Raw genomic sequence first — 72089 nt, 5'->3', positions numbered from 1 at the left:
CTTTGCCTTGAGTCCCTTTGCTGCAGGGGCTGCTGGGCAGAGGGATGCCCTCTGGGCAGTGAAGACTAGGGGTGGATCAATCAGAGTAGGGGGCGGGCTGAGAGGTGGGAGGATGGAGGAAGTGGGAACGGGAGGAGCACTGGGGGAACAAGAACACGAGGGCCTGGGGGTACCAGAAAGACCGCAAAAGCACTGGTCAAGTCCCGGGGGGGGGTGCAACACACCACACTCACCTGTTCAAGCCTGGATGGAAATGTCGAGCTTGAGAGACCAGATTGGGAGGGCAATCAGGGGTCGAAGGCGCTAGGAGGAGGGGGGGGAAACCAGGAAACAGGAACAGAGCCCAAAACAGGGTTCAAAACCCTGAAACCAAGGTACAGGAGAGTGTGGTAAATTCTAAAAATGGCAAATTACATTTTTAAAGCAACTAGAGGCCAGGAAAAGCACTAGACTCACCTTCGAGGCACAGATGTAAAGTGTGCTCGACGAAGGTGCTGCAGGGCTGGACCCCTGCCATTCAGTACCGGATTGGGAGGCCAATCAGGGGTCAAGTGGAGGCTGGGAGGAAGGGGTGTCCAGGAACAGTGCCCAAAACAGGGTTCAAAACCCTTAAACCAAGGCACAGAAGAGATTGGTGAGTTCTAAAAATGGCAAATCACATTTTAAAGCAACTAGAGGCCTGGAGAAGCACTAGACTCACCTTCAAGGCACAGATGTAAAGTGTGCTCGACAAAGGTGCTGCAGGACTGGGCCCCTGCCATTCAATACCGGACTGGGAGCATATAAGAAATGCCAACAAAGCAGTATATAGCGGACAGAGTGTATTAGCCAATAAGTCTAACTGGGTACATTCATGTCACTCTTTTGCTTCCATAACCACGCCTTTTCTAATAACATCCATATGTTTTCTTTTAGGCCTCATTCAACCCTGGATTATTGGAGCATATCACCAGATGCCTCTCCAAATCTCTCACAGGATGGCACTATGCTGCCTGATGTTAATCTACTCTAAGATTAACTTCATCTTTCTGCCAGTCTACAAAGCGAGCACCTCTCTCCCAACCCCCCCCATCTCCTTTCCTTCAGACCTCTCTTTGCACCATCACCCAAGGCTTTGAATTTTGGGATCCTCTGATAGTAAACTTGAACCAAATCACTTCATCACTTCCACTGCATGCAGAATCAACCTTCTAAATATCAGTTAAATCTTCCACCACCTCACCCATCAATGTGCCAAAACTCCAAATGTCCTTGGTAAACCTGATTACTGTTTCCATTGTGCTCCTTCTACTCTTTAGTTCCCCTTAACTAGGTGATTACCTTTGCCACACACGCCCTCTACAAACTGCCTAGATGCTCTGCCACTTTGGCATGACATCACCAACCGGGGGGGCTCTCAATGCAAAATCACTTGCTCTTCAAGTTTCTACTTCTTGCCTTCAATCTGTCCATGACCTATCATATTGCATCTCTCTCTACTCCCCCACTCAGTCCCCTTACACGGTGAAACTTACAACCACTCACTCCCCTGCCTTTATTGTACCACCCCCACATCTGCCTCTTCTCTGTATTAGCCCATTACCCCTGGAATGCTCTCCTCTGGCATCAAAATAATGTAATTAGTGTAATGATTTAATCAGTGGAATGATTTGAACCAGACTCAATCTCTGTCAGTGAGCTAGGTATTAAAGGGCATATGGTACCCCACTGATAACCCCCAACCTCCTTGCTTTTCGTACACTGATGCTAGAAATCTTTATTTATGTAAATTATATTAATGTAAATTATTGCCCATTGTCTACAAGTACTCGAAATGAAGGCCCAAAACCCCCTTTGTATGTACTCATGCACTACCCGGCTCCCGTTCATCAATATACTCATCATCAAAACTAAGTAAATGTCCATGAAAAGTGACTGCCTCCGATATCTGTTTTCTTGCTGTTGTATAGCACTTCTAATAGAAGCGCCTGACAACCTTCTAAACAAATACAAAGGTGGTGGCTTTACAAAGGAAAACAAAAACATGGTTGAAATCCTAATACAGTCCAGTCCCCATGTTAGACCTATGAAAGCTTAACTAGGCACTGTTCTGTCACCCACCATTATCTTCATTATTGAAACACCCTACCCTGACATGGACTGCCTTGCTCTGCCTAATTGTTCTTCCTACCCTTAATCCAATACGCGTAGCTTGCTCCTAAGAAAGGGTTGGCCTTGCAAATTGGCACAGTGTATAAAATGGCTCCCCAGACTCTAGCACACTGTCGCCCCAGGTCCACTGTGTCAGCTGACCAATCAGCAGGCAGATCAAGTAAAACCTTGAGCGAGGATGTAAACTAGCCCCTGCCCTGTTTACTATCCCTATTTGATGACCCATATGTTATACTGTATCATCGGGTGTAAATTATAATCTATCTTGGTGACACTTAGCAAATATATGATTGCCTAGTGAGTTCAAATCCCACATCTTTAATATGCGTGTAACCTGGAAATTATGGGATTAAATCCCACCGGGTGCAATGTAGCTTGTCACCCGAGAGAGGTCAATAATATGAGAACCGCTCATCTGGGTAAGGATAGAGCCCATCTTTTAAATTCAGATGCGTACCATAATGACCAATATTGGTATTATTACATAAATCTAGTTTTCAGGGGAAGTCACTGTTCTAAAGGTTTTGTGCAGATTGTCTGCAGTAAAAGTTCTCAGTTTTACCTTAAACAGGCTAATGAAATGTCCTCCGGTCAAAGAGTAGGGTGGTTGTATGGACAGTTATTCAGATAAAGTAGCCATTTCAATCAGTCTTTCTGCCTATGTGACTAGAACTGCCCAGGACATCTCTGTCTCACAAAGTTGTCATTCAAACGGCGCACCTCGAGACAACAACATTCACACATTTCTAAAATCCTCTAAAGGGTATTAAGCCATGTAATCCATTTCCACAGAATCTTCTTTCATATGAGGGGGAAAGAACATTCTGAAGTGTTCTGACTTTGTTTACAGACAATCATCAAATTTATGTTTGGTATGGAGTTCACTCGATTATTTTAAAATATTGCAATGTTTCTCGAGTAGTTTGATTATCATACTACTAATAGAATTGTAAGTGTTAATTTCTGGGGGTATTAGAAGATCTGTTCTGTTTTTCTTCATAGCAGTTTAGTGTGCTATTTGGAATGTTTTCTTCCTTTATCGCCTCTGGCAAAATGTCTGATAAACATTGTCACATTATTTAACAAAGTCTGTGTCTTTATTGCAATTTCAAGTTTCTTTATGAGCCAAATGTTGGCATATTGTCTTTATTATGACATTTCTTATGTGTTTTTGACATACCATTAACTAATTGATAGTTTTATTGAATAATGAACTCTGCTGTTTTGGTCTTTTTATCATGACATGTTTATAGTGTCTTAGACGAGTAATAATTTAGATTGTATTTATATATTTCTTTTTTATATGTGTGCTTGTATGTTTTAATAATCTTAACTTATGTGCTAAAGGGTTTTTCTTTAACCAAATACACAATCATTTATTATTTCTGAAAACAAAATATAATTGCCATTTTTGCTTGCCTTGATGAACTCCACTAAAGAGATCTTGTCAATATCACTGTCTATGGCAATTGGTTGACAGCTAATTTGAGTTGGCCTCTGTTTTCTTATGATATATTTTAGTATAACTAGTACCCACTGCAATTTACACAGAGGTCTAAAATAGGACATTTCGACTATGCCCGATAGTAAATTTAATATTGATCTCATTGTTGTTTAGTCAAAATACTGTTTGTCCTGTTCATCCAAACCATAAATATGATATCAATATACCTTTCCCATAGCTTAATCTTATCTTTGTCATGATTACATACGTATGTTTTCTCTAATGCACCCATGAACAAATGTGCCACGAGGGGAGACACTTTGAGTCCATGGCTATTGTAAGGGAGGATTGGTCCAAAACACCCCCCTCCCCTGCATCCTCTCCCCCGGTGAGGTCCATGGCTCGTCAGGGGTCCCCCCTACCACCAGGGCCCAGGTGGTGGATGGGCCACTGGCTGAAGACATTGACCAAACCTGCTGAATTTAGCTAGGCCTCGGAAACCATTTTGTCTAATAAAGATGGTTTGAGCCCTGTGCACCGCAGCGCGGCCCCCACCCTTGGAGAGTTTCAATTATCCCTGTGGCCACAGCTCTCTGGCAGATCCGCTGAGAGCCCATTCCCATGAACAGACGGACATGAGCTAGTGTTAGATACCAACACTGTAACATTTCACCTTCCGCAGTGTATCGCTGTTTCCAGCATGACCCGGCCAGCAGAGCCTGGGTGGAAAAGAACTGTACAAAGGTCCCCTGACAAAAAAAAGAGTCCCCAAATACTAATGAGCAAACCACCTGTGATGGAAGCATTCTCTCCACAACCTCTCTGAGTAAAAAACCTGTAAAATGTATAAAAATGCCAGAATGGGTGCTCATATGACATTAGGGATGAAGCACCCATATCCCTGTAGCTATGCACAAATGGTACAAGCGTCCCGGGGGTTTTTCATGTTATGTGTGTTATCGAGAAGACTGCACCCAGCGGTCCCGCGCCAAAACTGAACTAATGCTGCTAGAGTGCAAAGGAAGACAAATGCAACCATATTGAGGGCTCATGTAGGGGGTGCACGAAAATGCACCATATGTGTGCCCAAGCCCACTATGTGCCACTGCCGTCAGTCTCATTGGCGGGTTGTTCCTGCGTGCTCCACAAACCATACTGCTACCTCACTTACCGCGCATGTATAAGCATATAACAAAATGTTGTAGCTGTTAAAAACGTAGTGTACAAGTAATGTGCTCAAATTGGCCATATGGATGGCACTAGAAATGTCAAGAAATGAGCTTTGGAAAGACTCAATGAGTATTGTATATTATATGAATGTTTATGTCTTGTCCACCTAAAAAATCCAACACACAAGGAAAATACCTTTGTGAGCACATGCAAGGCCATTCCCCCTTCCTCCCAGTGAAGCCTGCCAGACGAAGAAGCAGAGGCCTGTGCTGCCCTGCTCCACCTCCCCCAATTCGGCTGGAGCCGCTTCAAGCATTTAGATCCACCCCGCAGCACCCAAGGCCACGGCCTGCCACCTGAATTATTTACAACCCAGCAGTAAACCCCGGCCTTAAAACACAGATCCAAAGGCGCCCTTTCTTAGGCTCCACGACCCACCGGCTCACCTTAGGTTAATGGCCCCTGTAAAATTAGGACACCCAATATTATGGCAACATTACAGGAACACATCCATAATGACTTCTAACAAGGCATGATAACACGGACCGCCTGTCCCATGCCCCGAGACCCAACCCCACGACCTATGATACCCGGTCAACAGGACGATGGTAACCATGTATTGATGAATCGCCAACAGACCCCACTCTAGGTGCATTCCTCCTGTGTTGCATTAACCTGTAGAATAACCTATTAGAAGATTTACCAGGGAAGATAATATTGCAAGGTTGAATGACTGTGGTGTGCGTGGCCCTAGGGCAGAAAGTCAGGAAAGACATTCATCTCTGACACTGGTCACAGTTGGCACAACAACACCGTCCGGATGAGCCCAGCTGACCTGCCAGGCACAGCCCAACCCACGAGGGTAACCAGTGACGTCCTCCAGCTGCGGCAAACCACATCGCAGCAGCACCTATAGCTGGCCGTCGCCACCCAATCCCCACAAACTTGTGCCCCCTATAGTATGTAGGTTCTTATGCCGTTTTTTGTAAATATATACGCCTGTCTTTGCTATTGTCAGACAGTGCACTCTCGGAGTTTGCAGAGTTCTTTGCATGCCCTATTCTGATTGATAAACTCCCATTTACGCTCACCCGCACTTTGTCCTGGCCTTATTCCCATCCTGGGAGAGTCCATTATTGTCTCTCATTGTGGGGAGGATCGTGCTATCTGGGGACGCTCACCTTCAGTGGTGACCCCGAAAGCGTGATTATTATTTTTCTCCTAACATATATATATATCCCTACCGTCCCCTTTGGCACGAAAATCTCCGGTCGAAAAGGGATACGCACAGTGCGTCGGTTCCGGAAGACTGCCCGCCAACGGCGACCGGTACGCTCAGAAGTGCGCACTGAACAGAGAGAGGGTACAGGATCCCGGTTGAAAAATCCCCTTTGAGTACCGCTCGCCGGAGCCGGGGCTGACCGTTGAGCGTACGGCAACACTGCCTGGACGGACCCAGTTTCGGAGACTCTTGGTTCAAGACGGGCACGTGAGTATTGAGTGCGAGCGACCATAAAGGGAGTAGGGGAGGAAATATAGGACAGGGAATGAGGCTGGTTGAAAGGGGGCACTTTGGGTCTACTAAGGACCATCCTAAACTTTCTTTGCTTTTTCTTTGCATATGGCCATTAGGATTAAGAGGTGAACAGAGATAAAGAGACGGGAACCTAGCTCCGCGAGGGGGTGGAAGGCGGCGCCGCATAGTGCTATCTTGACTAGTACTGGGAATATATGAAGAAGTGGAAAATGAGATAAAGGTGTCTGGTAAAGGAAGACACAGAGAATACATTAGTAACTGCTATTCTTTCTATTCTTCTCTTTGGGTTCACAGGAAAATAAACTGGGTTAGCACAAACGAAAATATAATGTAAGTAGGAAGACGGTTCTGCTCCAAAACTAGGAGACAAATATATATAACAGAATAAGACGGAGCGGGACAGCTGGCAAGGGAGGAAAGGGAAGACAAACTAGGCTGGGAATAAGATTGCTGCTTATGGGTGTGTAAGCATCGTATGTGTCAGAACATATTTGTTATAATGAGTGTGTAAAGTGGTCAGAAATGCATAACTATGGTATGGTTACGGTAAGTGTGACCAGAAGAAATATCACAAAGAAGAGTGTAATGTGGTAAAGTGAGTGTTTATTTCCTTGATTTGTAGGGTAAAATTGTCGAAGTTATTGATGGTTTGCTCTTTTACGTGCCCCCAAAGAGGATAGAATAGAGGCTGTGTGCAGCCATTCCCATAGTGTACAGGTGGTGGGAAAATACGCAGTTCCCCACGTTCAGTAAGACATAAATACGCTAGCTCACATGGTGATACGTTTATATTGAGATATAGAGATATATAGAGATACATCAATATCGAGCAAGTACGAAGTATGGGGGCAGAAACACCCTTATCACATATTTGTAAGAACCTACCTGGCTACGAAGAACGGATTAAGAAATATCATGACCAGTGGATCACAGAGTTGAAGGGGGAGGGATTACCTCAGATATGGCCCAAAGGGGGATTGTTTGAGAAGAGTGTCCTAGATATGGTAGCCAAATGTATTTGTTCGAAATACAAGGGGAAGCAGCTACACAATAGGAGAGAAATATTAGACCTATGGAGACTGTTTGAAAAAATACCCCCGCCTAAGATAAGGGAATTAGATACTGATTTACCATCTACCACTGACAATCCACTAATGATACCAAAGGATGGCAAGGTATTGCCTGAAGAGGAGCCACCGATAGAGGTAACTAGGTTGTACCCAATACTAAATAAGCCAGTGCCCGCAGAGGGATATAGTGACCCAACTTATGTACCCCCAACGACAACAACTACCACTCAAGGGGCAACAACACCCCCACCATATGAGAGTCATAGGGAGCGAGAGCAGGTAAGTACACCAAGGGTGGATATAGAGAAATTGACAGAAGATCTGGAATCCAGGCTCTCTATAGCCAAAGATGAGCTTTTGAGAATAAAAAGCATATGTGAGCGGACTGCAATCAATACAGCTAGATCAGACCCTGCATCCAGAGCGCAGAGTGAAATTAGAACATTTGAAGAGGGGTGGAAAAAAGGAGAGATACTGTTTAGGATACAGGAAGAACCGACACGAATAATTGAACTAGAGGGAAGAGAGGGGTGTACTGATGATGAAGTAAGGACCACAGGAGGCAGAGAGGAGCTACTGTGTGATATAGGGGATGATTTAGAAGAAAGTGAAAGGCTAAGTATGGCAATGGGAGGGGGAAGCGAGGGGTTGGATGGCGCATGCTCAATGAGAACGATGGACGAAGAGTGGACAGGGCGACTAAGGAACAGGTTGGGAAAAATGGCATCATTAGGAAAATCAGGAATAAGGGTGAGTTCAGATACAACGACAAAGGGAAAATTACAACTCCCACTAATACACAGGGGAGGAGGGAGGCCGAATTATATACCCTGGGCTCAGATGGATAAGGCCAATTTGTTAAAGTTATTGCCCTCGCTATCAGGAGGGGCAAACAAATGGATATATGCCTTTGAGAAACACACAGCCGGGGTACCTCTAGCAATAGGTGACGTGAAGAGTTTGCTAGTATCAGCAGTCGGGGATCAAGCTGACAGAGTATGGGTAAAAGCTGGCTTCCCGGGGGTAACGTTAGACTGCGATCGTCATGATGGTGCCTCTTTTAACACAGTACGCGCCAAGGTGTGGGATGCTTTACGGGAAACGTTTCCAGATACACCAGATTTGCAGTCAGTAATGCAATGTACAATGAACGACGGGGAAGATGCTATGGATTACATTCTTCTTGTCCAAGAGATGTGGAGAGCAGAAACAGGTACGCCCTGGTATCAATCGACATCACTATTCTACTTCATAATAAAGAGGAGGCTCCCAAAAGAGGTGCAAAAGGCACTTGACAAAATAGCAGGTATAGAAGCAAAAGGATGGCTCGAAATTCAGAGCATAATAGTTCACCACTGCAAACGAATAAAAGAGAGGGAAAAGGAGGTGGCGCAGAGAAGATTGGCAGACGAGGCGAAACTAGTACAAACAAAGCTGGTGAAGGTCGCCGCAGCAGTAGCCGCGCTCCCACACAACAGGGAGGGAGATGAGGAGGAGGAGGGGCTGGTAGCAATACAGGGGAGGATGGCAGTGAGTTGGCAGGAGCGGGGCAACGGCAGTGGAACGAACAGGAGCAGAGTGGAGGACTGCAGTGGCAAGAGTGGGCCCCTCGAAGGGGACGAGGTGGGTACAGGGGCCGAAGAGGGGGTGGACAAGGGTATGGGGGAATGGGAGGAAACGGATGGCAGGGTCCCAGAGGTGCGCAAGGAAGTTGTTGGAACTGCGCGAGGTGGGGGCACTATTCCAGAGAGTGCAGGAGTAGACCAAACAACGGGTTTCCAGAGGTAGAACACTATGGCCATCCTCATCCGGGGAGCCCATATGGTCTCCCAATGGGACAACAACAAAGGGACCCAGGGCAGGGGTACCCTGAACAACGGCAGGGACACCAATACAGAACACAGAATCACCCGCAGAACAATGACACTATGCACTACACCCCAGGCAACCCTTTCGCGATAACAGCAAATGGAGCCCCAGCACCAGCCCCCTATAGTGGTGTATCTGTAGTTTCAGAGAGTGTGTTCAACCAGGCGGGGGCTATGAGACACCCCGCATAGGACAGCCCACAGAGAACACTTGCGTGTCCTGTTCTATCTACAACCTACGATGCACCATTGGTAGGGGCGCAGATAGGAGACAAGCAGTTCATATTCATGGTGGATTCGGGAGCGGAGAAATCATGTATTAGGGAGGGCCGGTTTCCGTTATCTAACCGGAAGTTAGAGACACAGGGGTTCTCTGGGGCTGTAATTGAAGTTCCTTACACAGAAGCTTTGGATGTGACAGTGGGGGGTAAAACTGTAAAAACACCCTTACTGTATTATGAACAATCGCCAATAAGCTTGCTAGGGAGGGACCTTCTTAGCAAACTTAACATGACAATATCATTCACAGAAAGAGGAACAGTGTGTTCAACACTGAATATGCCCATTACGTGTAATGCTGTTAGTATAGGCTCAAATAACTGCTCCGGAAATACGTGGCCTGCCAGTGGACTAAAGAATGTTCATTGAAGGTTTGAAAACACTGGCCCAAGTAGTTCCTGAGCTAAAAAAGCTGGATTGGAGAATACCCGCGGAATTCATCTTCCGCCCAATAGTGCGCCCAGACATAGCACTAGGGTCAGTGGTGTCATTAGACTTGCATGCTGTACAGGTATCAGCAAAAAGGATTGCAGTAATTGGGATGGACATAGATGGATGTGAATGGTGCACTGTACTGTGCATCAACGCCAATATTGCCCTACGGGACTTATCTGATGAGGATCTCTTCTCTGATTCAGACAATAATGGCGAAATAATAATGGAAATAGCAATGCCCTGTGACATTTTGATTCAGGCTAGACAAATTCCCATCCAGTTGATGGCAGTGGTGGGAACACCACCGTCATTTTTTGATGATGATATGCGACTGGTGCCAAACAATTTGTGGACAACAGGCCCCCATGATGTGGGGTTGTTGCATGGAGTGACACCAGTGGTAATAAAGCTCAAACAAGGGGCAATTCTACCCCGAGTGAAACAATATCCATTGTCCCACGAAGCTGAGGAAGGGATAAAAGAGACAATAACTGCATTGCTAGCACAGGGGATAATAGTGCCTTCAAACTCCCCATGTAACACACGTATCTACCCGATCAAAAAACCAAAGGGAGGGGCTTGGATGATGATCCAGGATTTACGCCCCCTAAATGACATCATACAGAAAGAGTTCCCTTTGGTCCCGAACCCTGCTTCAATATTATGCAGTATCCCAAAAACGGCATCACATTTCACAGTGGTCGATTTGAAAAAAGCATTCTTTTCCATCCCCTTGGCAGAAGAAAGCAGATACCTGACAACATTCACATTAGGGGGAAAGAGATAGGAGCATTGCAGATTACCTCAGGGATACTGTGAGAGCCCAAGCATATTCAACCGCATACTACACGAAGACCTGGGTAATTTATCAGTTGAAAGCACAATCATTCAGTACGTAGACGATTTGCTCGTCTGCGCGCAGAATGAAGAAACATGCAGAAAAGACTCAGTAACACTCCTGTCGCTGCTGGCGAATAAGGGGTACAAAGTGGACAAGGAAAAGCTACAATACTGTCAGGAAGAGGTCCTGTACTTGGGGCAGCTGATATCAAAAGACGGAAAAATAATAATCCCTGACAGGGTAGAAGCAATAAGATCAGTAAGAGAACCCACAACAGTAAAAGAGATGCAGAAATTCTTGGGAATGTGTAACTTTTGTAGAGCATGGATATTAGATTATGCAGCCTACACCAGACCCTTACTGCAAGCACTCAAGGAGGCACAACAAGAGAACAGGAAAATAGAATGGTCAGACGAGATGAGTGACTCATTCAAGTCACTAAAAGAGTTGATTTCAAGTGCTCCAGTACTCGCCAATCCTGATTATGAACGCAAATTTTACCTGTTCTCACATTGCAAGGGGATACTCATGACAGCTGTACTGACACAAAAGACTTCCCTAGGACACAAACCGTTGGCTTACTATAGTGGCACCTTGGATGCGGTGATGCAAGGACATTTTGTGTGCGAGCAATCACTCGCCGCAGCCGCGTTCGCCATTGAGAAAAGTGCCACAATAGTAATGGGATGCCCTGTCACATTGTTTGTGGAACACTCATTATTTGCAATACTTGAGAGATCAAAAAGTACACTGACCACACAGCGAGCAACTGCCTATGAAATAATATTGTCCAGCACCAATATCCATGTGGTACGATGCAGGGCAGTGAATCCGGCAACATCATTACAGAGGCATGCACACTGGAGGACATGCAGGAACACAATTGTGCGACTTATACAGGGTAACCAGGGGAGGACACGGTGGTGTGCGAGAATGCCTTGAGCGAGGGGGAAGTGTACTTTGTGGATGGGTCAGCATCGATTGACATGGACACGGGAGAGAAACATGTGGGATTGGCAGTGGTGAGATTAGAAGAGGTAAGTATGAGACACTAGTGCAGTACCGCCTCCCATCACATTTCTCAGCACAAGCAGCAGAACTAATTGCCCTAATAGAAGCATTACACGCAGCTAAAGGTTGTGCAGTGACAATATATACAGATTCAGCTTACATGACAAAAACGGTACATGGAGGTCTAGCAAGATGGGTGCGGAGGGGGTTTCGGAGAGCAGATGGGACCCCAGTGCAACATGCAGAGTTACTGAAGGAGTTGATTGAGGCCCTAAAAGATCCAACAGTGGTAGCGATAGTGAAGTGCCAAGCACATACGTCCAACACAGACGTTGTGTCTTTGGGGAACGCGGCAGCGGACGCTGCTGCCAAGGAAGCCTCATACTTTGCAAAACATGAAACAGGTGAGTACATGCTACAGCACAAGACAAACGAAGAGCTCCCAGAAGGATACAATGCGATGCCCATATCACAAATACTAGAGCTGCAGGAAGGAGCAAGCGGTGATGAAAAAATGATGTGGATAAAACGAGGGTGCAGCTAATCAGCAACAGACTTACTATGGCGACAAAATAACTCAGGAAAAGTGGTAATGCCAGTAAAGCTATTAGAAATAGCGTTTCAGCAATTACACTTTCCGGTACACAACACCAAACAACACATTGCAGCAGAGATACAAGAGGACTGGTTCGTGCCCTGTCTCCAGGAGCACATTTCAAGATTGACAATGGAATGCACAACGTGCCAGATATACAACTCTGGAATGACGTTACGTACACTCAGGGGAACAATTCCAAAACCGATAGGGCCATTCAGAGAACTGCACATTGACTACGCAGAGATGGGGGAAAGGTGTAATGGGGCACGCTACATGATTGTGGTTGTATGCCCATTTTCGAGGTGGGTGGAAGCAGGCCCATGTGCACGACCTGACGCTAAAAGCGCTGCAAAGTTTCTAGTAAGGGAAGTATTTCCGCGCTGGGGAATTTGCGATGTAATTCGCTCAGACAACGGCACTCACTTTGTGAACGAGTTCTTCAAGGAAGTGACCACATTATTGGGAATAAAACATAAATTGTGCTCGATTTATCATCCTCAAAGTAATGGCGTTGTAGAAAAGATGAACGGACTGTCAAAATTGTGTTTCTCATTAAAGAAGAACTGGATTTACTGTTTGTCCCTTGCGCTGTTTGAGTTGAGGAATCAGCCAAGCAAGGACCACTATTTGTCCCCGCACGAAATTGTGACCGGAAGACGAATGCACACAGCACACTCCCCACTGCGCCGACACTCAGACGCACACAGAAGCGCCGCAATATTTGGAGATGAGTTCACAGAATACCTGAAAAAGCTAACTAGGGCAGCGCGCGCAATATCAAAGCAGCTCTCACCACCATTCACAAGGGAAGAAGGGAACACCACGAAGTCCCTTACGGAACCTGAAACACCGGTACAACTGATGTCGGGAGAGTTCATTTATGTCCGGAGCTTTGTGTGCCAGTGGAATGCACCACGGTTCCACAGACCATATGAAGTGGTATTTTGTACCCCTACGGCTGTAAAAGGTAAGGGGCTCAAATATTGGGTACATTTGACGGATGTGCGAAAGTCATATAATAGTGTGCAGGAAAAGGTGGATGAGGGGGCACAGACAACAGCAAACAATACTAATGAAAAAAAAAAATAAATGAGTGAACATGAACATGTGAGTGGACAAAATGTACATGACTGATAACATTTTTAACGAGAACCATTATATTTGAGGTTATCTATAAAGATGAAAGGATTGAAAAAAAAAAGGATTTATGTGTAAATAATAATGTGAAGAATATGTATAGTGTCTGCTCCCTTCTCTGTACATCCCAACCCCACTCCCCTACCCAATCCCATTCCCCTTCCATGATATCTTGGCACTGGTAGTGCCAACAAAATGTTTACATGCATGCACTTAATGCACTTTTATATCTCAAACAGGAACTACCATGGCAACTAACGGGCAGCCTGCAACGGATAGATTTATTAGATATAGAGAATTTTTAGCTGAGAGATGTAGATATTCGTATGAGTTTGGATTGTCTGTATGCATCACATTATTTTTTACAATTATGTTCGGTCTGGTTACGTATTGGTTTATAGCGTTCATCTCTATCGAGATGAACGAGGGGGGAGGGATTAACAGAACTAATGTGACAAATGAAACAGCAATTGTAAATACTAAAGAAGGCGATTTTTTGGTATGGGATGGAACTAAACTGGTATGGGGATATTACACAACACCATCTAATGTTGCTATCAAGCAAAATGAAGATTTGAAGGAAAAAATGCAAAACAGCACAACTCCCCCGCCAAAAGTGTCCAATTACAATGCCCACAGTCTGAATGATCGTAACCCCTCTGCTATATCCTGGTTATATAACACCCCCACCAGCCGGCCCGCTCCCGTAACCAAAAACACACTGCTAGATAGCATGAAGAAAGAGAATGAAGAAATGACAGCGAGATATGAAATATTATATGATGATTGGGCAAAGGGGGGCAAGAGGGAGAAAGGGGGGCCCACATTGTCCATCGCCCATGAGGCTGGGAAATACCTTGGGAAAAGAAATAACAGACGGAAAAGGGAGGCGGGGAGGAGGAAATATGATGAATATTATGGTTAGGATTAGACAAAATGGAAGACCCACGACACCCCCACCAGACAAATAAATGGTATGCAGACATGAGTGCAACGGCTAAGCAAACAACAAATGAGAGTTGTTATGTCTGCTCCCTCATTCCCCATACTTCAGGTACACCCAACGTATTGTTACCCAAAGAGTTGCCTAGCGTCGATGCCCAGTGTCTCCTTCATCTCACGTTGTGCAGAATTAAGAAAACCTTCCAGGCACATGAGGTAACTTTTGGAATGCTACAGAATGAGAAGACCTGTTATCCAAAAGCAGTAGGAGTGGTATGTCTGGAAGAGCCATTTTTTATAATACAAGGGTCACTTTTTTCAGATAACAAGTGGAAGGACGAAGAAATAATGTGCAAGGCTGAAGCACTGTGGGGTGTGGCACCCAAGAAATTGCAATGGATAGAAGAGACATGCACACCAGTATGGAAGGAACACATCTCAAAATTGACTTGGGTAACGGCCATTGAAAAACCCTTCAAGCTACAAAAAGAACTAAACTATGAACTGTGTTTCAAGGGAGACGGGAAAACCACCATGGGGGTAAACAAGAACTGTAACAAGACCCTCACCATCCCAGATATGAGAAAAGGGACAGCGGCCCTAATGGACACCTATTGGGTATGTGGCAACCAGGCATACCTACACCTCCCACAATCATGGGGTGGCAGAAGCTCATTGGCCACCCTACACTCCGCACTAATGGTAATCCCGGAAAGCCACATTGATGGGAGCAAGATGACGCGAGGAAACACCCAACAGAGTGCGGCCCAGCCAACTGCAGAGTCATAAGTATATGTCCTGTCTTCCGGGAACAAGGAAGGGGTGCTGTCCCGAAAGAAACGATCATCGAACTACATATCAAAAGCATCATCGGAACTGCTGGCACAGATCCTGGATAGATATCGATTATTCAGCTCTGCAGAAACGTTCTTCGCCTCACTCATCCCAAGCATCCAGGCACGAGCAAATGCAAAGTGGCTCCAAATCACGCGTTGGGAGCTGATCCAGCTGGCAAATGATACTGAAGAAGGGTTTAACATAATTAAAGTGGAACTGCGAGCACTACGGCTAATGACCATGCAAAACAGGTATGTCTTGGACCTGTTGACAGCGATGGACGGAGGTGTTTGCTGAAAAATTCGAAGTGCCTGCTGCACTTTCGTACCTTCCGAAGACGCAGACAATGGCTCCCTGTCCCATGTGATCGAAGCAGTACATAACCCAGGAGAAAGAATGAGAATGGAAGGTGGAGCAGAAGAAAGCACGTGGTTCGACAATATCTTCTCCTGGGTTCCATCATGGCTGGGAATGACTGTGAAATTCTTGATGCCGGCTGTAGTGTTCCTCCTTTTTATTTTTTGCCTGTGCTAGGTGGGTCTTCGATGTTGTGCTAACGCAGGGCCGAATGGTGCAATGATGATGGTGACAATGGGCAACGCCCGCGGTACAATACAAACTATGCAGGAAGTACAGGTACAAACAGGAACAGATGACACGCCGAGATATCAGATAGTGCCTAGTTACCACTACAAGGATATAGTAGATAAATTGTGGCATACTACCAGTAAAGAGCCCCGTATACTGGAATGGTACGAGGAGGTGTGGGTGGACTTGGAAGGGGAGAGCGGATGTATATACCTAACTTGCACACCAGATGAATATGCTAGGAGAGGTGAGAGCCTGCAAGGGGTGTGCAGAGCGTGGATGCCCATAAAAGGCACACCTGCATGGGATGATGCAATAATTGACGAGGTAGAGTGCAAGAGATTGGAGGATTTAAAGAATGTGTTACTTAAGTAACGAAAGGGGGGAAATGTAAGGGAGGATTGGTCCAAAAGACCCCCCTCCCCTGCATCCTCTCCCCCGGTGAGGTCCATGGCTCGTCAGGGGTCCCCCTTACCACCAGGGCCCAGGTGGTGGATGGGCCAAAGGCTGAAGACATTGACCAAACCTGCTGAATTTAGCTAGGCCTCGGAAACCATTTTGTCTAATAAAGATGGTTTGAGCCCTGTGCACCGCAGCGCGGCCCCCACCCTTGGAGAGTTTCAATTATCCCTGTGGCCACAGCTCTCTGGCAGATCCGCTGAGAGCCCGTTCCCACGAACAGACGGACATGAGCTAGTGTTAGATACCAACACTGTAACATTTCACCTTCTGCAGTGTATCGCTGTTTCCAGCATGACCCGGCCAGCAGGGCCTGTGTGGAAAAGTACTGTACAAAGGTCCCCTGACAAAAGCAGAGTCCCCAAATACTAATGAGCAAACCACCTGTGATGGAAGCGTTCTCTCCACAACCTCTCTGACTAAAATACCTGTAAAATGTATAAAAATGGCAGAATGGGTGCTCATATGACATTAGGGATGACGCACCCACATCCCTGTAGCTATGCGCAAATGGTACAAGCGTCGCAGGGGTTTTTCATGTTATGTGTGTTATTGAGAAGACTGCACCCCATGGTTCCGCGCCAAAACTGAACTAATGCTGCTAGAGTGCAAAGGAAGACAAATGCAACCATATTGAGGGCTCATGTAGGGGGTGCACGAAAATGCACCATATGTGTGTCCAAGCCCACTATGTGCCACTGCCGTCAGGCTCATTGGCGGGTTGTTCCTGCGTGCTCCACAAACCTTACTACTACCTCACTTTCCGCGCATGTATAAGCATATAACAAAATGTTGTAGTTGTTAAAAACGTAGTGTACAAGTAATGTGCTCAAATTGGCCATATGGATGGCACTAGAAATGTCAAAACATGAGCTTTGGAAAGACTCAATGAGTATTGTATATTATATGAATGTTTATGTCTCGTCCACCTAAAATCTGCAACACACGAGGAAAATACCTTTGTGAGCACATGCAAGGCCACTCCCCCTTCCTCCCAGTGAAGCCTGCCAGACGAAAAAAGCAGAGGCCTGTGCTGCCCTGCTCCACCTCCCCCAATTCGGCAGGAGCCGCTTCAAGCATTCACACCCCCCCCCCTGCAGCACCCAAGGCCACGGCCTGCCACCTGAATTATTTACAACCCAGCAGTAAACCCCGGCCTTAAAACACAGATCCAAAGGCGCCCTTTCTTAGGCTCCACGACCCACCGGCTCACCTTAGGTTAATGGCCCCTGTAAAATTAGGACACCCAATATTATGGCAACATTACAGGAACACATCCATAATGACTTCTAACAAGGCATGATAACACGGACCGCCTGTCCCATGCCCCGAGACCCAACCCCACGACCTATGATACCCGGTCAACAGGACGATGGTAACCATGTATTGATGAATCGCCAACAGACCCCACTCTAGGTGCATTCCTCCTGTGTTGCATTAACCTGTAGAATAACCTATTAGAAGATTAACCAGGGAAGATAATATTGCAAGGTTGAATGACTGCGGTGTGCGTGGCCCTAGGGCAGAAAGTCAGGAAAGACATTCATCTCTGACACTGGTCACATTTGGCACAACAACACCGTCCGGATGAGCCCAGCTGACCTGCCAGGCCCAGCCCAACCCACGAGGGTAACCAGTGACGTCCTCCAGCCGCGGCAAACCTCATCGCAGCAGCACCTATAGTTGGTCGTCGCCACCCAATCCCCACGAACTTGTGCCCCCTATAGTATGTACGTTCTTATGACGTTTTTTGTAAATATATACGCCTGTCTTTTCTATTGTCAGACAGAGCGCTCTCGGAGTTTGCAGAGTTCTTTGCATGCCCTATTCTGATTGATAAACTCCCATTTACGCTCACCCGCACTTTGTCCTGGCCTTATTCCCATCCTGGGAGAGTCCATTATTGTCTCTCATTGTGGGGAGGATCGTGCTATCTGGGGACGCTCGCCTTCACTATTCACAAACATCGCTTGTCATTTGACCATTAAAACCAAAAACATATATTTCTAGCATCACTTTTAGAATATCAATAGATATATTTTTCAAAATAATATGTAGCTATATTCTTCATGTAATGATATTCAATAGTGTTAACTGATAAATCATGTTTGATTAATGTATAAAGACATACAACATCAAGGCTCACCAATCAGAAGTGTTTCTCCAACATCAGCATTCCTAAGAAGGACACTCAAAATCATCCTGTGATTTTCTCCCAGCATGCACCATTTCCTCCATTCTCCACTGTTAATCTAATCCCCATTTCTTTCTCCTCCCACTCCATTCACCATGTCTCCCTCTCTCTCCATACCTGTCCATGCTCCCCTTCCTCCTTCCTCCTTTCACTTTCTCTCCAACCCATCATCCCTCCTTGTCTCCACCTTCTACTTCCCCCTCCTCGTGCTTTCTTTCTTCCTCCTCTCCTGCTCCTGTACATTGCCTCCTCTTCTGCACAGTCAGGAACCAGCTCACATTCTCACGCAGATCACTATGAAAGCCTCAACAGCACCATAAGAGTTTATATTGTCAGAAGTGTCTTTGGTCATGCTCAGCTCTCATCAGAAGACGCAGCCCACCTGTGTAAGCCACCTTCTTCAAAAAGTTGGTTCTGTGCCTTCACCCTTCGCTTCACAACATCATTCGACATTGGTGCCACATCGGCTGCTATCATCCCAGCAAAAGGTTTAACCTGCCCATGCGCATCTTCATGACTTGCTCCTGCTAATATGTATGCCCAAGCCCTCGCATCATCCATTAAGTCCTGCCTTATTCTTGCCATAGTAGGTTTTCACCCATTGGAGCATCTATCTGCCTTGGTGAGTTTGAGGTCTGTGAGAGCCTGAGCACCTGGACAGTGGGGTGGGCTCTGGACAAGTGTAGGCACTGATTACTCTACAGGCCTCTTCCACCACACTGACATTACATTGCACCGCTATGCGTTCAGCAATTTCTATCTCTACGCCACATGCTTGAGCAAAGATACCCACTCCTGTCCTGCCCAGGTGGCCCCCAACCCACTCTCCTGCCCGTTGCAACTCTTTATGTCCTCAGGGATTGTTTTGGAGATGAAGACAATTTGCGGAACCAACTTCTTAAGGCTCGAATACTGATGAACCTCTCCACTCTGCTCAAGCAATTGTGTGGGAGCAAGGGGCCATCAGTCCCCTCGCATCCTTTACTTCTCAGTACAAAACTCGGACCAAGTGCCTTCAGTAGTGGGTTCGCCCCTTGCCCTTATGCGATGTTAACTTTGGTTGACTTTCGCGTAGATGGGACCACTGAGCAGGACACGGGGCATCCTATTTTGTATCCCCTTTACGACTCCATCTTGGTGACTAGGCCTCACTGCGATAGTACAAAAACGCTTCTCTTCCCTTTCTCGCAACGGCAAGACAAACAGGGCACATGGCCCCCACCATCCTTCCCACTCTGACTGAAAAACTCTGCAGCTCCACTCTCACGCTGAAGCCGGAGGTGCTTGCAACAAATAATAAATGTAAACACATCACTCTTCCTCTGAGATCACTGTCCTGCTTGTGAACTAGCATGAGCTAAGCACATAGCTCGTCCATCTCCACAAACGTGTCCTTGCCCCCGCAACCTCGCCAGTGGAAACTTACTGCTATTGTGACCCTGTGTCCCTGCAAGATCTTCCTTTCATGTGCTAGACCACTGACCACGCCATAATGCCCACCCTGCAGAGCCCCAACTAACATTAGACCCCTGCTGCAGTGTATCGTTGCCTACCACTAACAAATGCCACATACCAGAGATTCTTATGAGTGCAGACCTTAACTTTAACCAGTGTATTATAGTGGTCAAGACCCTTAACCTAACACCTGTATAATCCAATGTTATTGATAGTATAGATATATGTGTGACTTTTATAGAGACATGATAAACTACTGAAAGATTTTGAACAATTGTTATTTAGTGCATGCTTTTTTGATAATATATTATGTTAGCTTAGATAGTGACCACCCTGTTTCACAGCGACCTGACCTTTACCCGTTCGGAGCACAGCTGTCTGTCGTCCATCCTCGTGCCAACCAAGAAACCAACCCGGAGGAAGAGATGCCACCCACACGTGAGGCATCGTGTGGACTGACCAATCCGGGATCAACATAGTATCCTATGTTAGTTGCGTCATTTACCCTATAAAATGTAATGTAATGATAACTTGTGTCAGAGTTCTCTCAGAGATCTTTTGAATGCCATTCATTAGATAAACCTTGCCTTGAACTCTCGCATCCTGCTCTCTTTGCCTTATTCCCCGTCCGCGGTGTGCCTGTTTTATTCTTTTGCACGTGTAAGACGGGAAGGGCACAAACATTTGGTGACCCCCGGCGACGTGATTTGGAGAGGTGCCTGAGGCCTGCACCGTGCGGCGAGATCCGGGACGCCCCCCAGCAAAACCATCGCCTCAATGGCCAAACAGCCTGTGCGCACTACAAGAAAGGGTCAAGGGTTCTTGGTTGACGAATACCCGACTGAAAAGCTGCTCGCCGAGGCGGGCCATGGCTTGGTTGGGGTGCAGACTTGACGGGGGTCAGACCGTAAACGGTGACCCTCGGATTACCTGACTGAACACGTGAGTGCTGGATGCAAAGTTTTCCAAGGAAAGGTAAGGGGAAAATAAGGGAACAGGTGATAGTGGGTTAAAGCCGAAAGTAGGTGTGAGTGATGCTGAGGCTTTTGTGATTTGTCCTTTATATGGCCGTTAGGTTTTGTGAAAAAGTGAGAAGAAGAAGAGAAGAGGTATCCTAGCTTGAATGGGGTAGAAGGCGGCGCCGCGCAGCATTGTCTCATCCAGTGCAGATAAATAAGTGAAGATAAAGAGAAAATAGTAGGAGTCTCGTATATTGAGTAGACTCAGAGTAGATAATTTAGAATATTCTTTTTCCGTGTAAGCAAGAATTCTTGGGAAAGAGTAAGAGGGTGTAAGAAGGGGGGAGTGAATGAGAAGAGTAGGTAAAACGGGGAAGGGTAAAAGGATTTGGTAACGGGAACAAATGGGAAATAAAGGCGCGCAGGTAGTGCATGTGCATGTTATGTGTTATATGTTTTTCGCTTCTTGTCCATTTTTTGTCGCATATGTCAGAATATTGTAATTCATTTGTTGGTAAGGGGTATACATGCGAAAGTAAACTGTTGAAATTGGAAATGCAATAATTACAAAGGTAACATTGAATACACAATAACTGCCAATGATTGAGAAACGTTTGACATATTGTTGATTTATACAAGGGGACAGGTGGTTGGAGGGTGTGATTAGAGGGAGGCTCAGACGCAAGCAAACGTACAAGTGAGGGGAGAGACATCGTCATGGGGGGAATAACACTGTTAGCTCATATTTGCCAGCACCTCCTACTATATAGCGATAGGATACAAAAATACCATGATCAGTGGGTGATGGAGATAAAAGGGGACAGTGTGACACCAATTTGGCCAGAGGGAGGGTCGATTGACAAAAGGGTGTTAGATTTAGTGTCCACACACTTATTGGCGAGATATAAGGGGAAACAGTTGCAGAACAGAAGGGAAGTATTGGACCTGTGGTGAATGTTTGAGGAAATTACCCCCACAGCAGAGGTAAGTACAGAAAAAACAACTGAAAAACAGAAAACGCAGGAAGAGGTAAGCGGAACACCGAAGGGTGAGTGCACAACGACCACAGCTGAGAATGACACAACCAAAATATACCCCTTAATGACAAGACCAGCAGTAGGATACAGCGAGCCTCTGTACATACCGGCATGCCCCACCCCCACTCCCTCAAATGGAGCAATAGCCACAGCACCACTGCCATATGACAAAGGAGGCCTTTATGGCCCAACAAACGCACCCCCAGTACATTTAGCATGGTTAGCCGGAGATTTAGATGGCCAGCTAGCGCCTGCACAAATGGAAATAACACGGCTGAGAGCCCTATGTGATAAGGGCCAAATGCTGCCGCGTGGAGGGGAAGTGCTACCATTGTCCATAGCAGATCTCACACCCTCGCTAAGCTCAACAGGAGAATTAGCCCCAGAGACTCCAGAGCCAGCAGAATCAGTACTCACTCAGGGAACACTTACATCACAAGGGCGAGAAAAAGAATGGCGATCAGGAGAATTCCTGTTCCATCTGAATGATAAACCAGTGAGAATTATACGCCCAGCCACCCCAGAAGGCCAGCGCGGGGAAGGGCACGATGAGGATGGTGAGCAAGAAGAGGAAGTAGAAGAGGTGTGGAGTGACCTAGATGAGTATGAAGAGGGAGCAGCAGCTATGGGATGCCCGCTACCGTCTCACCTCGATGACTTCGATGAACAATCACCCCCACGATGGCAGGGTAGATTAAGGCAGCGAGTAGGGAATAAGTTGGTGAGTAAGACAAAGAAGGGGACGGTAAGTAAAACAGGAAAGAAACACAAGTTGCAGATGCCGTTGATACATAAGGGAGCAGGCAGGCCACACTATATCTCGTGGGCCCAGATGGATAAAAACAACTTGTTGAAACTCCTCCCCCCACTTGCGGGAGGGGTGGGAAATGGATACATGCATTCGAGAAGAACACAGCAGGAGTACCGTTGGCGATAGGCGATGTAAAAAGTTTGCTAGTGTCTGCCGTTGGTGATCAAGCAGACGCAGTTTGGGAAAAGGTGGGATTTCCGGGAGTCACAATGAGCTGTGACTGCCATGATGGATCGCCTTTTAACAATGTTCTAGCACAGTTGCGGCGCACATTTCCCGATATTCCAGATTTACATTTGGTAATGCAATGTACGATGGAGGAGAACGAGGATCCTACGCAATTCATACTGTGGGTGCAAGACTTGTGGAGAAGCGAAACTGGTACGGCGTGGAACAAATCCACCGCCTTGTTCTATTTTATCATCAAGAAAGGGCTCCGAAGGAGGTACAGAAGGCCTTGGACAAAATAGCTGGGATAGAAGCCAAGGGATGTCCTGAAATTCAGAGTATAATTGTGCACCACTGTAGGAGGATCAAAGAGAGAGAAAAGGAGGTAGCACAAAAAAGGTTAGCAGACAAAGCGAAACTGGTGCAGAACAAATTAGTGAAGGTCGCCGCCATAAACGTCAGCGTAACCGCTGATAGAGAGAACGAGGGGAATGAAAGTGCGGGAAACAGACCATTTGGGATAGCAGCGCTGTGGGCAGCAGGAGAACAAGGACCGTGGAACGGAGGAGAGCCACACAGAGGACCACAGTGGAAAGTGTAACGCTCACCTGGCTGCCACGGAGGCACTGGTCTGGTCTGGGTTGCTGTGGCCTCTTCAAGCGTGATGCGCAGAATTCGGACCACCGATTGAACAGGACCCCCAAATCCTGCTTGTCTGGCCCGTAGAAATATCCTTCTGCAGATGAGAAAGGGGACTAACTGTCTGCTGAATAGTGTGCTTGCTCCCCCCTTTCCCCCTTTGTTCTCCTCTGACTTCCTCCAAAACCCCCCGGTTTAAGCTCACCTTATGGTTTGGAAGGATGAACTCTCCATCCTGCTTCTGGTGCAAGGGCGCGCATTCGTCCAGTTACTTCACTGGTTTTCAGAATGGCGCTGCCAAATCCACTTGACTTTTCTGAGCGATACACCGTAAGTATGAAGATGCAAAAGTGTGAGCCTCCTTTTATGTTGTTTCTCCTAACCTGTGATCTGTCCTTTATTTCAGGTGCAGAACCAAGGCAATGCGTTGAGGGGTTAAATTGCCGGTGGTAAAATCAGGTGAGTTAGTGATGAGGGCGACCCCTCTAAATGTCTTTATAATTCCCCAGTAATGTCTTTTGTCCTTTCCCCATAGGGGCTGGGGTGCGGTACCTGCCAAAGATGCGGCGCCGACCCGAGATGTGGAATGGTTCACCAAGAAAAGAAAATCTGGTAAGTAATATGGCTGAAAATTCGGCTTTCCTCTTGTGTTCCCTTGTTCACCTTTTGTCTCTTCTTCTCTCCCCTAGGTCCAGAGATGTGGCGACTGGTGCTGAGAGCCGCGATGGAGCCGGGCGGCGTCTCGAGAACAGGTGAGTGAAGCGTGGCGCTGCAGCGAGCAACGCGGTGCTTTTAAATGGAAATCCTCCTTCAGGAATGCTGGCGTGAAGATTCCGGATGCAGGTAAGAAGGTTGAATAAGTTCTTGGTTTTCACCTTTCTCTTCTCTTCTTTCCTTACAGGTGTTCCAGGTTCCAGGCGGGCGTGGCTGGATTCCAGGTGCAGGAGCTGACACAGTGAGCGTTCAGCTGCTGGGATACAGAACAACGCGAAGCACGTTTGGCTGTCCAGGCGTGGCTTAAATAGCCTTGGAAGAAGTTCCAGGTGAGTATTCTTCCACAGCCCCACCCAAGTAACAAAATAGTTCAAGCAAAATAGTCCCTCCTAAGCCTCATTTGGCTTGGTTCTTCATGCAGCATGGTCTGCGTCAGGTGAGTGTGCAGCATGGTCTGCTTCAGGTAAGTGCACCAAACACTTCCCCTTATGAGCCTGGCACCTATGGCGCCAGGACTGATGTCCAACATGAGCCTGGCGCCAACGGCGCCAGGACAGAGTCCAAAGAGCCCCTATAAAGGGCCGCTGGGCTTTTACCCGGGGGCGTGTTGCCTGCTCCCGGGGGTGCTGGGCCTGGCCTGGTACTCTGGGGGTAGGCATCATGACAGCACTCCCCCCCCAAGGCCCCTCCCAAGGTCGTTCCCTCAGGAGGTTTCGGTTTGTTCGGGAAATTCCGATGGAACCTTTTTACTAGCCGAGGTGCATGTATGTGGTCGCTGGGTTCCCAAGATCTTTCCTGAGGCCCGTACCCCTTCCAATCAATTACATAGAAAAGTTTTGATTTTGAGATCTTAGAGTCCAAAATGTTCTTCACCTCGAATTCAGGCTCCCCATCTATCTGGATTGGTTCTGGTGGCTTTATTAATCTGGTTCCTGGTTGCACTGGTTTCAAAAGCGACACATGAAAAACGGGGTGAATCCGCATGTTAGCTGGTAGATCTAGCTTGACTGCCACTGGGTTAATTATAGCTTTGATCGAGTAAGGGCCTAAATACCTTGGATTAAAAGTCCGAGGTCCCTTGAGCGATAAGTGTTTGCTAGCCAACCATACTTGATCCCCTATTTGGTATGGAGGCGCCTCCTTTCGATGCAGATCCGCATTCTTTTTGTATTTCCCTTTCGCATGTTGTAAGTGTGCAGTAGCATCCTTGAAGGCTTCAGTAATCGTAGAATGCAAATGGTCCACTGCGGCATTTCGAGGCTCAAAGGTGAGTCCAGGTCTCAAGTACAAGGGTGATGTCCATATAGGGTATAAAAGGGGCTCTGACCAGTTCCAGAGTGTATCGAGTTATTGTATGCATATTCAGCCACCCATAAAATATCCTTCCAATTACCCTCCGATTGGTGCAACATACATCGTAGATATTGTTCAAGGGTCTGGTTCGTTCTCTCCGTCTGACCATCGGTCTGTAGGTGGTGGCTGGTTCAAAGTCTTGCGTCGATTTGTGCCAGTTGACAACATTTTTTCCAAAAATGAGAAATAAAATGGCTTCCCCGATCAGAGATTAGTATGGACGGGAATCCATGCAGACGGATGATATTTTCGAGGAATTCCTTGGCAAGAACAAAAGCTGAAGGTAAACCTTTCAACGGAATAAAATGGGCCATCTTGGAAAATAAATCCACCACAACCAGAATAGTATTGTATCCATTACAAGAGGGCAGGTCCGTGATAAAATCTAGTGACAAGGTGTGCCACGGTGCTGGTGGAATGTCTAAGGGCTGAAGAAGACCGGCGGGTTTTGATTTTTGACCTTTGTTTTGGGCGCAAACTCCACAGGACATCACGAAAGATTTAATATCCTTTCGCCAGGACGGCCACCAGAATTGTCGTTTAATTTTTTCCTCTGTTTCGGCAATGCCAGGATGTCCTTCCATCAGAGTATCGTGATGACGGGAAATAACCAGTTCTTGCAATTCCTTTTCTGGCAAAAATAAACGTCCTCAGAAGTAAGGTTAGCCATCCTTGATTGAAAAGTCAGACCCCCTTTTGATCCAATCCTGCAAGGCTGAAGAGTCCAGGAATAGTTTTACCCGTGCTTGAATGTCTTCAAGGGTTTGTAAAGTGGTTATCCCCAAGATTCTTTGTTCGGGAATTATCGTCACAGGTTCTGAGTTTGTGTCCATTTCTCCCATTCCAATTTGAGATAGCGCGTCCGCTTTGCCATTCTTACAGCCGGGATGGTAAGTGATTACAAAATCGAACTCAGCAAAGAATAAAGCCCATCGGAGCTGTCGTGAAGACTGAGCCTTGGCAGTTTTTAAATATTGTAAATTTCGGTGATCAATGATCACGGTGATGGTATGCCTGGCGCCAAGAAGATAATGCCGCCAAGCCTTAAAGGCGGACATAATGGCAAATAATTCCTTATCGGTGATTGCATAATTTATCTCCGGCGGCGAGAACTTTCTGGACCAAAATGCTACGGGGTGCAGTTGGTTGGTTTCGGGGTCTCTCTGGGACAGGACAGCTCCCATGGCTAAGCTGGATGCGTCGGTTTCGACTATATATGGGAGATCAGGACGTGGGTGTTTCAAAATAGGTGCGGACGTAAATTTAGCTTTTAATTCCTGAAAGGCCTGTTCAGCTTCCTCGGTCCATTCAAAACGTTTATTCTTCCACAAGAGCGCAGTGATGGGTTGCACCACCCGTGAAAATTCCGGAATAAACCTGCGATAAAAATTGGCAAAACCAAGCATGCTTTGGACACCTTTAACCGAACTAGGTGATGGCCATTTGAGGATGGCATCCACTTTCCGTGAGTCCATTCGGACCCCTTTAGGTGTCAGGATGAATCCAAGAAACTCAACCTCGGTGGTATGGAAAATGCATTTCTCCAGCTTTGCAAACAGTTTGTGCTGGCGCAATTTCTCAAGGACGGCCCTGACATGTTTTCTGTGATCTGATTCCGAAAAGGAGTAAACCAGAATGTCATCGATATACACAACAACACAGACATCGATGAGTTCCCGAAGGACATCGTTCGTGAAGAATTGGAAGGGAGCAGGCGCGTTGCACAACCCGAAAGGCATCACCTGGTATTCGAATAGTCCATATTTTGTACGGAAGGCCGTTTTCCATTCGTCGCCTTCTTTTACTCGTACCAGATGATAAGCCCCCCGGAGATCTAACTTGGTGTATATGCAAGCGTCCTTCACCTGGTCAAGGAGTTCAGGGATCAAAGGCAGAGGGTAACGATTTTTAACAGTTATCTGGTTCAATGCGCGGTAATCGATACAAGTTCTAAGGTCGCCTTCTTTTTTTGGCACGAAGAACAACGCCGAGGATGCCGGAGACTTTGACGGGCGAATGAAACCATTGGCTAGGTATTGATCTGAATATTGTCTCAAATGCAGATTCTCCGGCTCAGTAAGGGCATAAATCCTGCTACAAGGGGGTTGAGCACCGGGCACCAGATCGATTTGGCAATCGTACGATCTGTGAGGAGGTAACGTGTTGGCCTGTTCCTTTTGGAAGACGTCCTGAAAGTCTTGGTATTCTGGAGGTAGTTGCATGGAGACAGAGGTTACTGACACTAGACTGATCTTCAGATTTTCTGGGTAGCAGGTTCGTGCACACTCCGGAAAGGTTATTCTCTTTGCTCGCCAATCAATTCGAGGATTATGTGTCTCTAACCAAGGGATTCCAAGAATAACCTGAAACTGTGGAGCCTTGATTACATCAAACACAACTGCCTCCCAATGGCCGTCCGGTCCTACAAGTGTCACCTCAGCTGTGGAATGTGTTACCGGTCCCGAGGCAATTTCGGTTCCATCAACTATGGTGATGACATCTTTGCTGGTTTTAGGACGCAGAGGGAGGTTAATCCTGGAGACCAATTCACGATCCACGTAGTTTCCTATAGCCCCACTATCGATGTATGCCTTTATTGCATGCAACCGCTTAGGCTGTTCCGGATCTACGAGGACCATTGGCACAATGAAATGCGAGGTCTGAGAGTTCGTTTTCAAGCTCGGCAAGCGGACCCCTACGCTTGTCGGGCGGGGTAGTTTCCCGATACAGAGGTTTCATGGATTTTTTCAGCGGCTCCTACTACCTTTCCTGGGCGGCCTTGCTGGGCAATCTCGTAGAAAGTGTCCAGAGGATCCACAATAAAGACATAAGTGCATCTGCCGTCTTCTTTCACGTTCCTTTTGAGTTAAAGGTCCTTTAACTCCTCCGATTTGCATTGGCTCAGAGGCTTCAGCCCCCTTGAGGTTAACGTGGGTCTTGACTAACACCCGGGTCTCAAACTTGGACCGATCTGCTTTTCTGTTTTGCAGTCTGTGATCCAATTGGACCACTAAGTCTATATATTCTGAGCATTCTTGGGGCGGATTTACAACTTGGGCCAGGACATCTTTAAGTTCTCCGCGTAGACCTCGATAAAATAACGTGATTCTTTTATCCTCTGGCCACCCAGTTTCCACAATTAGTCTATTAAAGGTTGCAATTTAGGAAAGGAGGTCTTGATTGCCCTGTCGCAGAGATAGAAGTTCGTCATCTAGAGCCTGCCCCTGGGAGTGACGAGCAAATAACCTTTCCATGCTTGCTTGAAATCCTTGAAAATCACGAAGAATCGGGTCATCTTGAGTTACCAGTGGAACTGACCAATCGGCAGCACTGCCGCTGAGATATGACAATACAAAGGCTACCTTGGTCTGGTCATTAGGGAAGGCCCCAGGTCTGCACAGGAAATGCAAACGACACTGATTCATGAATACGGTGAATCGTTTGGGGTCTCTGACTTTCAGAGCCTGTCATTTTCCATCTTATTTTGCACTGGAGAACACCTTATATTATTAATGAGTTAGAATCGTTATTATTGTTAATAAGGTTAGTTCATTAATTCTCAAATGTGTCTCCTGCAACAGAGGAATTTCAGGTGGAGAAAAAAAGATGCTTTTAACTGTGAAAAAAATTATTTGCATTTTAAATGTAGAAATCGTTTTTGACTGAATAGCCTGTTTTCATTTACATGTCCATGTCACATTCGCAACACATGCCTTGCTGTACCGTATTATAGCAATGCACCAAACCCATGCAGTGGTGCTGCATAAAAATAATGCTAAATACTCTTACAATACCCATTGACATAGACATGTTTATCTATGGCATCGAAGTGTTAGCCCGAGTAGTATCTGAGAAAACGAGAAAAGAATGGAGGACACCATCAGACTTTATATTCCTCCCAATTGCAAACACAGATGTCGTGCCAGGCACGATAATGTCCATAGACATCGAGGCAGTTCAGGTATCGAGTAAACGTATTGTGGTCATAGGCTTGGACACACATGGGTGCGAGTGGAGAACTGTGTTATGCATAGATCCAAACATAATGCTAAGAGACATAACTGACGAAGAATTATTCACTGATAATGAAGATGATGGAGAGATAATAATGGAAATAAGCATACATTGTGACATCATGATCCAGTACAGAGAGGTACACAACCCACTTATGGCCAGTGTTAATGCCCACCCAACAATATTTGAGGAAGACATGGCAAAGGTGGCACAATAAATTTGGACTACAGGCCCCCATGATGTAGGGTTACTGCATGAAGTGACACCAATAAAGATAAAACTCAAACCAGGTGCCATACCGCCAAGAGTGAAACAATACCCGATATCCAGAGAGGCAGAGGAAGGGATTAGGTAGACAATAAATGCACTCCTGACCCAAGGTATCATAGTGCCATCAGACTCCCTGTGTAACACAGCTATCTTCCCGATCAAAAAAGCAAAAGGAGGGGCGTGGAGGATGATCCAAGATCTCCGCCCACTCAATGACGTAATTCAAAAAGAGTTCCCGTTAGTGCCTAACCCGGCATCATAACTGTGCAGCATACCCAAAGAATCTACATGTTTTACTGTGGTTGACTTGAAGAATGCTTTCTTCTCCATACCACTTGACCCAGGATCACAGTACCTTACAGCATTCACACTGGCTGGGAAACAATAGATATGAGCATCGCAGACTCCCACAGGGGTATTGCAAAAGCCCCAGTATTTTTAATAGAGTACTACGTGAAGATATTGGAAATATAGATGTAGAGAGTACAATTATACAATACGTAGACGATTTACTCGTCTGCAGCAAAACAGAAGAAAAATGCAGAGAAGACTCCATAACGCTAATAAACGTGTTAGCTACCAAGGGGTACAAAGTGGATAAAGGGAAATTACAATACTGCCTTGCCGAAGTTGTATACCTCGGACAGTTAATATCAAAAGATGGAAAACGAATACTCCCAGACAAGGCAGCTGCTATACGTAACATAATCACACCAAAAACAGTGAAGGACATGCAAAAATCTCTTGGCATATGTAACTATTGCCGAGCATGGATTCTTGATTACGCAGCATACACACGTCCATTACTGCAAGCATTAAAAGAAGTGCAGAAGAGTAGAGCCCCAATAAAATGGACACACGTACTTCAGACTAAAAGACCTTATTGCAGATGCCCCAGTCCTCGCGAACCCAGATTATGAGAGGGAATTTGTCTTGTTCTCACACTGCACTGGAACACTGATGACAGCGGTACTGACACAAAACATCATTAGGCCACAAACCATTGGCCTATTACAGCGAAACACTAGATGCAGTAATGCAAGGCCACTTCGCGTGCGAACAGGCCCTCGCATCTGCGGCCTTCGCCATTGAAAAGAGTGCCACAATTGTGATGGGATGTTCCGTAACATTATATGCAGAGCATTCATTTTTTGCGATTCTTGAGCGGTCAAAATCAACATTGACAACACAGAGAGCAACCACCTACGAGATAATAATTTTAAGCCCCAATGTGCATGTGGTCAGGTGTAAAACAGTTAACCCGGTGACATTCATTACTGAACCATGTACAATGAAGGACATGCAGGAACACGATTGTGCAACCTATGAGGGGGAGGGTGACAATATTCCCAAAGCAAATGAGAATGCCCTGAAGGAAGGAGAGGTATATTTCATAGATTGGTCAGCATCAATAAACACAGAAACAGGGGAGAAGCATGAAGGGATGGCAGTAGTACGTATTGGAGGACGATAACTATGAAACAATTGTCCAAAAGCGCCTCCCGTCCCATTACTCTGCACAAGCGGCTGAACTGCATTGATTGAAGCATTACGCACAGCCAAAGGATGCACAGTGACTATATATTCAGATTCAGCATATGCAACTACCACAGTCCATTCAGAACTATCCCGCTGGCATAGAAGGGGGTTCAGAAGAGCAGATGGCTCCCCAGTACAGCACGCCGAGCTATTGAATTAATTGATAGATGCATTAGCGGAGCCATCGGTAGTGGCAGTGGTGAAATGCGAAGCCCATACCAACAACACAGATGCAATCTCATTGGGAAACACGGCAGCCGACACGGCAGCGAAGGAGGCCTTGTATTTCAATATAACACCAGCATCCAAATGCATTGTAAAGGCAGCCACTGCAGAGCCACTAGAAGAAGCTTATAGTAACACACCCATAGCACAGCTAATAGAGCTACAGAGGAGAGCACCACCGGAGGAGCAGGAATTGTGGAGGAAGCAGGGGTGCAAATAATCAGCCACAGACATCATTTGGAGACAGGAGACAACGGGAAAGGTAGTGATGCCGGTAGAATTACTAGAAGTAGCATTCCAACAGCTGCACTTCCCAGCCCATGTAGAAAAACGCTGCAGACATCCAGGAACATTGGTTTGTCCCCAACGTACAGGAACATTTGTCAAAATTTGTCATTGAGTGTACAACATGTCAAACATACAATTCAGGGATGACTTTGAGGACATTGCGAGGCACTTTGCCACGACCAGCAGGGCCATTCAGGGAACTCCATATAGACTACGCCGACATGGGAGAGAGATGTAACGGAGCAACGTATATAATTGTGGTGGTATGTCCCTTTTTAAGGTGGGTGGAGGCGGGTCCATGTCCCCACCCAGACGCGAAGTGTGCAGCGAAATTCCTAGTATGAGAAGTGTTTTCCCAGTGGGGAATATGTGATGTGATACGGTCAGACAACGGCACACACTTTGTGACTGACCTCTTCAAGGAAGTGACGTCACTCTTGGGGGTGAAGCACAAACTGTGTTACATTTATCATCCGATGGCCAATGGAGTGGTAGAAAAGATGAACGGCCTGCTCAAGAGTAAATTATTGAAGTTGTGTAATACATTAAAGAAACACTGGGTATATTGTCTGCCCCTAGCACTGTTCCAACTCAGAACGCAACCATGCAAGGACCACCATCTGAGCCCCCATGAAATTGTGACTCGGAGGCGAATACACACACCACTCTCCCCGATTAGGAGAGCATCAGATGCACACAGGGCTGCCACAATGCTGGGTGAAGAATTTAAGGAATACTTTACTCAGCTGATGCGCGCCGTACGCAGCATAGCGCGGCAAATAGCACTGCCTTTTAATGAAAATGTGGCAACTGACACTACTACACTGGCTGCAGACAGCCCAAGGGGGCCACTGATGCCAGGAGCACAAGTATACGTGAGATGTTTTGTGAGGAGATGGAATTCACCAAGGTTTCATGGCCCCTATGAAGTTATCTATAGTACGCCCATTACAGTGAAAGTTAAGGGACTGAAATATTGGGTGCACCTCTCAGATGTGAGGAGGGCACGCGATAGTGCACTCCCTCAAAGCAAACAGGAATGCGCAAGTGGTACTACAAATGAGGATGAGAAACAATGACAATGTGATTTAATGTAAAGAAGGGAAAAAACTGTAAAGGGCAAAAGTAATGATGCGCCCTCTGATTTGCCATGCCCTATGTCTGTATCCTTCTTCCTTTCATTCTCTTTTCATCCCTATGTCTCTCTCCTGCTATAAAATGCTAAAAACAGTGGACACAATTGAAACAAATGTATAATAGTAAATGGAAGTAATGAGTAAACATGAAATGTAAATATATATATGTACATATTCTGGTGACTTAACAAATGTGTATCGCCCATCCAGGTAACAAATGGCCCAACAAAGCACAATCACGGAGAATACATTAATGTTAGATAGTGATAGGGACGCCATTAGGGCAAAAAGGTTTAGCAATGTTGAATGTGTTTTTGAAATGTGCTGCAGTTTTGTTTTCAGTGATGTTGTTTTTCATGGCCTGGTACTATACTCTTATCTCTGGTTAATGACATACACAAAGGAGAGAGTGGGGCTAATATGATACGAGAAGGTTCCAACCTAATATGGACTAGGGTAAAGACAATGTGGGGAGAAACATATAATATTGGTTTTAACGGTACAAATGTAACGCAACCTTCAGAACACGCCCCTGCAGGTCCAACAATTGTCTCCTTGTCACATACTGGCATAAATATGAGTAATGATTATGAATCGAATGAATATGATGACGACTATTATTGGCGGAAGAACCTAGCTAACACGAGTATGCATGCACAGACAGCGATAGAACCTACCTCATAATACGCTGCTGCTACCAATGAGTATACACATGCCATATTCAACAGCAATGATACTGCCTGAGCTGGAATGTTCCCAATACATTACCAAAATGTGAGAAGCTACAAGGAGGGAGGGACAAGGAGAAGGAAAAGGGGGACGGGAGGGAAAAGATACAACATTTATCATGAACTGGCGTTAGATGAAATAGAAGACCCCTGCCACCCTGATCAATCTAACACATGGTATTTAGACATGAGTGCCACGGCAAAGCAAGCAACAAATGAAAGCTGCTATGTCTGTTCACTCATACCACATGCATCAGGGACACCGAAAATGTTGGTACCACAGGAAGAGCCCTTGTCGGAGGCCCAATGTTTAATTAATTTAGTTCTATGTAGGATAAAAAGCACCTTCCAGGCACACACCGTCAGCCTAGAAAGACTGGAGAGTGAGAGAACATGCACGAGCCGACGTCAAGGAGTAATATGCCTCAGAGAGCCATTTCTTGTCATAAAAGGGACGAGGTATGCAGAAAACAAATGGCACAAAGAAAATATTGAATGCAAAGCAGAAGCACTCGGGGACTGGCTGAGGACGTGTTCCAACGGATAAAGGGAGTGTGCACCCTCATCTGGTCACAGCACGTCACTAAGCTAACATGGATGACAGCACTGGAAAAGCCTGTAAAAACACAAAAAGAAATACCACACACACTGTGCTTCCATGGGGAAAGAAAAGTGAACATGGGGGAAACAAGGAGATGCAACAAAACAGTAATAATACCTGACATGAAGAAAGGCACCCCAGCCCTCATGGACATGTACTGGGTTTGTGGCAAAGAAGCCTACCTGCATCTACCTGCATCCTGGAAAGGTACTTGCGCCTTAGCCACTCTCCATACAGCCCTGATGGTGATACCAGAATGCCATATCCAAGAAGTGGCAGGAGAATCGGCTGGCAGATCGGCAGCAGGAGATTCGGCTGGCATATCGACAGCAGGGCAATCGGCTGATCCATCGACAGTGCCCCAACAAGTAAACACAGAACTTCCAGCTTATGAACTGTTGCCAGAATACGAGTTGAAAACAAAGTTGTCACGAAGCAAAAGATCATCCAACTATATTTCGCCTGAATCGTCAAAACTCCTTGCTCAGATCCCACAAAAATACAAGCTGTTCTCATCTGCAGAGCCGTTTTTCGCATCGCTCCTAGCACCAGGACACCAAGCACGAGCAAACGCCAATTGGTTACAAATAGTGCGCTCGGAGCTTGTGATGCTGGAAATGCATCAGAGGGACAGGGCCTCTGAATCCTTGTCCTTTACTGTTTTTTATCGTGTGCTCTGTCGTGTTTTCTGCCCAGGAGTCCATGTGGGACTCCTGGCAGTGCAGCTCTCTCTTTTGGTTTGGTGAACAGACCCATGGGATACCCTTATGGCACCCATGGGTAGGGGTACAACCCTGTGCCCCTAGTGTATGTTGTTGGGCACCTGTGGGTGGCCCACGGAGCAGGGTATGGGCTGGTGGCAGCTCCATGCTGAATTTGACAGGTGCTCTGGGTGTCCTCCATTTTGGGATACCCAGGCCCTGCCATTGGGATCAGTTGATTCCTGATAGGAAACAAGATGGCCCCTGTGGCCTCTTGCTTTCTATTGCCTGTTACCTTGTTTTCCCAAAGTCCTGGGAAGCCCTGACTCTGTCCCTTCCCCTGACTGGCTGTTGGGTGGAAGTTCCATATATGGTGTTGTTGTGAAGGCCCAGCTAGACTGACTGGAGCCTTCCCAGTGACTGTATGTTGTGGGTACCTCCTGTGGGTGGGACCTGGGTGAATGGAGTGTGTGACCAATATACACTCCTTGTTGTGGTTGTCTGGTTTCTGGCATGAGAGACAAAGACTGAGACAGCCCTGCCCGAAACTGGCCTGAATGCAGTGTGTAGTGTTGAATGGCTGGGTACTTGCCCCAATCCACATTCCTTGTTGTGAGTGTCTGAAAGGGAGGAGTGTGGCCTGAATGCACTGTGTGCCTGATTGGCTGACTGACTGCATGAATGCCCTTCTGTATGATTGGCTGCTGAGTGTGTGCCAGCAGTGTGGATGAGAGACAGAATAGTATATCTGGGGACCTCTCACCACTGGTAATTGTTCAGAAGCGTTCAGAAGCTGAGTCTCCACTCTAAGAGTAACTGGAACTGAAGATCCTCGACGCCCAGCTGGAAGAAGAAGACTTGCTGTTGCACTTGCTTCGACCGATCTGAAAGCTGCCGAATTCGTCGAGGACTGACCCGAGAGAGGACCTGGTAAGGCGCCCTCTTCCCGTGCTCCGAGGGATCATCGAAAACCGCTACATCTTCGCCGAAGCGCCCTGGAAGTCAGACCCTCGAAAGGCTGCCGACCCGAGACGGGACCGCCGAGGAGATCGAAGTGAAGAACCCGGACATCGCCGCCGTCGAAGTCCATTGCCGTCGACCAGGGTCCGCAGGTCTGTGTAACCGCTGGAGGCCCATCGAAGTTGTGTTGCCCAGCCGTGGGAACCACTTGACGCCGTGCCACCAACGACCAGAGCCGTCCGCTCCTTGCCTAAGAACATTTGAATCAAAGGACTCCCTCGTCCGCACCGTCGACCGCTTTATCCTGCCGGAGAAAGTCGAGGACGACCAACGCGCCGACGAGAAACCTGCCGGTGGGTTTCCCGCCACCCGAAGACCACAAAGACTCGAACGACTCGACGCCCTTGCTGGGCCCCCGTCTTCACAATCTTTGCAGTCCAGAACAATTGTCGTCGAGGTGCCCCGCACGCCTCTGCCTTGCAGGAAGCCAACGCTCCGTCGTCGACGAGCACCGCTTGGATCAAAGCTGCCGCCTCATCGACGCCGTTCTACCCTGTTTGTTGTCGGACGTTCGACGCCCCGTGTCTCCCGCTTGAAAGGGACACCATTCAAGTAGGGCCGTCGATTCCCCGACGCCGAACGCCGAGTTCCTTGACGGACGTTCGACGCCCGTGTCTCCCGCTTGAAAGGCAAGGCATTCAAGAAGGGCCGTCGATTCCCCGCCGCCGAACGCCAAGTTCCTCGATGCTTCTCGACGCCTCTCGACGATCCGTGACTCCCGCTTGAAAGGGGGTCGCTCAAGAAGGATCCGTCGACGCCTCTTCGAAGAACTCGACTCCACCAGGTACATTGGGGGGGTAAAAACATTATAAGAGGGAATAAGACTTGCAGAACAATATATGGACTGGGCTTGTGCTATATCTTTATTTTACAGGTTGCCCAGGTGGGGGGATCTCCACACAGAACTGTGACTAGTGGTAGGGGCCAGTATTCTGCCTATTGCTCAACCATCTTATTTTCTCTCCTCTCTCTATTGCTGGTTTCACTCTATTGATCTGTGTGACATTGTTACAGTATTGTTGATGCACTTTAATGAGATCTAATACAAAGGGTGGTACCACTGTAGAATTGTATATAGTTGCCATTGTTGATTTTCCTAAGTACAAAGTGAGTTATTATGATAAGTGTACATAACCTTGAATATTGATTATATAAAGACTGTGTTCTAACCAATACAGTGTGTGGACATTCCTTTGTGGGGGCTTGGGGACTACACTGTACTTAAGAAACAGCCTGTATCACCTCCTGAGAAGCTAGGCCTTGATTGCTCGACCATAGCTACCGAATAGAGAATCTAGGCTGGGGTCCTCTGTGCCTCCCCTCTACCATATAGAGAGCAGAAGTACAGACCACCCCCTACCAGTCTTCACACTGGTGGCAGCGGTGGGATGCTTATGGTTTTAAGAATCAGTGTATAACCGTGCCACTTACAAAATATCTGCACTTTATTAAATTAAGGTGTATTTGTGTACAAGATAACTGCATTACAAACAATGGAGTCTATTGCAAATGGCAAATTGACAAGGATGAGCTTGGAGGCTCTCCAGAGTGCTTGTGAAGCCAGGGAGTTAGACTTTGTGGATAAGTCTAGGGCTGAGCTGATAGCTGCCCTGGTGGACTACCAGACTGATGGTGAAACTCTTGATGAGGGGGGGAATGCAACCAATGAGGACTCTGCCCTTGGGGTTTCTGCTGAATCTGTTTCTGGGAATGCCGCCATTCCTGCTGCCTCTGTTCCAAACCCCAGCAATTCCTTGGAGCTTGAGTTATTAAGGATGTTGAATACCGCAAGTTGGAAATAGATGCTGAACTTAAGAAAGAGGAGTTGGCTCAACAAGTGAAGCTCAAGAATAGGGATCTTGAACTCAGAAATAAGGACCTTGAACTCAAGAGCCAGAACACTGAATGTCAGAGAATCCAGCTAGAGAAAGCTAGAGTGGAGACTTCAGCTAAAACCAGTGAGAGTGTCAGGTCCCCAGCCACCAAGTTTATGAAAGATTTGGTTGGTATATTTGTGTATTTGTGGAGGGTTCAGATATCCTCCAATGGATTGAAGCGTTTGAAATGGCTTGTGTGATTCATGATGTTGATAAAAGAGATTGGGCTGTTTTGTTAAGCAGAGTGCCTCAAACTGGATATGACTGTATTCTGAAGCTGAGTGTGGAAGAAAGGGGTCAGTATGAGTGTATGAAGTCTGCTTTGATTGCCAAGTTTGGCAAGACACCTACCCAATACCTTAAAAGGTTCAGGGATTTTAAGAAAAGAGAGAATGTGTCTTGGGTTGACTGGGTGAATGCTGCGCACATGAACATGATGGGGTGGATTGATGGATACAAGGTTAAGACTTTTGTTGAATTGTCCCACCTCTTGTTTTTTGAGCATTTTTCTGAAGCCTGTTCACCAGAGCTGCGTCAGTATGTGGCTGACCAGAACATTTTGGACCCCTTTAAGCTGGCTAGGTTGGCTGACAAGTGGGTCTCCCACCGGGTGTCCCCTAAGGACTCCAGTGGGAAGGACAAGGACAAAGAAAAGGGGGCCTCTCAGAAAGCTGAGGAGTCCCACAAGCAGTCACAGTCGGGTAAACCTAAACCTTCCTCTCCCAAGACCCAAAAATCTAGTCGGGATAAGTCATCTGTGTGTGGGAATAAGGGTAGTGGTCCACCATTCTGCAAAGCAGGCTCCCAGTGGTTCCAGTACCGTACCCCGCACTCCTGGCACTTGTTGGGACTGTGGGGCTCTGGATCACAGAAGGGGTGACTCCAAGTGTAAAGGTAAGGCACTTGGAGTACAGGCTGTCAGCCTGACCTACCCTTACCCCGTGTCTGAGGTGGAGGCCACTGTCCTCCCCTCCTCTACCGGGATCACATTTGGTGCTCCGGTAGTGTCATGATCTCTGCTTCCAAAAGATCAGGACTTGCCCGACTCCCTTGGAAGCAGACCCATAACCCCGGTTCTGAGTGCCAGCCAGTCCCAATTGGGACCTTTTGGACCCTGTCCTGGCGCCAGTGGCACCAGGCTCATAAAGATGCCCAGTCCCAGCGCTGGAAGCGCCGGGCTCATAATGCTTGGGTGGACTTACCTGCAGCTGACCATGCAGCTTACTTACCTGCCAGTTGAGCCCCTGATCCTCTTCTGTTTGGGACTACTTTTCCTGTTGGGTGGGGCAGGAGCCACTCCCTAGGTTCAGAACACTGGAACTCTTCTGGAAAGCAGGAACTCTTTTCTTACCTAGCCGAGGCTGTGGAAGGAGACACCTAAGCACTACAGGAGGCTATTTAAACCACACCCGATGGATGAATCTTGCTTTGCGTTATTCTGCATTCTCTGCAGCAGAACGCTCATCGTGTCTTCTGCTTCTGATCCTGGGCCTAAGGGAACAAAGACTTACCATCCTGGAATCCAGTCTTCAGCAGCACCTGTAAAGACAAAGAAAAGAACAGGTTAGCACTACGGTCTTCAGTGGCAGCGCATCTCTTACCTGGTCCATCGGCTGTCATCAACGCCTCGCGCTGCATTCCGGCATCTGAAAGACAAAGGCTTACCTACTCTTCGCATGCTCAGGAGGTCTTCGCACTGCATTCCGGCATCTGAAAGACAAAAGCTTACCAGCTCTTCACACGCTTCGGAGGCCTTCGGCGCTGCATCCCGCATCTGAAAGACAAAAGAAGGTGCGTTTAAAGACATTGGGCAACTTTATTACTCACGTGCCATTACTCCTTCCCACGCCGAATCCAGTGGGTATTCCAGCACCCTTCAGCTTCTCTAAAGCTCCAAACTTGTACCTGCAAGATAAAAGGGACAGTTAGTGCGCTTCGTGAAGCAGGCTACAAGCGCTTACTTACGTGCTTCCACGCGCTTCTATTCCTCACGCGGGTTCGATCCTCAACTCTCATCAGCCCGCCATCCGCCATCGCCGGAACCCTGCAAAACAAGAGATATCATTACAAAAGACTTTTAAGACATTTGAAGTGCCCAGAACTTACCGTTCGTGCAGTTAACGACGGACAGCAGTCCTCTGAGGTCAAGAGGCCTGCACCCTTATCCAGTGAAGAAACTGGTTACGGCACCCTGCCCCGAGGCAGATGGAGAGCTCGGCGTTCACTTACCTAAGGTGAGGGCGTTAACCTTTGGGGTTCTACAGGAGAAGAGAAAGGGAAGAGGAGAGAGGCACCCAATAACCCCAGTTCATTAATCCCATATTTTCTATCTGCAGACATCTTACTCTTCAAGTCAGACATACAGTGCACAGAGGTTCAGCCCAAAGAGCCAACCGTGTGTTACACATCACCTTTGAAGATACGGCATTCACCCAGTCAAGACCGGCGCCTCTGCGGGAATCAGGTGAGCGTTACAGGTAGAGATTTCCTTAGTGTCCCTTGAGGCCTGGGACCAGTATGCAGAAGTACTGGCGACTATCCCACAGAACACCCGTAGGTTTTTGAGAAGTGTCCTCTTGAATGGCCAGCCTTCTACTGGTTTGAGAGACACTGGGGCAAGCATGATAGTGGTGGACAGGACCCTGCTCAAGCCAGAGGACTATGTAGGTGCTCCTCTGAGAACCACCAGGTTAGCTGGTGGGCCTCCCAAATTATCGCCTGTAGCCTTAGTCACACTCATGATTGGAGACAAGACAGCAAAGCTTCCTGTCCTGGTTCAGGACAATGTCCCTGCTAACATTCTGTTAGGAAATGATCTAGTAGAGTTGGGGTTGATCTCGGACGGTCTTCCCATGACTGCTGCTGCAGTCACTAGGTCACAGGTGACACCGGGTCTGGCTGTGAGTCAGGTACCCGAGCCAAAGGCGAGGCCTAAGGCAAGAAGAAGGAAGACCAAGAAGGCCACCTCTGTGGAGGGAACACCTTTTCTTCCTGCTGTTCCGACAGCACCCATTGGGATCCATGCTCCGGACGGGCTGGGTCCAGTGGAAAACCCAAACTCAACTCCTGTGGGAGAAGAGACAGAAGACTCTCCTGTGGGAGAGGTTCTCAACCCGGAGGATCATCCCGACCTTCAATGCTTTTTAGCTGAAGGGGGACCCTCCCGGGCAGACTTCTGTAAGGGACAGAGAGAGTGCCACTCTCTCGAGGGACTGAGGAAACAGGCCCTGTCCCAGGCACAAGGAGAAGTGCCTAGGACATTCCGGATTTATTGGGAGGGTGAGCTCCACTCAGCCTGAACCTGGTGCCCTCAAGAGGTTGGTGGTACCCCAGGTTTACAGGCCCTTCCTACTGCAGTTGGCGCATGAGGTGCCCTTGGCTGGTCATCTTGGGACCAAGAAGACTAAGCAGAGGCTCTCTGCCCATTTTTACTGGCCACGGATGGGAGTAGAGGTGGAGTCCCACTGCAGGACCTGCTCAACTTGTCAGTTGTCTGGCAAGACTGGAGGCAGTGTCATTGCCCCACTGCAGCCATTGCCAGTGGTTGGTACACCATTTGAGAGGGTGGGCATCGACATTGTCTGTCCCCTTGACTCTCCCACTTCAGGTGGACATCAGTTCATCCTGGTCTTGGTAGATAATGCCACCAGGTACCCTGAGGCAATACCCCTTCGGACTGTTACTGCCAAGGTGGTTGCCAGGGCTCTCCTGGGCATTTTCACCCGTGTTGGATTCCCCAAGGAGGTTGTCTCTGACAGAGGATCCAACTTCATGTCTAGTTACATGAAAACCATGTGGAAAGAGTGCGGGGTAACCTACAAGTTCTCCACCTCTTACCACCCCCAGACCAATGGTCTGGTTGAGAGATTTAATAAAACTCTCAAGGGCATGCTAGGGGCTTTGGAAGAACCCCTAAGGAGGAAATGGGATCTCCTCCTGCCATGCCTGCTGTTTGCTTACAGAGAGGTACCTCAAGAGGGTGTTGGTTTCAGCCCCTTTGAGTTACTCTTTGGACATCCCGTGAGGGGGCCCCTCGTCTTGATCAGAGAAGGCTTGGAAGCCACCCCTCCAGGTCCCGCCAAGCAAGTGGGGGACTAAGTGTTAGGCCTCAGACGGAGGATGACACAGATGATGGGTCAGGCAACAGCAAATCTCAAGGCCAGCCAGGAATTGAATAAGTACTGGCATGACCTTAAAGCCTCGCAAGTGGATTGGACTCCGGGACAGGAAATCCTTGTGATGGAGCCTACCAAGCCTAGAGCTTTGGCAGACAAGTGGACTGGACCCTTCAGGATCATCTCCAAGATGGGCGAAGTCAATTATCTGGTTGACATGGGAGCCTCTGGGGTAGCCCCTCAGGTATTCCATGTCAACAGGCTCAAGCCTTTCCACAGGCGAGCAGAAGGCTTATGTCTCTTGCTAGCTTCAGGGCAAGAAGAGGATGAGAGTGAGCCCCTTCCTGATTTGCTGCATAGCAACCCTCAGGATGGCTCAGTGGAGGGAGTACATCTCTCTCCGGATTTGACAACAGAGCAACAGAGGGTCTGCAGGGCTTTGCTCCAACAGTATGCCTCTCTGTTTTCACTGACGCCAGGCCTTACACCGTGGTGTAGGCATGAAATTGACACTGGTGACAGTGTGCCTGTCAAAAGCAGGTGCTACCGTATGTCACATACCGTCAAGAACCACATCCAGGCTGAGGTCGCCAAGATGTTGGATCTGGGTGTTATTGAACCCTCAACCAGTCCCTGGTCCAGTCCAGTGGTCCTTGTCCCCAAGGCAAGTTCCCAGGCGGGTACCAAGGATTGGAGGTTCTGTGTGGACTACCGAGGAGTCAATGCCGTCACCAAGACTGACGCGCACCCATTGCCCAGGGCTGATGAGCTCGTGGACACCATAGGTGCGGCCAAATTTGTGAGCACCTTTGACCTTACCTCAGGCTATTGGCAAATAGCTCTGACGGACCATGCCAAGGAAAAGACAGCCTTCTCAACACCTGAGGGACTCTACCAGTTTAGGGTCATGCCTTTTGGGTTGAAGAATGCCCCTGCCACCTTCCAGAGATTGGTCAATCATGCGCTCAGTGGGCTGGAAGACTTTTGTGTGGCTTACTTAGACGACATTGCCGTCTACAGTTCCATCTGGGAAGAGCATTTGACACATCTGGATAAGTTGTTGCAGGCCTTGAAAAGGGCTAACCTCACTATCAAGGCCACCAAGTGCCAGATAGCTCAGGGGAAAGTTACCTATCTTGGTCATGAGGTAGGAGGGGGTCAAATCCAACCTCTCTCCAGTAAAGTACAGGATGTACAGAACTGGGAGACTCCCACTACTCAAACCCAGGTGAGAGCCTTTTTGGGCCTCACTGGGTACTATCGCAGTTTCATGGCAGACTATGGAACCATATCTGCACCCCTGACAGCTCTAACTTCACCCAAACAGCCTAGGAAGGTTAATTGGACCGAAGACTGTCAGAGGGCCTTTGATGGCTTGAAAGAAAGTCTGTGTAGGGCACCTGTGTTGTGTGCGCCTGACTACAGCCGACCCTTTATCGTCCAGACGGATGCCTGCGACACCGGAATTGGAACTGTCTTGTCCCAGTTAGATGACAAAGGGAGAGAACATCCTATCATATTCATCAGTAGACAACTCAAGGGTAGAGAACTTAGGTGGGCTACTGTTGAAAAGGATTGTTTTAGCATAGTTTGGAGCCTTAGGCGTTTTAGGCCCTACCTTACGGGGTCTACCTTCAAGGTCCAAACAGATCATAAGCCCCTGAAGTGGCTTATGCAGATGAAGGGTGAGAATCCGAAATTGCTCAGGTGGTCCATTAGCCTGCAAGGGCTAGACTTCACCATAGAGCACAGGCCAGGGAAGAGTCACGATAATGCAGATGGCCTTTCCAGAAGGTATGTTGACCGTCTGGATGAGGGTGTCTATCCCGTGGGAGATTAGACACCCTCCACCTCAGTCTGGGGGGGGGCGACTGTGATGCTGGAAATGCATCAGAGGGACAGGGCCTCTGAATCCTTGTCCTTTACTGTTTTTTATCGTGTGTTCTGTCATGTTTTCTGCCCAGGAGTCCATGTGGGACTCCTGGCAGTGCAGCTCTCTCTTTTGGTTTGGGACCCTTATGGCACCCATGGGTAGGGGTACAACCCTGTGCCCCTAGTGTATGTTTTTGGGCACCTGTGGGTGGCCCACAGAGCAGGGTATGGGCTGGTGGCAGCTCCATGCTGAATTTGACAGGTGCTCTGGGTGTCCTCCATTTTGGGATACCCAGGCCCTACCATTGGGATCAGTTGATTCCTGATAGGAAACAAGATAGCCCCTGTGGCCTCTTGCTTTCTATTGCCTGTTACCTTGTTTTCCCAAAGTCCTGGGAAGCCCTGACTCTGTCCCTTCCCCTGGCTGGCTGTTGGGTGGAAGTTCCATATATGGTGTTGTTGTGAAGGCCCAGCTAGACTGACTGGAGCCTTCCCAGTGACTGTATGTTGTGGGTACCTCCTGTGGGTGGGACCTGGGTGAATGGAGTGTGTGACCAATATACACTCCTTGTTGTGGTTGTCTGGTTTCTGGCATGAGAGACAAAGACTGAGACAGCCCTGCCCGAAACTGGCCTGAATGCAGTGTGTAGTGTTGAATGGCTGGGTACTTGTCCCAATCCACATTCCTTGTTGTGAGTGTCTGAAAGGGAGGGAAGTGGCCTGAATGCACTGTGTGCCTGATTGGCTGACTGACTGCATGAATGCCCTTCTGTATGATTGGCTGCTGAGTGTGTGCCAGCAGTGTGGATGAGAGACAGAATAGTATATCTGGGGACCTCTCACCACTGGTAATTGTTCAGAAGCGTTCAGATGCTGAGTCTCCACTCTAAGAGTAACTGGAACTGCTGATCCTCGACGCCCAGCTGGAAGAAGAAGACTTGCTGTTGCACTTGCTTCGACCGATCTGAAAGCTGCCGAATTCGTCGAGGACTGACCCGAGAGAGGACCTGGTAAGGCGCCCTCTTCCCGTGCTCCGAGGGATCATCGAGCACCGCTACATCTTCGCCGAAGCGCCCTGGAAGTCAGACCCTCGAAAGGCTGCCGACCCGAGACGGGACCGCCGAGGAGAAGGAAGTGAAGCACCCGGACATCGCCGCCGTCGAAGTCCATTGCCGTCGACCAGGGTCCGCAGGTCTGTGTAACCGCTGGAGGCCCGTCGAAATTGTGTTGCCCAGCCGTGGGAACCACTTGACACCGTGCCGCCGACGACCGGAGCCGTCCGCTCCTTGCCTAAGAACATTTGAATCGAAGGACTCCCTCGTCCGCACCGTCGACCGCTTTATCCTGCCGGAGAAAGTCGAGGACGACCAACGCGCCGACGAGAAACCTGCCGGTGGGTTTCCCGCCACCCGAAGACCACAAAGACTCGAACGACTCGACGCCCTTGCTGGGCCCCCGTCTTCACAATCTTTGCAGTCCAGAACAATTGTCATCGAGGTGCCCCGCACGCCTCTGCCTTGCAGGACGCCAACGCTCCGTCGTCGACGAGCACCGCTTGGATCGAAGCTGCCGCCTCATCGACGCCGTTCTACCCTGTTTGTTGTCGGACGTTCGACGCCCTGTGTCTCCCGCTTGAAAGGGAAGGCATTCAAGAAGGGCCGTCGATTCCCCGACGCCGAACGCCGAGTTCCTCGACGCTTCTCGACGCCTCTCGACGATCTGTGACTCCTGCTTGAAAGGGGGTCGCTCAAGAAGGATCCCTCGACGCCTCTTCGAAGAACTCGACTCCACCAGGTACATTGGGGGGTTAAAAACATTATAGGAGGGAATAAGACTTGCAGAACAATATATGGACTGAGCTTGTGCTATATCTTTATTTTACAGGTTGCCCAGGTGGGGGGATCTCCACACAGAACTGTGTCTAGTGGTAGGGGCCAGTATTCTGCCTATTGCTCAACCATCTTATTTTCTCTCCTCTCTCTATTGCTGGTTTCACTCTATTGATCTGTGTGACATTGTTACAGTATTGTTGATGCACTTTAATGAGATCTAATACAAAGGGTGGTACCACTGTAGAATTGTATATATTTGCCATTGTTGATTTTCCTAAGTACAAAGTGAGTTATTATGATAAGTGTACATAACCTTGAATATTGATTATATAAAGACTGTGTTCTAACCAATACAGTGTGTGGACATTCCTTTGTGGGGGCTTGGGGACTACACTGTACTTAGGAACCAGCCTGCATCACCTCCTGAGAAGCTAGGCCTTGATTGCTCGACCATAGTTACCGAATAGAGAATCTAGGCTGGGGTCCTCTGTGCCTCCCCTCTACCATATAGAGAGCAGAAGTACAGACCACCCCCTACCAGTCTTTACAGAGCTCATCCTATAGTGCGCTGGGAGCTCATCCTACTGGCCAATGACACTGAAGAAGGATTCAACGTTATGAAAATAGAGCTCCGCACCTTGCGCCTAATGACAATGCAAAACAGATATGTTCTAGATCTCCTCATGGTGATGGACGGTGGTGTTTGCTGAAAAATCGGGGGGGGGCATGTTGCACATTTATGCCATCCGAAGATGCAGATAAAGGACACTCTCACATGTGATAACAGCAGTCCACAATCTAGGAGAGAAGATGAGAACAGAGGGCGGAGCAGAAGAAGGTACATGGTTTGACAACTTGTTGAGCTGGATACCATCATGGGTAAATGTGATGATGAAAATACTCGTCCCCATCATCGTCTTTGTGTTACTATTCTTCTGTGTGTGCCAATTAGGACTCCGGTGTTGTGCAAAAAGCATGCCTACCTCAACTATGATGATGGTACCAATGGGCCGACCGACAACGGTAGCAACTATGATAGATGCACAAATACAAACAGGAGAATATAACACTCCAAAGTACAGGATGACTGCCATCTACAGGCAATATGGGGACAGGGCGATAGTTTATACCACACCACGATCAAGGAACCAACAGAATTGCAATGGTATAACGAGGTATGGGTAGACCTGGACGGGGATGGTGGGATATAGCTAACATGCACTCCAGATTAATATGCAAGAAGAGGGAATAGCTTGAGAAGTGTATGCAGAGCATGGATGCCAATAAAGGGCACCCCACCCTGGGAAGAAGCAGTTGCTGAAACTGAGTACTACCGAAGGAAGAATGAAAAGAATAAAGTGACAAAATTTGTGACTTTAGTTGTAACGAAACGGGGGAATGTGTGGGAGCAAGCGGCCATCAGGCCCCTCGCATCCTTTACTTCTCAGTACAAAACTCGGACCAAGTGCCTCCAGTAGTGGGCTCACCCCTTGCCCTTATGCAATGTTAACTTTGGTTGACTTTCACGTAGATGGGACCACTGAGCAGGACACGGGGCATCCATTTTTGTACCCCCTTTCGACTCCATCTTGGTGACTAGGCCTCACTGCCATAGTACAAAAACGCTTGTCTTCCCTTTCTCGCAACGGCGAGACACACAGGGCACATGGTCCCCACCATTGTTCCCACTCTGACTGGAAAACTCTGCGGTTCCATTCTCACGCTGAAGCCGGAGGTGCTTGCAACAAATAATAAATGTAACACATCACTCTTCCTCTGACAACACTGTCCTGCATGTGAACTAGCATGAGCTAATCACATAGCTCGTCCATCTCCACAAACGTGTCCTTGCCCCCGCACCCTCGCCAGTGGAAACTTACTGCTATTGTGACCCTGTGTCCCTGCAAGATATTAATTTCATGTGCCAGACCACTGACCACACCAAAATGCCCACCCTGCAGAGCCCCAACTAACATTAGACCCCTACTGCAGTATATTGTTGCCTACCACTAACAAATGCCACATACCAGAGATTCTTATGAGTGCAGACCTTAACTTTAACCAGTGTATTATAGTGGTCAAGACCCTTAACCTAAGACCTGTATAATCCAATGTTATTGATAGTATAGATATATGTGTGACTTTTATAGAGACAACATAAACTACTGAAAGATTTTGAAAAATTGTTATTTAGTGCATTCATTTGTGATAATATATTATGTTAGCTTAGATAGTGACCACCCAGCTTCACAGCGACCTGACCTTCACACGTTCGGAGCACAGATGTCTGACGTCCATCCTCCTGCCAACCAAGCAACCAACCCGGAGGAAGAGGTGCCACCCACACCTGAGGCATCGTGTGGACTGACCAATCTGGGATCAACGTAGTATCCTGTGTTAGTTGCGTCATTTACCCTATAAAATGTAATGTAATGATAACTTGTGTCAGAGCGCTCTCAGAGATCTTTTGAATGCCATTCATTAGATAAACCTTGCCTTGAACTCTCACATCCTGCTCTCTTTGCCTTATTCCCCGTCCGAGGTGTGTCTGTTTTATTCTTTTGCACATGCAAGACGGGGAGGGCACAAACACAATTAACAGCGCTGCTAGCCCTGCTGGGTGCTTCCTCTGTTCAAAGAGAGGTTGCATCCAGTCCATAAAAAGCCACTGCCATGCAAGAACTAGTCAAACCCTTACAAGAAACATATATATGAAACCTAAAGCTAATTCCTCATCCTCCTCAGCCCCCAGATTCAGTACAGTACAAAGAGGTGCAGTGGATATGCTGCCGCTGCAGGAACACCTCAATGGCACCCCAAATAAGCACAAGAATCCGCCAAAGCATATGCCTCCTACATTTACTCATGAAACCTTCCCAATTACTGAATGGCCAATCTAAGGTAATACCTATTATAGCACACTTGGAGGGTGATGCATTAACCTGTGCCGCTCCATTACTCAGTTCATATGATCCTATTTTAGAGATCATGTGGGGTTCAGCGACCTGTTTCAAAAACATTTTATAGGCGTTCATCATTTTGGGCCAAGAGAGTGTGAATGCTGGCTCTGAAACAGGGTGCCTGGGACTTACTTTCCTATCTTGTCCAGTTCCAGAAAATTGTTATGGAGAGCATCTACCCTGAAAATGGACAAAGGGCATGTTATGGTGTTGCTGGGTTACTATGTGATGTGCTCCTAGGCCCAGCAGAAGTGTTTACTGTCAAGTGGGGGGAGATTACGGCATGGAACATGGAACAGAGAATGGTTTGTGTTTGAAATGAAGTGGAATGACCCGGAGGGCAGGAAGTTGGTGAGAGATGAGAAAGGAGTATGAGGTGGCTGAGAGTCCATTACCCATTCAGTTATATTGAACGTTATAATCCAATGCAGACCTACATGTGTGAACAACGTGCTGATTCCCGTGTATCAGTGGCAAAGAGTTTACGAGAGGGCCACCAAGCATCACCTGCTCCACAAAGTCTCTGCTGCATTTTTCCTGCATGGTAAGTGCGGCGCTTGGCCAGCGCCCATGCACGCTGCTACAATCCGAGAACCAACAGAACAATGAGAGGCGCCCAGTGAGTGTGGTGCTCTATGTTGTGAGCACTGCCGTGTCACAAATCAGGGCGAATGGAGCTCTGTGGGGGCGGCGCAGTCAGACCATCATGGGCAAAGCCGGCAAGCCTGCGACAGTGCTCCCATGAGGGGGAAGTACACTGGACACAGTGGTCGCGGGAGAGTTGCAGTATTGCGGGCCAGACGAGTAGAGTAATGGACCCTTCTATGTGAGACAACATAGCATCCTATAATGGGAAGCCTCACAGGAGCTGTGGGTATGACACTCATCAACTGCAAAAGAGTAGACCAGCTTTTGGACACAGATGGTCATGCGGTGATATCTGTACCCAACGGTGTCACTAAAAGGAGGTGAGCTGAGTGTGTATTCTGTCAAACTGCTGGTGCTGTGCAGGGTGAACTGTCCCTTTCAGCTATGAATAGGCGGGGAGGGAGCATAAACACAATCATGTATGGCACATTTATCACCTCAGTTTCTCCGTACACTGTGGTATGATGGGAGACTTGGAAGGAGGACTTTCAAGACTTTGTTCTCGCCAGCCACGGTACTTCATTGAGTTAAGATAGGTGACATGAAAGCCTAGGCTTTGAAGGATGCAACATTCTGAAGAGCCTTCCAGAACCAGGTCTTGCCATTGGGAATGGGAAAGGAGAAGGTCTCACATCATCCTATAGGATGGGGAAGCGCCTGCGTGGGTCCGCCCACGCTTCCGATAATTAAGAAGAAGAAGACAAGTCAGTGGGGAGACTGAATGCCAATGAGGTCATATTACATAAAATGGATCTCCACTTTAATAAAGAAAAACGTATAATATTATTCTTGCGAGGTATTCCTTTGGCATTAGGGAGCAAGGTGGGGGGGGGGGGGATCCATTAAAGACTATATCGATGGATTTTGAGGCCTGGACAATAAATGTAACTTTGACACCACATTAAACAAAAGCCTTGGGGATCAGTTCATGTTGAACGTCTGGGGAAATAAAATAAGTAGGCTCAATAGGGTTGTGGTGGTAGGTACATTTTCCCAGCCGAACATTGGGGAGTTGGTGAGTCTGGCGGCAGGTCTCAATGTATTTAGCACGCTTGACTTGGGCCTCAGCTTTCCACCACGTTACACTTCACCTGATCTTAAAAGACTCCCAATGTTTGCTACTCGTGTAGGCACTTTCCGGTTCAGAAGAATGCCTTTTGGACTAGTGTCTGCTGCGTCATTCTTCCAGAGTAATGCAAAGCATTCTGAAGGACATTCAGGGAGTAGTGCACTTTCAAGACGGCATCTAGATTGCGGGTAAGGGCGAAGTAGAGCATTACCAAAGTTTGCAAAGTGTATGGGGGTTTTGTCCCATGCTGCTCTCACCGTTAGGAAGGAGGAATGTCACTTCATGGTGGGGTCGATTGATATTTGGGACATAAGCTGAGCACCAGGGGATACAATCAAGATAGGAATTGGTCTCAGATATAGTGAAATTGGAACTCTTTAAAGCAGTGCTTAATTTGTAAAAAAAATAAGAGCAGGGCCCAAAAACTCTTGGCCCCATAATGCCGGCCCTGGGGCCGGCACAGGCGGGGACCGACCGCTGTGCGGGCGGCCCGGGCCAGCTCAGTGCTAGATCTATATTGGCCCACCACTAGCCCATCACACTGCTGCTGCTCCATGTCACGTCTTTGGCGCTACAGCAACTGCTGGCACAGGGTAGTAGTGGGATTGATGGGGAATGCAGGCACACATGGGTTGAGGAAGTATAATGCTTTAAAGTTGGGAAACAATTGTTATGGTAGATGTACTGGTTCTGGCATTCCAGCACCCCGAGAGGCAGAAGAGTGCATTTGAACACACTTCTAGTTTTAGACCACACTTGTTAGATGTCTGGACAGTCTCTGGGGCAACGCTGAGTCAGGTTTCCCGGCATGAATGTGTGCTATGGAGGTTAAAGGGGGCAGCAGTGGCAAACAAAATCAGGAAGAGGTGGGCAGTGATGGGGCCAAGCCAGGGCAGCTCAGCTGTTCACACACCTGGCTGCAGTTTGACCCGGGGTGTTGGGCGTGGCTGCTGTAGCCTGCCAGGGAACTGAATTGACAGCAGGAGGCGGCGCACATCCGGCTGCTGCCACCCGGTCATATAGCACTGCGAGTAGAGCTGTCGCTTTGGCATCCGTGCAGGTCAGGGGCACTGTGGACCTTTTCCTGCACCGTGGAACTTAACCTACAGTACTGCAGACTTCTTCTAGGAGGTATACTGTTACACCTTTCCGTCATCGCTGCTTTTTACATTTGCATAAGTGGAGACTGTGCAGTTCCGCGCTTTGTTGTACGGCAGCGCTGTCTATTCCTGTCAATGCTAACAGTCTCAGCAGTACTGTTGTTCCGCGTTGCCAGCGCACGTCAAGAATAGGTCACATGATTCATCCACGCAACCAGCTGACTCTTACGACAAGTCATGTGACACTATTTCAGAACCGAAGGCTTTCGCCCTCTCGCGTCGCTACTGTCTTACATGACGCTCCGTAAGTTCGAATTCTAGGTACTCCTTACTCCTTACTCTCGTGTATCCAAGCTATCCTGACTGTGACTATTTATTCCTTGTTCTCTCCTACCGTTTAGTGTTCCCCTACAGCGCTCCCTTCCAGCTAATACTACCTTTCAGCCTGCATTTCCGGGAACCCGTTCGCTATCCTATCCCAAGCCTTCATTACAGAGTGAAAACAGCGGAATCCCAAGTCTTCCTGACTCGGTGAGTTCCTTCCCCGGTCCTCCGTTTCGTCTCCATTCCTGGTTAGTTATTTACCCGTTCTTTCCCGCTCCTGTTTAGTATTCTTTCCTCTCATTACTACAGAAGTTTCTGAAGGAACTAGAACTCCAGTCATTACCTCCCTTTCTCTCCGAGAGACCTCCACCTCTCATCAACCGCTAGAATCTACCAACACCATCCGTAAGAACATACTCACCTGTAATTATTCTGTTCTTCTATTCCGGTTTCCTCCTATATTTACCTGTTATTTTCTCCCGATAGAACCTGTGATACTGCCATCGAGCCAGGAGTTCTGTGCCTTGGATAGCCATCTTTCTGCAAGGATCTCCGACAACGCGTCCAGGGTTTTTTCCTCCTTTCCCTGGGGGTCCTGCCTCTCCCTGTTGAGGTTTTCTTTCCTCCTGAACGGGCAGAGGGCTCAGGATTCTCAGTGAGGCTCTTCATTTCCGCCGTTGCTGTCCCGGTTCCGACGTTCTGACCAGGTTGGTGGAAACTTGTTTATACATTCACCCGCTTTTGGGTTACGTAGTTGATTTTCCGGATCAGATTGTAATAGTTAGCGACGCCCGAAAGTTCATTAACCTGGTCGGAGCAGTAGTGCTGGGATGGAACAGCAAATGCAGCAATTGATGGCTGCTATGCAGTCCATGTCTCTTGAAATGCAGAGTCTTAAACAGGACAATGCACAGTTGAAGCAACAGTTTGCTCGGGCCTTTTCTGAAACCCCTCCCGTTACCCTCTCCACGGGCAAATATGATGGTGACCCTCATAGGTTAAAAGAATTTCTTGACAGTTGCACCATCCAGTTTACGTTTAAATCTCGATTCTTCCCCACTGATAAGGACAAAGTGGGCTTTCTTATTTCACACCTAACGGGCCCCGCCCTTGCTTGGGCTACTCCGTTAGTCACTTCCGGAAACGCTATATTGGATTCCTACCCAGCGTTCTCCAACAGTCTCAGGTCCATGTTTGGTCGGCAAGAGATTTCAGTAGCCACGCAGGAAAGGCTTTTAGATCTGAGGCAAGGTAATATGGACCTTATGTCCTACATTACCCAATTCAAACAGTTATCTTCAGAAACCGGTTGGCCTGATGACGGACTACTCACCCTCTTTCGACGAGGACTTGCTGAGGATTTGAAGGATGAGGTGTCCAAGATTCCACGGCCTGCAAGCCTGGCTGAGATGATATCCTTGACTATGCAAATAGACTACCGTCTCCAAGAGCGTTCATTAGAAAGAAAGAAGGGGAAAGGCCCTCGTCTTAACCCAGATCTCATGACCCTTCCACATAAAACCATTCCTTCTGAGGAACCCATGCAGATAGGATCAGTTAGGGGTCCTATTTCAGCAATAGAGAGAGAACGAAGGAAAGCCTTAAATTTGTGTATGTATTGTGGGTCTTCTTCCCATTTGTTGCGAGATTGTCCAGTCGTTCCTCCTCGCAGATCCAGACCTTTGCCGTCGGGAAACGCCAAGCCCCTACCGTAAGGGGAACCACGGTAGGAGTCCAGCTTCAGGGTTCCCCGACCGAAGATGAGTCCACTCTTGGACCGTTGGCTCATAATCCTTCCATGATTGTACTTTCATTAACCATCTTGTTGCCTGACCGGAACTTGATGGGTATACCGGCTCTGCTCGACTGCGGAGCCGCTGGAAACTTCATTGACGATAAATGGGCAGCCAAGAATGGGATAGACAGAACTCCTAAGTCCTTTACTACACCCATCCTAGGAGTAGATGGAAGTCCCTTAAGCTCGGGACCTATACGAGAACAAACCAAGCAGCTAACTTGTTTGATCGCCTCTCATAAAGAGACATTGGTGTTTGATTTAATCAGAGCAGCACACTTCCCCATAATTCTTGGTCTGCCTTGGCTGCGGTTACACAACCCCTACATAAACTGGAAGGCAGGAACACTTTTTCTGGGTTCGGAGTACTGTGTCGCTCATTGTCTTTCACACAATTCAGTAGGCATCTATATTCCATCTGAGCCTCCTCCTGCCACCGAGTTGCCTTCCATCGGTCACTTGGGGCTGATTCCCGAATGTCACCAGCACTTTCTCAGGGTTTTCTCTACTCCCCAGTTTCCAACACTTCCACCTCATCGAAGAGATGATTGTCATATAGACCTGCTTCCAGATCAACCGGTTCCATTTGGACGCATGTACGTGTTGTCCCAACGTGAGAAGAGTGCCCTTCGAGAATACCTACATGCTAATCTCCAGAACGGTCTCATTACCGAATCTAAATCTCCTGCTGGAGCTTCCTTATTTTTTATTCCAAAGAAAGATACAGAAGAATTGAGACCGTGCATCGATTACAGAGGACTTAATAAGATCACTATTCCTGACAAGTATCCAATGCCAATGATTAAAGACATTCTCGAAGCCGTCCGTGGAGCGGCACTTTACTCTAAATTGGACCTTAGGGGGGCCTATCACCTCATCCGAATCGCTCCTAATGACGAATGGAAGACGGCCTTTCGAACACCTTTCGGACACTTCCAATACCAAGTCATGCCCTTTGGTCTAGTTAATGCGCCTGCTGTGTTTCAGCGGTTTATGGATCACCTTTTCGCCGATTTGCTTCTCCACTGTGTCGTCATCTACCTCGATGACATTTTGATATTCTCACCTACGCTTGAAGACCACATCCAACACGTCAACCTAGTCCTGAGTCGCTTACAGACGAATCATTTGTATTGTAAGGCGGAGAAGTGTGAGTTCCATCAAACTCAGATAACCTACCTAGGATTTGTCCTTTCAGCAAACGGGATCTCCATGGATCCAAGAAAAGTTTCTGCTGTGCTGGATTGGCCAGCACCTTCCACAGTAAAGGAGGTTCAGCGATTCCTCGGATTCGCAAATTTCTATCGGAAATTCATTCCCTGTTACTCTGAGACTATCCTACCTATTACTCGTCTACTCAAGAAGGGGATCGCCTTCTCTTGGAACCCTTCAGCCCAACAAGCCTTTGAGACTTTAAAGGGTTTATTCATCTCTGCCAGGGTTTTACTTAATCCGGATCAATCTCGTCAGTTCATCATTGAGACGGACGCTTCTCACCATGCTCTAGGAGCCGTCCTTCTACAAACAACAGATTCAGGGGAGGAGAGACCGGTGGCCTATTTGTCAAAAACGTTTAACTCCTCGGAACTCCACTACTCGGTACTTGAAAAAGAGTTATTGGCCATTAAGAAGGCCTTCGAAGAATGGAGACATCTTCTACTAGGCTCTCCCCATGCCATAGTGGTCCGAACGGATCATCAGAACTTGAAAGTACTACAACAGGCTCAAACCACAAATAGTAGACAAGCACGGTGGGCGTATTTTTTTTTGCCTTATCGGATCGAATTCACCTTTCTCCCAGGAAGCCAGAACCTGAGAGCCGATGCCTTATCCCGAAAGAAACCACATGTTTCTCAATTCTGTTCAGAGAAGTTGTTTCCTCAAGCAAGATTTGTGGCAGTCATTTCCGACTTTCTACATTTACTAAAGCAGGATACCATTAAGAATCAAACCAGATGTGAAAATCTTCTTTCTACTCACCATCTTACAAGAGACCGAGGATTATATTTCAATGCAGAACAAGTTCTAATTCCTTCCAGCGTTCTTCAATCTGAGGTCCTTCGGATGTGTCATGACTCTAGAGCGGCAGGGCACCGGGGAATACAGACTACTCTGGATTTGATAAAACGATATTTCTGGTGGCCAACTCTTCAGGTCGATGTTCATGATTATGTAAACTCTTGTGCAACATGTATTCAGTCTAAATCTTCACGAGCTCCTCCTTTTGGTTTACTTACCCGCATGCCTATACCAGAGAAACCTTGGCAAATCATCTCCACCGACTTTATAGTGGATCTTCCGCCTTCCTCAGGTTATACAACCATAATGGTCACCATAGACTACTTGACCAAGATGGCACACTTCATTCCCTTGGGCAAATTGCCAGGGGCAGCTCAAATGGCAAGGATCTTCATTTCTGAAGTGTTTTCCAGACACGGACTACCTGAAGTCATAGTCTCTGACAGAGGGCCCCAATACACTTCACAATATTGGAAGGGAGTCTGTCACTTTTTAGGCATTAAGAGGGCACTCAGTTCGGGATATCATCCCCAGACCAATGGGCAGACGGAACGTCTTAATCAAACGTTGGAGGGATACCTACGTTGTTACGTCTCCGCAGCTCAAGATAATTGGGCTGAGCTATTATCAATGGCAGAGTTTGCTTGCAATAATGCCAAACACACAGCTCTTAAGACTAGCCCCTTCTTCTGTTCATACGGATTTCACCCCTCTTTTGTTCCTACTACTACTCCTTCCTCCTCTAAACTACCAGGGGTAGACTGTCTGATAGACAACATCCAGTCTGGCCAAAGGAAGGCTCGTTTGGCTCTTCAAGAAGCCCAGGATCGAGCCAAGCGATATGCAGACCAACATCGACGCAAATTTCCAGAACTACAAGTACGAGACAAGGTTTGGTTGGCCTCTCGGTTTCTTCCAAGACACTTAGTCCCTTCTAAGTTATCTCCTAAGTTTTATGGTCCTTTCAAGTTGTTATCCAAAGTGGGCTCGGCAGCTGTTCGACTGGCTCTCCCAGCTGCCTGGTCCCGCATTCATCCTGTTTTTCATCTATCTCAAGTGAAACCTACTGTAGCCGATCGTTTCCGACGCTCTACTAAGACCATTCCACCTCCGGTAATCACTGATACCGGGACAGAATATGAGGTGGCCGGTATCTGTGATTCCCGCTACCACAGGGGTCAGCTACAATTTCTCATTGATTGGAAGGGGTATTCTCCGGCTGAAAGAACATGGGAACCTGCTTCTGGGGTTCACTCTCCTCTTTTGGTTCGACGTTTTTTCCGTCTACACCCCGGGAAGCCTGGATCACCCCCCAGGAGGAGAGGGCATACTGTTACACCTTTCCGTCATCGCTGCTTTTTACATTTGCATAAGTGGAGACTGTGCAGTTCCGCGCTTTGTTGTACGGCAGCGCTGTCTATTCCTGTCAATGCTAACAGTCTCAGCAGTACTGTTGTTCCGCGTTGCCAGCGCACGTCAAGAATAGGTCACATGATTCATCCACGCAACCAGCTGACTCTTACGACAAGTCATGTGACACTATTTCAGAACCGAAGGCTTTCGCCCTCTCGCGTCGCTACTGTCTTACATGACGCTCCGTAAGTTCGAATTCTAGGTACTCCTTACTCCTTACTCTCGTGTATCCAAGCTATCCTGACTGTGACTATTTATTCCTTGTTCTCTCCTACCGTTTAGTGTTCCCCTACAGCGCTCCCTTCCAGCTAATACTACCTTCCAGCCTGCATTTCCGGGAACCCGTTCGCTATCCTATCCCAAGCCTTCATTACAGAGTGAAAACAGCGGAATCCCAAGTCTTCCTGACTCGGTGAGTTCCTTCCCCGGTCCTCCGTTTCGTCTCCGTTCCTGGTTAGTTATTTACCCGTTCTTTCCCGCTCCTGTTTAGTATTCTTTCCTCTCATTACTACAGAAGTTTCTGAAGGAACTAGAACTCCAGTCATTACCTCCCTTTCTCTCCGAGAGACCTCCACCTCTCATCAACCGCTAGAATCTACCAACACCATCCGTAAGAACATACTCACCTGTAATTATTCTGTTCTTCTATTCCGGTTTCCTCCTATATTTACCTGTTATTTTCTCCCGATAGAACCTGTGATACTGCCATCGAGCCAGGAGTTCTGTGCCTTGGATAGCCATCTTTCTGCAAGGATCTCCGACAACGCGTCCAGGGTTTTTTCCTCCTTTGGGGGTTTCCCTGGGGGTCCTGCCTCTCCCTGTTGAGGTTTTCTTTCCTCCTGAAGGGGTAGAGGGCTCAGGATTCTCAGGGAGGCTCTTCATTTCCGCCGTTGCTGTCCCGGTTCCGACGTTCTGACCAGGTTGGTGGAAACTTGTTTATACATTCACCCGCTTTTGGGTTACGTAGTTGATTTTCCGGATCAGATTGTAATATATACTGTCACCGAACAACGCACCTGTTTCTGGACTCACTCACTAGCACAGGTGCCTGCTTTGAGCAAAAGGCAGAAATTCAAACATGAATGTGCGCAAATACGCTCATTGTTTTAGGAGCTTTTTCAACAGGGCATGATATCAGCGAACCAACCGGTTGCACTAATACTGCCATTTACCGGCTGATTATATCCTCTGCCACGATTCGGAACCGTGCCTACTTCCCAGCTGCAAAACCAATCAATTTCCAAAATTAGTTATTGATCTTTGGCAGATCGCAGAGAGGACACATTTAGTTGCTGCTTCATTGAGTAGTAGTGAATAGTTACACTGTTAGCATGAGCGGCACAGGGGGGAGAGCAAATAAGGGATTACGACACGCATACATAGGAAGGGGTCGTTAACTCGCCAACCATTCTTCTCGACATGGTGGGAGCCTGGGATGCGAACGCCTTGTGTCCCTACTGTGGATCTGGGTCCATCACTCCAAGGCCATCAGACATTCCCACGGACTCGTGTGCATGTTTCGCACAATCACACGTATAGATTCACAGGCGCGCATTCCATATGCCCATGTATAACTATGCATTTGCATACAGACGCACATTCTTACATACGCGTTAACATGCACACACGCACACACACATGGGATTTGGAGGGGATGTCTTCCATAAGGAACTGGATATGAGCATGTGTGGCTGACTGTGCATTCCCAAGATCGGGTGCCTTCCCATGCCAGGTGCCAACATAGGTGCGCGCGCACATACACCCCCACTGAATGGATAGCTTAGCGAGTTCCGTGGTTGTCTCAGCTGCGGACCACCCTGCACATCACAACTGAGTAGCCCTTCATGACTCCATTAGTCTATAAATGAAGCACCATTCAATTGGACAATGAACACACGTATTACTAAGGTGCTTAGAAGCCAGAGAAAATATCACAATTTCTCTCATGAGCTGTGGTTTAAAAACATGTGAGTGCAAATTACTTGTATGGGCGTGAATTACAAATGCAATGTAACGCTCATTTGTATAGCACCTTTCGCGTTTTTCAATTGGATTTTCGCATCGAAAAATGCATATGTAAATCAGACACGGCTGCTGTACACGGACATATGGCAGCTTGCAGCCAGTGTGATATAGCCCCTGTTCACACACGGATCAGCAGAGGTGGGGGGCGTATCTCACGGGCTGCTAGGGGAGTAGTGCGGGAATGTGTGTACTCGAGGGCGGCTAGTCTGTTCATGGTCCATAATGTTTCGGATGGGCTTATTCACGTCATCATGGCGTATGCACACATGAAAGGATGGTGGCAGGTGAGGTTGAAAGGGGTGGCCGCATTTCACAGTAATACACGATCAACCTCCTTTCTTATAAGTAACACAACTGCAATACTACACAATCTACAGCACAAGCATTGTGTATTCCAGATGCAACTATGGAGGGGTGAGCGCCAGACTGGCTGAGGATGGATACATCGAAGCGTGGACAGATTTATTTTGTGATTAGGCGGGTGGCTAGGTAAACGCATAGATCGATGGATCATACACATACACTCAGCCTTTCGAACATATATTAATGAACATTTTCAGAGGCGAGTTTGTGATTTTTAAAAACTTTTTCGCCTTCACTGTAAATGTAATTGTGTAAATGCCTGCAGGTCACGTCTTGTGTGAGCATTGCACGCCAAACACCACGTTACCAGCAACAGTGCATCCATTGGAACTGGCTTCTAAGGCACTGCTTAGCATTTTGGAATTCGAAGCGCTAGCTTTTAGTTCTGCCAACTAGTGACATTGGGCTGCTGGCTATCGGTGGGTTTATAAGGCAGCCAGACCTGCAGTGCGAGTTTGTTTGCTTTCGTTAAAGGGCTATTCAGGGATACGCTGGGCTTTCTAGAAGGTCATGCTGACTCGCACAGTAAGTTCGAGGCCAGGCCGCGCCTGGGCATTCATCACCTGATAAATGCCTGTCAGGCCGCCTTCCTGCGTTCTTTGGAGTCGAGGGCTGGCACAAAATCACTTCACACCGCACCGTTCACACCTCTTCAAACGGTCACCTCTAAGTTATGCTTACCACTGCTCCTGCTTTCTTTGGAGTCGGGGGTTGGGGGGTGAGCCGACCGGGGACTGAGTCACTCCTCAGGTCGAGGCCGCTGGCCTCGCCAAAACAAAAAAATAAGGGCTGGCTGACTGCTGAGGGGGAAGCACAACTAGGCAGCACAGGCACCGCACTGCATGTGCTGGGCTGCAGACTCACCCTCTCACACGGCTCGTGCCCTAACACAGCAACAGCAACTTGTGAAGTGAAGGTGGCGCTGCGCTGCCTGCAAGTTGCAACAACAGCACCCACGTGACCCACCCCACACTCACAATATCATTTCATTGGGCCTGAAGAACAGCCAATGAAAACTGTATATTCTGTGTTACTATACAGAATTGAGCAAATACTGCATAGTAACAAAAGAATATTAGTTTTTCATTGGCTGGGTGGATTGCTGTAGTCCCAGACCCAGCCCACCAGGGTCTGCAGAGCATGCACGAGATAGAGATCAGATCGAATAACATTAGAACTCTGAACAAACAAAACAATTACACTCCCCAGCCCACGGCCTGAATCAAATAGTGTTGGTGCCCAAATAAGAGTGCCGGTGTTGGGGACCGGCAACCACCGCCACAAATTAAGCACTGCTTTAAAGATAAGCAGGAAGTCCTGTAATTTCTTGGCATTGTTGATTACCAGTTGAAATTTGTAAGACACTTTGCAGACAGGTGTATGGTTATCAGGGAACTGTGTAAAATGGGTTGTGAGTTTAATTGGAGTAGTGATTATCAACCAGAATTTGAAGACCTTAAAGGTGTGATTGCGCGTGTGCCAACATTGGAGAACTTCGACAGGGCCATTTAGACTATTGTGATGATGGATGTGAGTGATTCCGGGTTGGAGGCAGTTCTCTGGCAGGAACAATATGAAGTTGAAAAAAGAATTGCCTTTGCGGTGCAAGTTCTAAAAGGGGCAGAGGATAGATACTCTGTGATTGAGAAGGAAGCTCTCAGAGTTATGTAGGCAGTAAAGAAGTTTACAACATTCTCTGGGGCAGGACTTTTATGAGGCATATGGATCACAAGCCTCTAGGTGGAGTTTTTATGAATAAAGATTGTAAAGGGGTGTCAAGGAGAATTAGCAGATGAGCCAATGAATTTGTAGTGGAACATGTTCCAGGAAAAGAGAACATTGTTGCCAATTTTTTATCATGGGTAAGTTGTCATAATGATTGCAAAGAGGTTGGGAATCAAGTCTTCTTTGTCTCAGAGGGAACCGTCAAAGAGCAGGAGTGGGCAGAGGACACAAGACAGGACTCTGATCTCGAACAGGTCATGAGCAAAGTGAGGACTGGTTGGCGAGGGTGCACGTCATTGAATGGCTCACCAAATGTAAGATGAATTGAGCTTGGAAGGAGTGTACCTGTGTAAGGCGAGGTTAAGATGAAAATTACTGGAGGTGGACCTTAGCGGCCACTTGGTTATGGCAAAGACCAAGGGAACACTGAGGGGAGATTATTGTTGGCCAGGGATGGATACTGAAAACGAGGAACCATGTGTGGAAAGGGAGATAAAGTGCTTATGAATTATGTGCAACCGTTAAGTCCATTGGAACTACCGAGCATGCCAGGGAGTTTGTTGCACTGGAAATTCGAGGTCCAGTAAATGGCAAAAGGAGTGAAAAAATATATAATTGTTCTAGTGGCCCTATACTGCAAGTGGGTAGAGATTGAGGGAGTTTGTAAGGAAGACTCTAGGGCTGTGGTAACATTTGTAGACAATGTGTTTCGGAGGGAAGGTTTTCCCAGGAAATGTCTCACTGACATTGGAGTCCTGTTGACCAGACAAAGTTCACCAGACTTTTTTATATCACCCTGGGACAAATGGAGACATACGGCCTCATTCCACGGAAGGCGGTAAGGGTTAACGGTCACCGGTAATGCTACCGGTGACTGTTAACCCTTACCGTCTTATTACGAGGTCCCTTTGCAGGTTGATACTTTAACGCCTGCTTTTAGCAGGTGTTAAAAAACGAACCCGCAAAGGGACCTTGGTGCTAATTGCGGTACCACAATTTGCAGTACCATAATTAGCGCCTTCCCCATTCCCATTATGCCCTATGGGGGCAAAAATGGGAATAGTGAAGGGCCTTGGTGAATTGGGAATTACCGCCCCCGCTCACCTTGGAGTAGGGCGGTAATTCCGCCATTCACCAAGGCGGACACGGTAAAATACCGGCGGCAACCATGGCGCTAATAGCGCCATGGTTACCGCCTACCGTGTAATGAGGCCCATAGAGTGCTTCAATCACAAGCTGATGCAGGGTATCAGGATGGCAACTGAGGCTGGTATCGCGTGGGAGGAGATTGTTGGGAGGAGGGTATGCTCCTTCCGTCTAGCACTGCGTGCTTCTACAGGACTAATCCCATTTGAGCTGTTGACGAAAAGGAAACTGTACACAACAATCAACCGACCATGGTTGGGGAGGGCAGGCTTTGTGGAATAGGATGATCAGGAGGATGAAGAAGAGGTATGATGTGAAACAGCATGTGAAGGGAAGAGGGTGGGCTGTGAGTGACAATATATTTCTAGTTTCAAAATGTGAAAGGAGGTTTTGGGGTCCACAGTGCATCAGGAGGGCGTTGGATGATGTTGTTGTGTTGGAGGATGCCAGGGTGTGGAACAGAGAAAGATTAGTTGAAGGGGCTAGAGAATAGAATCAGGATGAACATTGAAGATCTGTGGTATACATTACCTTTCTATGGTCGCGGAGTGTGTGTGTTATGTTGTTGCTTAGTAACTATTACTTGTGTAACTATGTGATGTGCTCATGGGCCCAGCAGAACTGTTTACTGACCAGTGGGGAGAGATTTCAGCACGGAACTTGGAACAGAGAATATTTGTGTCTGAGATGAAGTTGAATGACCTTGATAGCAGTCAGTTGGTGAGAGATGGGACAGAATCTGAGGGGGGCTGGGGCACTTATATAGTACGTTATAATGTTATAATCCAGCGAAGAAGTACTTACTTTAACAACTTACTGACTCCCATGTATCAGGGCAGTTTCAAAGCATGGCTTCTAGTGTGAAATTCAGAAATCTCTAGTACACATGCACCCTGTCCATGTTGGGAAAATTACCCTGATAAAGGGTCCTGCCCATGTCTCCACTCTTATTAGGGGTCAGCCTGTGGGGGACTACACCACCTGGGCATCCCTCCCCCTCCGCCCCACACTTACCTGATAAGAGACACTCAAACCACACCTTCATAGCAAATATTAAGCAAGAGTGCTGGAAACGCCTGTGTGTGGAATCATGGATGATGCCTCCTGCCAAGATGGTGTCACGCTGTCCAGAAGTGAGCAGGTAACACGAACATTGACTGGGAAATAGAGGTTTGCTGCATCCACACATGCAAACGTAAGAGCTGCAAGGACACGCAGACGTGATCCCGAGCAACTGAACTAGGTATTTACCCGCTGAAGGAACAGTTAGGAAGATTCCTTAATACATTAATTATGTTCTATTTCATATCAAATCAAGTCAAAAACAGCCAGGAGGAAAGGAGGTGGAGCTTATGCCATAGACAGTCAGTCCCAGTGTTTCCTCTACCTGGTAAGCCTCCTCTCTTTCTTAGCTAATCCTATTACCAACACAATGTGTTCTCATTGTGTGATGTATTCCCTTTTCTTGTGTTTTGTTTCCCTCTAGACAGCTTAGCATCACATACATCTGACCCTAAACACCACCGAATCAAAGAAAAGACCACGGCCACGCCATACCCATCTACACACGGCAGATAGGCCATTGGATACCTTCTGTTATACCTACCCTACATGAATGCTTAAGGTGAGGTCCAGAGGGTTCCCTGACCACTGTTGGGTATTTTGTGTAGATTTGGGACCTAGCAGTATTTTCTTACCGCCAAAAACAAAATAATTTAGTAATAACCACTCCTTGTATTTGGATTGGGTTTGGTATTATAGTGGTATAGGGGCTATGCATTATTTCAGTACACAGCTACATTTGCTTGGTATACATTTCGTTGTGGTATAGTGGTGAGCATAATTTCTTTGTTTTATTTGTGGCCCCAACGTACAAAACCCCTTTCTTTAGTTTAGACTGTTCTTGTGATCTCTAGAGGCCTCAGGCTTCTACATTATTCAATAACACCACATTTTCATATGGAGTGCCACTTGTGGCTGTTATCACTGATTTATCTACACCAGTGAGCTATGCTTCTATAAAGTATTCACAATAACATGTGGTGTTATCATTAATTTGTTTACATTAGTGAGACTATGTTTCCAGAGGCCTCTCTCTGCTGATTCATATACGCCCAGCAGACTATTGTATTATATTCCACTCAGACGACACACACATACATATACACTGAGTGGAACCACGCACACAGCTATTTATAATTGCTCATAACATTACTTTATCTACATAGGCAGTTTGGCACATATATCACCTAATAACCTCCCCTTTTATTATGTGATATGGGCTAAATGCACCAGAGAAAGACAGAAGCAAAAAAAAACCCTTTACACAGGTTGTGATCTATACCAGTTTCATTTCAAAATCATACATCACCAGCTTTGCGAGACAGTCTTTTCTAGAATAAACAGAAGAGAAACAATTGCAAAAATACAAGGCATTTCATTAAATTCTTTGCAACAATAAAAAGAACAGTACATCAATTGACTTGCATTTAGATGGCAACATTAGAATGTGGCATTTAAACACGGTGATTCCCCAATAGTGACTATCGCTACACTGCCTGCCTAATAATAAATCATTTGTCCGTCACAGCAAACTCACTCCATTCATATATTTACCAGCTATTTGTAGCTCTCCCACACGTGATCTCCTGCTGGTCGCCTCCGATAAGTGGCTCAGGGTCTTCTTTTTAAAGCACCCAGCGAGAACATGCAGTTCCCATCAGCAATCTTCTGTTCTCAAGCTGGTGCTAATTGACTGTACACCCCAGTCTCCGAAGGTCAGCAGTGCACTGGAACAACGCCTCCCAGCAGCCCAGCCAGGCAACCCCACAGCAACTCCAGCCAAGTCTTCACTGAAGCTCTGCAAAATGTCCACTAACTCTCCTTCTCCCCGAGCTGCTTCAAGAAACCTCTGTCACAACCTTTAAAATGACGTGTACCCAATCAAAGTCCACAATAATCTATCCTCCTTCTTCAACAATGGCTTGGTTTATACAGTTTAGAAACTCTATCTACTCATTTCCTGGCATGCTGATTTTGCATCCATCCAACACAGTGAACAGAGAAAAAAAATGAATCCAAGTGCACGTTTAAAATGACTTTCAGAGCCTATCTTTTCTACCTCATTTTCACATGGAGATCACATTATGATGTTATTTGATTAGTACTAGTGATTAGTATTTGTTAGTTAAGTTAATTAATCAAGTATCTAATGAGTCTCCTGTAAATGAGGCATTTTCAATTGAGAAAAAAATGGTGTTCTTTTAAACTAAGTATTGAAAAATAGAAAAAAAAATGATGTTCATAGATAGCCTGTCTTCATATACCTGTCCATATGTTACCCTGGCAACACATGACTTGCTGTACCACCTTACAGCTATAATGTGATCCCATGCAGTGGTGCTGCTCTCCAAAACACGCTAAATTATACTACATATCCCCTCCTTTTTCTGAGAATTTGGCAGTGGTCCAAGCCACAATTCGAAGAAACTCAAACACGCTCCCTTTCTTCTTTTAAAATGTAGCAATCCAACAAAATGAATATTCATATGTAAAAAATGAAAATGGAAAAATCACTGTTCAATCATCATAATATCAAAATTCACCTCTGAGTCCATCAGTTCTTATAAAATATTTTACATATTTCTTCCCAAGGGAAGTGTCCATAGTCCAGTGTCTTACTTTTGTACTTGAAGTCAATCACAAAACAATAAAATAAAACAAATAGTTAAAATAAAGAATTAACATAACAGATTAAAATAATTAAGAACTCCATACTCCAGGACACTTGTCTGCCTCTGACATGTCCCGACCAGCGATGTCACATCATTTAGTTCATTCGGGTCCTCTTTCATCCTGGCACTCTTGGATCCTTTTTCCATAGGAGTCATCTCTTTTTGGCATTCCGGTTACTTGTCTGCACCTCCACCCGGAGGCAGGCATTATTTGATCTTCATCCAGGGGACTCCAGGACTCCATCATCTCCCGTGTCCTCCGGTCCCGTAACCTCCAAGCCAAAATGTGTTAATATTCTAAATGAAATAGAAAAGAAACAGATTAAGTACATAGCACAATACTAACTTCACCCTTTTGCCAAAAATAAAATTGTATATATATCCATGCACTTCATAAATCATTTTGCCCTCTTCCTCTCGCTTTCTGAAATTAAGCACATGTTAAAGAGAAAACAAACATACATAAAATAGCATTCACCATTTAATACATTTTCATTTTGCAAACCAACTCCATTAATTTCAGCTCCCATTATTATTTTATTATATATATATATATATATATATATATATATATATATATATATATATATATATATATATATATATATATATATATATATATATATATATATATATATACATATATCACAGTATTTATGTTCCATTATAATAATCAACCATCTTTATTTTATTTCTCTGCCGCTGCCTTCTGACTAGACCCATTTACCTTACCTTTTTATGTTCAAGGGACTTTATCTGTTTCTACACGCTCAAGTTGTTTAATCTCATGTCTGGGGTGGCATGGTTTAATTTGATTCACATGAACAAACTGTTCTGTTGCTGTTACATCTTCAGTTTTCAAAATTGTGTACACTACGGGAGATATCTTATCTACAATTCGGAATGGCCCCTGCCATGCTGCTAGAAATTTGGAATGTTTCTGTTTACTTTTTCCAAAATGAAATTTATACCCCTGATCGCCCACACAATACTCTTTCACTGATGTCTTTTTATCATAATATGACTTTGCACTCTCAGCAGCTCTCTCTAGATTTCTCTGTACAAAAGCAAATGCATGTTGCAAATGCTTCCTCAGTTCATCAATGTATTCATGAACTGTGGACACACTCACAAGTATCTGCTTATGTGTTCTGTATAGCAGGTGTTGTGGTAACACCATTTTCCTACCTGTCAAAACCTCATGGGGGCTAATACCTGTTGCTTTGGCAGGAGTTGATCTGATTGCCATCAAAACCAAAGGTAAACGTAAATCCCGGCTGGCGCCTGCTTCTGCCACAAATTTCTTTAATGTGTCCACAACAGAGATATTACTGCGTTCAACTCCACCCAAAGAAGCCGCCTGATATTCAATATGTAATTTTCTTTTCACACCCGGTATTTGCCATACCTTACTCATTAGAGCACTTGTGAAATGACTTCCTCTGTCTGATTCTATTCTCTGTGGCAACCCAAACCTTGAAAACACATGATTCACCAGTAATGTGGCTGCTGTTTGCGCACTACAATCTGGTGCAGGAATACACTCAATCCTTTTCAACATCAAACACACCACACTTAAAATATAACGGTTCCTCCTGCTCGACCTCTTCACAGGCCCTACATAGTCTATTTGCAAATCTGACCATGGAAGAGTTAGGCCTCTTTTCATTAATGGAACTCTATGCATTGGTGAAGCAGGTTTAAATTGGGCACATACTAGACATCCTCTAGTATATAATTCCACATCTTGGGACATATGTGGCCAGTAAGCATAATCTTTTGGTATTTCCAATGTTTTTTGTGAACCTCTGTGGCCTGCAGTTATTTCATCATGTGCATGGTGTAGCATTAACCCTCTAAAGGGAAGAGGTACCACCCACTGTATCTGTCCTGTTATGGACTCTCTGATCATGAGTCCATCCTGTAGTCTAATTTGTTTTTTATTCTTTAATAGCACCCTCAACTCTTCTTTTCCCGCGCAATCATTTTCTGTTAAAGGGTTTTGTTCAGGGTCTATCAAATGATTATAATATATTCCCAAAATTAGATCATCCTTTTGCGTCACAATCAGATCTTGGTCTGGTGTATCATAACTCCATTGTGCTACTGTTTGATCTGTCTCCTTTGGTGCTTTAGAACGTGTTACTGCATCAATTTGTATTTCACCAAGTAAATGTTCAATAGGTAGCCATTCTCCCATCACAGCCCCAATCTTAGCCAGGTGATCTGCCTTATCATTCCCCTCCTTATCCTCTCCTTGAGTTTTTAAATGCCCACAAATTTTCCTCCAGTATATTGTAAAATCATTCTCTGACACCAATTTGTCTATGGCTTGTATCATTTTTCCATGTTTAAGTGTTTTTTTGTTGTATGTAATCATGCATCTTGCTTTCCAGCCAGTAAATATTCCACAAATCTATTTTGTGCATAGTCAGAATCAGTCACCAGGACAATTTCACTGAATTTATTATCAACCGCAGTAACAATTGCTTTATAAATGGCTGCCAATTCCGCTACTTGACTGCTCCTAGCTCCAATTCTCATCCCTATACTAGGGACGCCTTCACATTTCAACCAGATATTTCCTATTCCTGACACTAATTGTTTATTACTGTCATTTTCAATGTGAAAAGCACAACCATCAACATATACAGTTGGGAAGTCCTTGCATGTCTTTTCATCAAAAGCTTTGTGTGGTGATTGTTCAAATTCCTGTAAATTAGGTTCCACTTCCATTTCGTTTGATACTTGTTCAGCTGCACAGGCATGTAAATCTGCTAACCCTTGGGCAAATGGGCTTTTTTTATTTTGGCCATATCTCACTTCTACAGGAAAATCCTGTAATGCCAGCGTCCATGAAGTGATTCTGGACTGTGCTAGATTACCTGACCTACTTCTTTTACTCTATAAAAACTGCAAAGGTTGATGATTTGTCTCAATAATCACCTTTTCTCCCTGAACAATGGGGCGGAAATGTTGTAGTGCCCACACAGTGGTTAATAGGGCCTTTTCACATTCATTGAATTTAATTTCAACTTGGGAAAACGCCTTACTTGCATAGGCAATGATTTTGTGATTCAAATCATGTTTTTCTGATAACACTGCTGACATACAATGTTCAGAGAAACCTATTTCTATAAAGAAATCCCTGTCCTTTATGGGATATGCTAAACATGGTGCCTTTACAAGACATTCCTTTAATTTAGCCACTGCCTCAGACTGCTTTTTTTACCATTTCCAGGGTGTATTCATTTTAAGCAGTTTAGTCAATGGTTGAGTGATTTCAGCATAATTTTCAATGAACTTTCTGTTATAGCATTTCATTCCTAATAAACTTTTTACCCCTTTCACATTTTTAGGGTCTTTTAGTTTTTGTATGGCCTCTATTTTTTTTCTTTTGTGGATTTAGTCCATGTTCAGTTGTCGGAATTGAAACAATATTATGCCTCCTATTGCAACAATTGTATGTGTATTGGCCTACGCCAAGTTGTCTAAACATCATATGCAAACAAACTCCACAACAAGGTCTTGACCTTAGAGAAAAGTAATGTAAGTCGCCATATTGGATTAAGCCGCCATTTTAGCCGCCATTAAGCCGCCATTTCAGTCACCCTGAACATCAAAATGGAGGCCGAATGTCATTTTGAGTAAGATTCTGTCCGTAGTGACCTCCGTATACATGAATAATTAATATGCCTGCAGGCCACTTGTCGGGTTCGCGAACTGAGACCTTGTCCTACTGTTGACCTATGTGTCAATGTACAACTATATCAGCGAAACTAATCAAAATACATATATTATAGGATTGACCTGGCAAGGAACCCATGGGCCCAGATCGTAGAATGGTTAACCCGCGAGAGAGTTGGCCAAGGGCTGGACAAATAGTATAAAAGACCCAAGTATTCCAATGTACGGTCTCTCTCACTAATGCATCGAACCCTCGTTGAAGTTCGTTACGTTACTCTGAGAGCCGAATAGCTATCCGTTTGTCAATTGACTTTGGTAACTGTTGTAGCTTTTAAATAAAGCACCTGTATGCTCTTTGTAACCTGTGTTGGTGTGTTTCTTTTTGGGCTTCCGGCCTCATATTATTTTTCTGTTTCCACAGTTGGCACCCGAACAGGGGCCCTCAAGATTGATGCCGGATCATTGAAGGTTGACGCAGACTATCGAACCGGGATCAGATGGTGTGATACTGCGGGCCTGACTGAACGAGACGCGATACCTCGGCAGCGCTGCACGATCCGATCCTTGGACGATAGTCGTGTGGTCTGACACGGCATCTTGATGAGGGTCCATTTTTGAGGCGGGCAGATTTGTCGAAACCACCAAACACAAGGTAAAATTTGTTAAGTAAGTTCTTTGGTAAACCGTACGGTCCTCCTTAGGTTTGGTCAGGTGCAGTCATGACCCGGCTGTTAATTTAACCCTGACAATTTGAATTTGGCGTATTTTATCTGCAGACACAATTATTGACCAGGTAACACCAATTTTTTGTGAAATGCCTGGGAAATTGTCTAGCTGCTTTAGGGCTCTGTTCCGCAGCGATCGACAATCTTTGGAATTTAGCCGCCCGGCACCACAGGAGGGGTCGGCGGCATGTACTATGTACTGTAAGTATGGCATTGGAAGTATAGTATTTAATGATATTTGGCACAGACAAACCAGACATGCCTCCGAATTTCAGTGGCCAATCAATGGTAGTTTCGAGATCCCCCGTATTGAATACCTAGAATCGGTCTTGCTAAAAAAGAAGGCCAGACCTGCAGCATTTTATGTTTTGCAGAATTGGAAAAAAGTAGCGTTGCAGCAGCTTAAAAGTAGGGATAAACATGCACGCCATCATAAAACAAATGCCGAAAAGGCGTTGTTATATGATAAAGAAAAACATTCGGAGTCAGTTAGAAATATGGATAGGGCTTTCTCACTAGGTATCCAGAAAATGTATCCCTTTCCATGTTTCTGAAGAATTTATTGAAAAATTATTAAATGAACGCAGGCCTGGTGCCTCTGCGCCACCTCCGTATGAACCTCTCCCGGGTGCTCTGCCCATTCCTGCTGTTATTCCTGTTCCCCCTGTCCAACCTATCATTCCTATTCCTCTGGTTGTTGTTCCTCCACCTATCCCGCCACCCCTTCCTCTTGTGCCGATAGTTGCACCCTCATTGAATTTGCCCACACCTCCGCTCCCGAGTGGTTCTGTATTGACTGAAGTTGATCGGGGTGCGGGGTCAAAGATTGTCACTCGTAATACTGTTTCTGCAGACAAGAAACAGGAATTATTTGCATGGGCTAAGCACTGTATGGAGAAAGGTGATCAAGTTAACGTTTTTTCCACATTATCAAGTATGGGCAATTTTCCCGAGAAAAATGTTTTATCGAACGTTTGGGGACTCATGTATGTGTAATGTGGGGTAAATTACATAATACGGATCTCCCACAAGGAGTGAGGGATCTAAATACTTTAGCACTTTCGAGGGACACAGAGGAGAAAGTACATGGACATGTTGAGAGATTGTTTGAGTATAGGAGGGACTTTGAAAAATTACGAGGTGAGGATGATGAAGGCAACAGTATGTATGTACAGAAACGGTTCCTTCCGTGTCGTACATCGGCACCTGAGGAAGTATGAATTTGTACCAAAGACGCGATTCGATGGATCTCGGATTCATCAATACCGCCAGATGAAGTATGTGACACATATAGTCAGTATACAGTAGAAATGCAGAGGAAGGTGATTCAGGTGATGGTACAGTACCTGCAAGATGAATGTGTAAGGAAGAAGGTTAGTTGTCCTATAGAATTATTGGGTATTTGTAAGAGGGCTTTTTCGCCCGACACTTCTTCAGCTGC

The sequence above is a fragment of the Ambystoma mexicanum genome, chromosome 11, assembly GCF_040938575.1.
Source record: "Ambystoma mexicanum isolate Mex_15411 chromosome 11, UKY_AmexF1_1, whole genome shotgun sequence".
In the NCBI taxonomy this organism is placed as follows: Eukaryota; Metazoa; Chordata; class Amphibia; order Caudata; family Ambystomatidae; genus Ambystoma; species Ambystoma mexicanum.
The sequence above is the reverse complement of the archived record's forward strand: the minus strand, read 5'-3'. Positions refer to the sequence as shown.